The sequence below is a fragment of the Dipodomys merriami genome, unplaced genomic scaffold (genome assembly GCF_024711535.1).
Source record: "Dipodomys merriami isolate MVZ:Mamm:240054 unplaced genomic scaffold, mDipMer1.0.p SCAF_148, whole genome shotgun sequence".
Classification (NCBI taxonomy): Eukaryota; Metazoa; Chordata; class Mammalia; order Rodentia; family Heteromyidae; genus Dipodomys; species Dipodomys merriami.
Genome location: NW_027202804.1, coordinates 3,074,092 through 3,136,161, shown reverse-complemented (window position 1 = coordinate 3,136,161; position 62,070 = coordinate 3,074,092). Strand labels below are relative to the sequence as shown.

The window sequence follows — 62,070 nt, the reverse complement described above, 5'->3', positions numbered from 1 at the left end:
CTACAATGTCATTTCTGGTTTTCTGGTGGTTAATTGGAGATAGGAATCTCACAAACTTTCCTGCCTGGGCTGGCTTTGAACCGTGGTACACAGATCTCAACAGCCTGAGTAGCTAGGATTCTAGGCATAAGTGAACAGAGCCTGGCTTATATTTGATCTTTCTTTCTTTTTCTTTTCTTTTTTTTTTTTCTGGTTGTGGGACTTGAACTCTGGGCCTGGGCGCTGTCCCTCAGCTCTTCAGCTCAGCTCAAGGTGAGCGCTCTACCACTTCAGCCACAGCATCACTTCCAGTTTTCTGGTGGTTAATTGAAGATAAGAGTTTCTTGACTACTTTTCTGCCCCGGCTGGCTTTGAACTGGCGGAGGGGGTGGGGTAAGAAATTGACGAGGTAGGGAGGAAAGGGATGGCAGGGGAAAAACAAAGGAGGGGGTAACAATGCTTGATAGGAAATGGACTCATTACCTAGTCCATGTAACTGTAACCCCTCTGTACAGTATCTTTACAATAAAAAATAGATATTAAAAAAAATTCCCACTCCTTCCTGCAGTGCAGGCTTGCTACATGGGGGGCTGGTGAACTTGGTCTCTTCCAGGAGGGGCCTGGTGAGCGCTGCTTACACGATGAGCTCACTCGTGCAGAGTGGTTTCATTCAGGCAGGACACCGAGTGTTCAGTGCTCTGCTTTCCTGCCTAACACACGTGGCCCACTCTCTGTCCTTAGCCCATCTTCTAAAATGAGCCAAGGCCAGGAACAGACAAGGAGTTCCAGTAAGACAAATGTCCCCAGGCTCTGGTGGTTCATGCCTGTAATCTCAGCTAATCAGGAGCCTGAGCTCTGAGAATCAGGGTTTGAAGCCAGCCAGGGCAAGAAAGTCTGTGAGACTCTTATAGCTCCAACTAACTACTAAAAAGCCACAAGTGGGGCTATGGCTCAAGGAGTAGAATGCTAGCTTTGGGCAAAATAGAACAAAACAAAACGTAGAAACAGTGCCCAGTGTCCAGTCCTCCAGGCCAAGTCTCAGAATTGGAACCAAAAATATGAAAATAAAAAAAGAAAAACAAAAAGAAACATCAGAAAAGGTGAACGGCCCAAGTCTGCGCCACTGTCTGATACTAAAACCTGTGCTCCAACCAGCACATTGTCACCATGAAGGGACAATAAAAGCTGTCGGGGAGATCAAGCCCATCACCACGGGAGCCTCTCATCCTGCACCTGACAGCAACCCAAAACACTCCCAGTTCCACAACTGCCAGGAAACAACCCACTCTGTCAACCAAAGCAAGAACCAGGTTTGCCTGGACCCCTGCAATCACTTGATCCAGACTCCTTCAGCAATTACAGGTGGATATAACACTTATGGGGTGATAAATCAATCATCAGGTGATATAACAAGACCCCCTGGCTGGTCCATGCACCGCGCTGGGCCCAGGATGCCATGTGCCACAGGGGAAGGGAAGCTGCTCAGCGCAGGAGCCCTTGGCCCTTCCAGCTGCTCTGCCCACACCCACATGGCTACAACACGCCTGGAGCGGAGTCCTCTCTGAGCCTTCTGGGCCTCCATCCTCAGCACTGCCCCCACACCAGGCCTCCCCCCTGAGCCTCTGCCTGGAGGGAAGGCCTGCTCCTCCAGCTGCACAGGGCTTCTGGAAGAAACACAACAACTCTGTCCAGGGTCCTAGGGCACCCCGAGACCACAGCCTCTACCAGTGTGGGGCTCAGCTGTGAGTCCATAGACTCAGCCTACCCGGGCAGCAGGGCTGTAGCTCACAGCTATGGGGCCAGGGCTGCTGTTCAGCCCCGTCGTGGCCCTGAGCCCTTGGCCTGGAGCTCAGCCGTGGACGGCAGCTGTGTCCATCCCAGGCTCCCGCGCTGCCCTGCCTGGCACACGCTGCCCACTGGACACGCGCCCAGAAAAGGGCTTCTCCACTCAAGGTCTCAGATAACAGCGGGCGCCGTGGTATATAGCAGGAGCCCGGCAGGTAACACGCAGCTGTGTGGCGGCGGCACCATGCTGGGCCTCTGGCTCCTGGGCTGCTGGGCTGTCTTGGGCGCTGCCTTCGCTGGGCAGGAAGGTTGGTTCCCCTCACCCTGGTCTGCGCTCCGTGTAGCTGGGCACCTTGCTGTGAGCGGGAGCGAGCCCCTGTCCGCTTCCCCCTCACTGGCCTCACAGCTGCAGGGGGCGTTGGGAGAATGACACAGGTCCCAGCTCCCCCTGCTCCCCAGACCCCCTGAGACCCTGGCAGCCGGGCCCTCTGCATCGCTGCGCAGCGGTCTGTGTCCTGTGGAGGAGGCGGCGATGCGGCCGTGCGGGGCACAGGGACAGACTGAAGGGGCAGTGGCGGCTCGGCCCCCTCAGCCCTGCCTGCACAAGCCTGAGGGTTTTGCTTTGTTTTCTCCTTTTTTATGTTCATCCTTCAGGGCCTAGTCTCTGTCTCTGAGTTTTTTTGTTTTTTTGGTCAGCCGTGGGGCTTGAACTCTGGGCCTGGACGCTGTCCCTCAGCTCTTCAGCTCAAGGCTAGTGTTCTACCACTTGAGCCACAGCACCACTTCCAGCTTTTTCTGCTTATGTGGTGCTGAGGAATCGAACCCAGGGCCTCATGCATGGGAGGCGAACACTCTACCACTGAGCCACCTTCCCAGCCCCTGGCTCTGAGTTGTTTTTACTAAAGGCCAGCACTCTACCACAGCTCCACTTTGGGCTTTTTTTGGTGGTTAATTGGAGAGTAGAGTCTCGAGGGCTGTCTCCTGACGCTGGCTTTGAACCGTGGTCATCAGCTCTCAGTCTGTTGAGTGTCTAGGATCACAGATGTGGGCACTAGAAGCTTGTCCTTTTACAGCTCTTAGTTCTCCTCTGTCCCCGGAATGGAGCAGCGCTTGGTCCGCTCATTTGTCACAGCCTCACACCAACTCTGGCAGGGTGGCGGCTGCGCCCCACCGTGCTGATGGGGAAACTGAGACTGAGCTGCATGGCTGAACTAGGCAGCCATGGGTCCTGCTGACCGCCTCGCCTGCTGCATGTCTGTGTGTGTGTGTATTTGTCTGGAAGGGGAGCTGAGCGGGGCGCAAGAATCTGAGTTCTCTGACCAGGATCCTGCTCGCCTCACACTGAGCTGCAAATGTGGGATACCAGGTTTGTGGGGGGGGGCAGGGGGCAGGGTGAAGGCAAGGGAGGAGCCAGCCGGGGTCCCCCAAGGGTGAGAGGAGACAGGAGGTGGGAAGGGGGGGAGACCTGGTGGGGTCCCAGTGCCCACTTTGGCTGTCACCTCCTTGTGTCCCCAGGCTGCGGGATCCCTGCCATCCCTCCTGAGGTCAGTGGGCTGTCCAGGGTGGTCAATGGGGAGGACGCTGTCCCTGGCTCCTGGCCCTGGCAGGTGTCCCTGCAGGTGAGAGGGGGTGCTGGGCGTGGGGGAGTGTGGGTGGCAGTCAGCATGGGGTGCTGTCCTGGTGGAATTGTGACAGTCCCTTCTTCTTCCCAGTATGCAGGCTTCCACTTCTGCGGTGGCGCCCTGATCAGCGAGGAATGGGTGGTCACTGCTGCCCACTGTGGGGTCACGTGAGTCCTGTGGGCTCTAGAGGGCAAAGGAGGGGAACAGCCTCTCTCCCATCTCACCCCTACCTGTGTCCATGTGTAGGACAGATGACAAGGTGGTGGTGGGGGCGTTTAACCTGGATCCTGATGAGGAGGGCGTCCAGGTCTTGGACATTGCAGAGGTAGCCTGGCCTGCTGGACGGACCCCCAGGGAAGGAGTTGGTCCCCAGAAGATGGCAGAGCCTGGGCTCCTCCCTGGGTCTCACTTGGGGCTCGGTTCTCCTCCACAGGTGTTCAATAACCCCCATGCCAGTATAGAGCCTGTGCACAATGACATCGCGCTGCTGAAGCTGGCCACCCCGGCCCGCTTCACCGACACTGTGTCCGCCGTGTGTCTGGCCTGTGACGAGGCTGACTTCCCGCCAGGGACTGAGTGCGTCATCACAGGCTGGGGCCAGACCCAATACGACGGTGAGCAGCTTGTCCGGGGCTGGTGGGGCTGGGAGCTGCCAGGCTGGGCAGGGCCGTGGCACTGACCTCGCCCTCCGCTGCCCTTCCAGACTATCAAAGAGCACCCACGCTGCAGCAGGCCATGCTGCCCCTCGTGTCCACTCCAGTCTGTAAGGAGATCTGGGGCGACCTGGTCACCGATGACATGATCTGCGCTGGAAGCGACGGGACCTCCCCTTGCATGGTGCGGCCTCCTGGGCTCTGCCCACACTGTCCCCCCTCTCTAGACATGGCTGCCCGAGTACGGGGTGAGGGCTGAGGGGGAGGGAGGCAGGTGCAGTGTGTCAGCCGCGATGGTGTCAGGTCCCCGTGAGCGTGTGCGTGGCGGCTGCGGGAGGTGAGCCGCGCAGCCTGGACAGGGCCCGGGCAGAGCCGAGGCTGAGCCGCAGCCGCGCTGCCCCGCGCAGCCCGCCCTCCTGCGGCCCCTGCACGCACTCAGCTGCACTGACTTCTGTCACACAATGGCCCAGACTTCCAGAAAGTTCAACCCACAGCAGCTGCTGAAACCCTCCACAACCCACCCAGAAAGCAGGCAGAGGTGTCCTGGGTCAGGCCGTGGGCTGGCCTCTGGGCGCATGCGCAGGGGCCGGGCTGCCCGGGCTACGACAAAACCAGAGCCTGTTTCCCTCTCCCTGCAGGGCGACTCTGGCGGCCCCCTGGTGTGCAAGAAGGGGGGAGTGTGGACCCAGGTGGGCATCGTGTCCTGGGGCAGCGGATTCTGCCCTGGGGACACCCCCGCTGTGTTCACCCGCATCACTGCAGTCCTGGATTGGGTGAAGCAGATCCTGAAGGAAAACTGAGCCACAGAGCTGCTCCCTGCTCCCTCTTGCCCTGCCTCCCACCAAACCTCAATAAACATTCATGAGTGTTGTCTGGCTTTGGTTTGGGGGCCACTCAGCTGGCCCAGACCGGGTTTGGGTGTCTCTGGGGAACCCCTCTGGTCCCTTTCCCATCATTTGCGCTCCAGCTCCCTCGAGGGTGGTCAGAAAAACACAGGGAGGTGAAATGGGGGAAACACAGGTGTCAGGGTGTGGATGTGTGGGCGATGGCGGCCTGGCCTCCCCTCCCAGCCCCGGCCTGGAGGCAGCCGCTGGCGGCCGCACGCATGCTCAGAGCGCTGCCATGGGAGCAGCAGGCGGGAGGCGCCGCGCACGCACCTGTGGGTTTGGGGTTCTTCCCCACGGTGGCAGCTCCACGGCTGCCTCCTTCCCAGGCCCCTGCAGAGCCCCAGCCCGAGACACACGGCCCCCTCAGCCCAAGGACGGGCAGAGGGCTCTGGCCAGGGGAGGCCAACGCCAGGGCGTGCTCTGCGCGGTGTCTGCGATCGTGTGATCGTGTGCAGGGGCCGCAGCTCTGCTGGGAGGAGGCGCAGCCATCCAGGAGCCTGGGTCACCCCCCCCCCCCATGGCCCAGTGTAGGTCAATGAGGCGCGCAGGCTTAGGGAGGCCTAAGCTCTGCAGCCAGAAGGAAGCGTCTGGAACCTGCAGGCTGCAGACAAGCTGCTCCCAGGCTATCCCACGCCACAGCCAGGACGGCGATGTGCCAGTCACAGCCCTGCCCTCCTCCCAGCCAGGCCAAGCCTTCGTGCACGTGGGGACTGACCCACCAGCCAGTGCCTGGGGGTACGCCTGCCCTCCCCCCAGCCCTGTTCCCCTCCCAGGAGGTCAGGCGTCTGACCTTGGCTCTGGCCAGGATGCTGTGTGGGTGCTGCAGGTCACTTTGAGAGGGAGCAGGGCCACAGCTGGGGCTCGGTCCTCACCCTCGGGGCCGCAAGCACTTTCCCTGGCCTGGCTGGCTTTTTCCTTCTTCAAGTAATACGTCGTCATTACACATCCTGACTGCTATCAAAAGCCAGCCTTGCAGCATGGTGCCAGCAGCCCCAGCCTGTACGCCTCGCCACCAGCCTTAGACCTGTGGATTGTGCAGCAAAGCCAGCCTGGCCGGGAAGCCCACCAGACGCACACTGCCAATTAACGACCCCTCAAACAGGAAGCCGAAGTCTGGAAGTGGAGCTGTGACCCAAGTGGTAAAGCGCTAGCCTTGAGCCAAAGCAGCACAGGACAGCGACCAGGCCCAGAATGGGGGGGTGAGGGGGGGCAGAAATCAGCAATGCCTGCTCCCGCCTCGCTTGTGGGCCCTGCCCAGCCCGCCCGGTCCCTCCACTCGCCGCCCCACTGCCTGTCACAACTGTGTACAAAGCCTGGGCCGCCGAGGACACGGCCGCGGCACAGCTGGGCCGCCCAGCCTGCGGGAGGCGGGCCTCTCCCGGCCAGCTGCGGGTTCCCAGGGCCTCCTATCAGCAGGGAGGAGGCAGGGGCGGGGCCACGGCGCGGGGCGGGGCCACGGCGCGGGGCGGGGCCACGTGAAGGGGTGGGTGAGGGAGGGGTGGGGCCACGGCGCGGGGCGGGGCCACGTGAAGGGGTGGGTGAGGCAGGGGCGGGGCCACGGCGCGGGGCGCGGCCACGGCGCGGGGCGGGGCCACGGCGCGGGGCGGGGCCACGTGAAGGGGTGGGTGAAGGAGGGGTGGGGCCACGGCGCGGGGCGGGGCCACGGCGCGGGGGCGAGGCCACAGCGTGGGGGCGCGGCCAGGTGAAGGGGTGGGTGATGGAGGGGCGGGGCCACGGCGCGGGGCGGGGCCACTTCAAGGGGTGGGTGAGGGACGGGTGGGGCCACGGCTCGGGGGCGGAGCCACACGGAGGGTTGTGGGTGAGGGAGGGGCGGGGACACTGTGTGTCTCGGGGCGTGGTCACCGGAATGGGCGTGGTGACCGCTTCTGCTCCTGTCCCTCCCATCCCAGGTCCTGGAGCACCTTCCCCAGGCTGCTCCTCACTCAGACCCTGCCCTCCCCCCACTCCCTGCTGCTGCTGCTGCTGCTGCTGCTTCCTTCGGGGCCCTTGGCTCCTCCAGGGCCACTGGGGTCTCTGAAGTGGTCTCTTCCCTCCTCCGGAAATGCCTCAACCAATGTCAAAACTGAGATTTTTCTCAGTAGTTTCTTTCTTTCCTTCTTCTTTTCCTTCCTCCTTTCCTTTCCCTTCTCTCATTCCTTCGTGGCTTCCTTCTTTCCTTTATTCCCATGTTTCTCCCTCGTTATCTGCTTTCCTCCTTCTTTCCTTCCTTCCTTTTTCCTTTCCTTTCTTGTGTGTCTGTGTGTGTGCACATACACAGACTCTGTCACCTCATTGGAATTTTCCACTCAAGGATGGTAACTCTACCACTTGAGCCACAGCTTCACTTCTGGCTTTTTTGCCCCCTATTTGGAAATAACAATCTCTCAAGTCTCTCAGACATTCCTGCCCTGGCTGGCTTCAAACCTTGATCCTCACATGGCATTCTCCAGAGTATATTGTGTTGTTTATGTCCCCTTAAAATTAGACTTCATGAGCCAAACACCGGTGGCTCCTATCTGTCATCCTAGCTACTCAGGAGGCCGAGATCTGAAGATCATGGTTCAAAGCCATCCTGAGCAAGAAAGTCTGTGAGTCTTATCTCCAATTAACGACCAAAATCTCAGAAGTGGCTCTGTGGTTGAAGTGGTAGAGCGCTAGCCTTGAGCTGGAGAGCCGAGGGACAGCGCCCAGGCCCAGAGTTCTCACCCCTCCCCAAAACAAATAGACCTCTTGTCCTTGGTGTCAGTAATAGTAAATATGATTATTATAACTTCTTAGCTGGTGGTGATGTATGTTTGATCTTTAAAATCAAAATACTTTAAGCTGCAAGCTTGCTACACGGGGGAGTGGTAGCCTTGGTCTTCCAGGAGGGGCCTGGTGGCTGCTGCTTGACAGAAGGAACTCACTCCTGCATGGTTTCATTCAGACAGAACACCATATGTTCAGTGCTCTGCTTTCCTGCCTAACACATGTGGCCCGCTCTGTGTCCTTAGACCATCTTCTAAAATGAAGATAAGTAGCTCAAGAAAAACAAACGCATCGGGACTCTGGTGACTAATGCCTGTGGCTCTAGCTACTCAGGAGGCTGAGATCAGAGGATTGAAATTCTACACCAGCTCTGGCAGAAAAGTCATGACACTCTTAGCTCCAATAAACTATTAAAAAGCAAGAAGTGAGGCAGTGGCTAAAATAGTAGGACACGAGACTTGAGGAGGGAAAAAAACAAATGAACAAACCATGTAGGTTCATTGTCCAGGACTGGAATTCAAGCCCTACAAGAAGAACAAAAATAGAAAATCAAGAAAGAGAAACAGATCAGAGCAAGTCAATGGCCCAAGGCCACACTGCTGTCTGACACTGAAATTTGTGCTAGAAGCAGCATACTGGTCACCATGCAGGGAAATTAAAAGCAGCCAGAGGAGATCAAGCCCTGCTCGTCTAAGGGGCGCTGGTCCTGCACCTGACAACCTCACCCAAAATGTTTCCCAGTTCCACAACTGCCAGGAAACAATCCACCCGGTCAACCAAAGCAAGACACAGGTTTCCCTGCACCCCTGCAATCACTTGATCCAGACTCCTTCAGCAATTACAGGTGGATATAACACTTACGGGGTGGTAAAACATTCATCAGGTGATATAACAAGACCCCCTGGCTGGTCCATGCACCGTGCTGGGCCCAGGATGCCATGTGCCACAGGGGAAGGGAAGCTGCTCAGCGCAGGAGCCCTTGGCCCTTCCAGCTGCTCTGCCCACACCCACATGGCTACAACACGCCTGGAGCGGAGTCCTCTCTGAGCCTTCTGGGCCTCCATCCTCAGCACTGCCCCCACACCAGGCCTCCCCCCTGAGCCTCTGCCTGGAGGGAAGGCCTGCTCCTCCAGCTGCACAGGGCTTCTGGAAGAAACACAACAACTCTGTCCAGGGTCCTAGGGCACCCCAAGACCACAGCCTCTACCAGTGTGGGGCTCAGCTGTGAGTCCATAGACTCAGCCTACCCGGGCAGCAGGGCTGTAGCTCACAGCTATGGGGCCAGGGCTGCTGTTCAGCCCCGTCGTGGCCCTGAGCCCTTGGCCTGGAGCTCAGCCGTGGACGGCAGCTGTGTCCATCCCAGGCTCCCGCGCTGCCCTGCCTGGCACACGCTGCCCACTGGACACGCGCCCAGAAAAGGGCTTCTCCACTCAAGGTCTCAGATAACAGCGGGCGCCGTGGTATATAGCAGGAGCCCGGCAGGTAACACGCAGCTGTGTGGCGGCGGCACCATGCTGGGCCTCTGGCTCCTGGGCTGCTGGGCTGTCTTGGGCGCTGCCTTCGCTGGGCAGGAAGGTTGGTTCCCCTCACCCCGTTCTGCGCTCCGTGTAGCTGTGAGCGGGAGCGAGTCCCTGTCCTCTTCCCCCTCACTGGCCTCACAGCTGCAGGGGGTGTTGGGAGAAAGACACAGGTCCCAGCTCCCCCTGCTCCCCAGACCCCCTGTACCCCGTACCCCGTGCGAGGCACAGGGACAGACTGAAGGGGCAGTGGCGGCTCAGCCCCCTCAGCCCTGCCTGCCCAAGCCTGGGGGGGGGTTATCTTGTTTTGTTTCATTTTCCGTTTTTATATTCATCCTTCAGGGCCAAGCTTCTGTTTCTGAGGTTTTTTAAAAATCAAGTTTCTTTTTACTTCTGACTTTTTTTGGTGGTTAATTGGAGAGTAGAGTCCCGAGGGCTGTCTCCTGAGGCTGGCTTTGAACCGTGGTCGTCAGCTCTCAGTCTGTTGAGTGTCTAGGATCACAGATGTGAGCACTAGAAGCTTGTCCTTTTACAGCTCTTAGTTCTCCTCTGTCCCCGGAATGGAGCAGCGCTTGGTCCGCTCATTTGTCACAGCCTCACACCAACTCTGGCAGGGTGGCGGCTGCGCCCCACTGTGCTGATGGGGAAACTGAGACTGAGCTGCGTGGCTGAACTAGGCAGCCATGGGTCCTGCTGACCGCCTCGCCTGCTGCATGTCTGTGTGTGTTTTTGTTTGTGTTTGTCTGGAAGGGGAGCTGAGTGGGGCGCAAGAATCTGAGTTCTCTGACCAGGATCCTGCTCGCCTCACACTGAGCTGCATTTGTGGGATACCAGGTTTGTGGGGGGGCAGGGGGCAGGGTGAAGGGAAGGGAGGAGCCAGCCGGGGTCCCCCAAGGGTGAGAGGAGACAGGAGGTGGGAGGGGGGGAGACCTGATTGGTCCACTTTGGCTGTCACCTCCTTGTGTCCCCAGGCTGCGGGATCCCCGCCATCCCTCCTGAGGTCAGTGGGCTGTCCAGGGTGGTCAATGGGGAGGACGCTGTCCCTGGCTCCTGGCCCTGGCAGGTGTCCATTCAGGTGAGAGGGGGTGCTGGGCGTGGGGGCAGTGTGGGTGGCAGTCAGCATGGGGTGCTGTCCTGGTGGAATTGTGACAGTCCCTTTTTCTTCCCCAGTATGAAGACAGCTTCCACTTCTGCGGTGGCGCCCTGATCAGCGAGGAATGGGTGCTCACTGCTGCCCACTGTGGGGTCATGTAAGGCTGGCAGCCTGCGCTCTCTGTAGAGCAGAGGAGGGGAGCAGCCTCTCTCCCATCTCACCCCTACCTGTCTCCATGCCTAGGCCAGGTGACAAGGTGGTGGCGGGGGCGTTTAACCTGGATTCTGATGAGAAGGATGTCCAGGTCTTGGACGTTGCAGAGGTAGCCTGGCCTGCTGGACAGACCCCCAGGGAAGGAGTTGGTCCCCAGAAGATGGCAGAGCCTGGGCTCCTCCTTGGGCCTCACTTGGGACTCTGTTCTCCTCCACAGGTGTTCAGTAAACCTGGTAAAGTGTACAGTAAACCTGTACCCAATGACATCGCGCTGCTGAAGCTGGCCACCCCGGCCCACTTCACCGACACTGTGTCCGCCGTGTGCCTGGCCTGTGACGAGGCTGACTTCCCGCCAGGGACACCGTGCGTCATCACAGGCTGGGGCCAGACCCAATACGACGGTGAGCAGCTTGTCCGGGGCTGGTGGGGCTGGGAGCTGCCAGGCTGGGCAGGGCCGTGGCACTGACCTCGCCCTCCGCTGCCCTTCCAGACCATCAAAGAGCACCCACGCTGCGGCAGGCCGTGCTGCCCCTCGTGTCCACTCCCGACTGTCGGAAGTACTGGGGTGATAACGTCACCGATGACATGATCTGCGCTGGAGGCAACGGGACCTCCCCTTGCATTGTGCGGCCTCCTGGGCTCTGCCCACACTGTCCCCCCTCTCTAGACATGGCTGCCCGAGTACGGGGTGAGGGCTGAGGGGGAGGGAGGCAGGTGCAGTGTGTCAGCCGCGATGGTGTCAGGTCCCCGTGAGCGTGTGCGTGGCGGCTGCGGGAGGTGAGCCGCGCAGCCTGGACAGGGCCCGGGCAGAGCCGAGGCTGAGCCGCAGCCGCGCTGCCCCGCGCAGCCCGCCCTCCTGCGGCCCTGCACGCACTCAGCCGCACTGACTTCTGTCACACAATGGCCCAGACTTCCAGAAAGTTCAACCCACAGCAGCTGCTGAAACCCTCCACAACCCACCCAGAAAGCAGGCAGAGGTGTCCTGGGTCAGGCCGTGGGCTGGCCTCTGGGAGCATGCGCAGGGGCCGGGCTGCCCGGGCTACGACAAAACCAGAGCCTGTTTCCCTCTCCCTGCAGGGCGACTCTGGCGGTGCCCTGGTGTGCGAGAAGGGGGGAGTGTGGACCCAGGTGGGCATCGTGTCCTGGGGCAGCGACTTCTGCTGTACGGACACTCCCGCTGTGTTCACCCGCATCACTGCGGTCCTGGATTGGGTGAAGCAGACCCTGGAGGAAAACTGAGCCACAGAGCTGGCTCCCTGCTCCCTCTTGCCCTCCCCCGACCCCCAAGCCTCAATAAACCCAGAAACATTCATCAATGTTGTCTGGTTTTGGTTTGGGGGCCACTGAGCTGAAGGAGACCTGGTGGTGGGGTCTCTGGCAGAATCCCTCTAGTCCCCTTCCCATCAGCTGGCTGGTCAGAAGCACACAGGCACAGGAAATGGGGAAAAACATGGGTGGAAAGCTGTGGTGTTTGGGGCCAGGGCGGCCTGGCCTCCCCTCCCAGCCCCAGCCTGGAGGCAGCCGCTGGCAGCCGCACCCGTGCTCAGAGCGCTGCCATGGGAGCAGCAGGCGGGAGGCGCCGCGCACGCACCTGTGAGTTTGGGGTTCTTCCCCACGGTGGCACACGGCGGCCCCCTCAGCCCAAGGAGGGGCCAGAGGCCAACGCCAGGGCGTGCTCTGCGCGGTGTCTGCGATCGTGTGATCGTGTGCAGGGGCCGCAGCTCTGCTGGGAGGAGGCGCAGGCATCCAGGAGCCTGGGTCACCCCCCGCCCCATGGCCCAGTGAGGAGCAGGGAACAAGGCCAGGAGCACACCCAGCACCTCAGGCCCCGCATGGGCCCCAGCTCTGCAGCCCAGCTCTGCCCGCCCTCTCCACCCCTCTCTGCTCTGGGGAAGTCAGGGGACTCACCTCCCAGCCCACATCTTGGATTCCTCCGGAAGGGACCCCCTTCCCCTGCCACCCGGCATCGCTCCACTCACCGCCCACCGCCTGTCACAACTACATACAAAGCCTGGGCCGCAGAGGCCGCCCAGCCTGCGGGCGCTGGCCAGACTCTCACGGCCAGCTGCGGGTTCCCAGGATGTCCAGTCAGGGAGGAGGGAGGGGCGGGGCCACCGCCTCTGCCCCTGTCCCTCCTGTCCCAGCCCCTGTACGCAGACCTTCCCCAGGCAGCTCCTCACTCCGCCCTGCCCTGCGCTCTCCCCTCACCCTGGCCGCTGGACTTCCAGGGGGACTTGACTTCCCGGGCCACAGGCGTCTCCAAAGGGACGCGGACGCCAGTGCTTGCTGCTGCCCCTTCACCTCCAGAGAGGCCTTGGCTGTTCCCAAAGCTGTTTTTACCTTCTCCTTTTCTTTCTTCTTCTCTTTCTTTCTTCTTTCCTTCCCTCCTTCCTTTTCCCGTTCTTTCTTCATTTCCCTCTTCCTCCTTCCCTCCCTCCCTTTTTCCTTCCTTTCTTTGCTTTTCTTTCTTTTCTTGTTCTCTCTCCGTGTGTGTGTGTGTGTGTGTGTGTGTGTGTGTGTGTGTGTGTGTGTGTCTGTGTCTGTGTCTGTGTGTAGGGGGGGGCCTACATTTGCCTTTCATTTGGCTTTTCCTACAATGCTGGTGCTCTACCACTTGAGCCACAGCTTCACTTTTGGAGTTTTTGCAAAGCCCTGGCTGGCTTCGAAGCTTAATCCTCACATCTCAGTCTCCTGAGTACACGGTGGTGTTAAATGTCCCCTTAAGAGTGGATCTTCTACCCATTGCAACAATGAGATGTACAAGTTGTTATGTTGAAAAACGAACTTTACAATTTTGGGGGGGGAGGATGTGGGGGGAGGATACGAAGGGACAGGAAGGGGAAACAAAGCAGGAGGCTACAATGCTTGATAAGAAATGTGCTCATTATCTTACCCATGTAATTGTAACCCCTCTGTACAGTATTTTCACAATAAAAATATATTAAAAATAAAAAAAATTCTTACCAGGCCAAAAAAAAAAAAAAAAAGAGTGGACCTTCTGACTTTAGTGTCAAAAATAGTAAATAAAATTATTATGACTTCCGAAATGGTGATGATCTATAGTAGATCTTTAAAAACAAACTACTTTCCCATTCCTTCCCCTGGTGCAGGCTTGCTACACCGGGGACTGGTGTCCTTGGTCTCTTCCAGGAGGGGCCTGGTGAGCGCTGCTTACACGATGAGCTCACTCGTGCAGAGTGGTTTCATTCAGGCAGGACACCGAGTGTTCAGTGCTCTGCTTTCCTGCCTAACACACGTGGCCCACTCTCTGTCCTTAGCCCATCTTCTAAAATGAGCCAAGGCCAGGAACAGACAAGGAGTTCCAGTAAGACAAATGTCCCCAGGCTCTGGTGGTTCATGCCTGTAATCTCAGCTAATCAGGAGCCTGAGATTTGAGGAAAGAAGGTTTGTTGGACTCTTAGACCATAGCCACTGCTAGTCTGGGGCTCAGCTGTGAGTCCATAGACTCAGCCTACCCGGGCAGCAGGGCTGTAGCTCACAGCTATGGGGCCAGGGCTGCTGTTCAGACCCGTCGTGGCCCTGAGCCCTTGGCCTGGAGCTCAGCCGTGGATGGCAGCTGTGTCCATCCCAGGCTCCCGCGCTGCCCTGCCTGGCTCACACTGCCCACTGGACACGCGCCCAGAAAAGGGCTTCTCCACTCAAGGTCTCAGATAACAGCGGGCGCCGTGGTATATAGCAGGAGCCCGGCAGGTAACACGCAGCTGTGTGGCGGCGGCACCATGCTGGGCCTCTGGCTCCTGGGCTGCTGGGCTGTCTTGGGCGCTGCCTTCGCTGGGCAAGAAGGTTGGTTCCCCTCACCCCATTCTGCGCTCCGTGTAGCTGGGCACAGACTGAAGGGACTTGATGGCTTGGGCCCTTCAACTCTTGCCCTTTGGAAACGTGTCATGTCGTGTGTGTGTGTGTGTGTGTGTGTGTGTGTGTGTGTGTGTGTGTGTGTGTGTGTGTGTGTTGTCCTGGAGCTTGAACTTGGGCCTACTGCTCTTGCTGAGTTTTTTCCTCAAGGCTAGCACTCTACCACATGAGCAAAAGCTCCACCTTTGCCTTTTTTTGTGTTGTTTGGTGGTCAATTGGAGACAAGTGATTCATAATCTTTGCCGCCCAGGCTGGCTTTGAACCATGAGCCTCAGATCTCAGCCTCCTGAGCAGCTAGGATTACAGTCATGAACCACTGGTATCTGCTACAAACTTGTACTTTTAAAGGTCTATTTACATCTGGGCTTCAGTGACTCATGCCTGTAATCCTAACTACTCATGAAGCTGAGATCTAAGGATCATGGTTCAAAGCCAGCCTGGGCATGGAAGTCCATGAGACTCTTATGTCCAATAAACCACCAGAAAACCAGAAGTGGTGGTGTGGGTTCCGTGGTAGAGTGCTTCCTTTGAGCTGAAGAGTGCAGGGACAGCGCCCAAGCCTAGAGTTCAAGACCCACAACCGACCCCCCCCCTACAAAAAAAAAGTCTGTTTACTTAGTGCCTATACTGTCCCCGGAATGGAGCAGCGCTTGGTCCGCTCATTTGTCACAGCCTCACACCAACTCTGGCAGGGTGGCGGCTGCGCCCCACCGTGCTGACGGGGAATCTGAGACTGAGCTGCGTGGCTGAACTAGGCAGCCATGGGTCCTGCTGACCGCCTCGCCTGCTGCATGTTTGTTTGTGTTTTTGTTTGTATTTGTCTGGAAGGGGAGCTGAGCGGGGCGCAAGAATCTGAGTTCTCTGACCAGGATCCTGCTCGCCTCACACTGAGCTGCACCTGTGGGATACCAGGTTTGTGGGGGGGGGGGAGGGGGCAGGGCGAAGGGAAGGGAGGAGCCAGCCGGGATCCCCAAGGGTGGGAGGAGACTGGAGGTGGGAGGAGGGGAGACCTGGCGGGGTCCCAGTGCCCACTTTGACTGTCACCTCCTTGTGTCCCCAGGCTGCGGGATCCCTGCCATCCCTCCTCAGCTCAGTGGCCTGCCCAGGGTCATCGGCGGGGAGGACGCTGTCCCTGGATCCTGGCCGTGGATGGTGTCCCTGAGGGTGAGAGGGGGTGCTGGGCGTGGGGGCAGTGTGGTGTGGTCAGCACGGGGTGCTTTCCTGGTGGAAGTGACTGCCTTTCTTCTCGCACAGATCCCAGGTGACATTCACTCCTGCGCGGGCGTGTTGATCAGCGAGGAATGGGTGCTCACTGCCGCCCACTGTATGCTCGAGTAAGGCTGGCAGCCCGGGCTCTCTGGAGGGCGGAAGAGGGGAGCAGACACTCTCCCACCTCACCCCTACTTGTCTCCATGTCTAGGCCAGTTGAAAAGGTGGTGGCGGGGGTGTTTAACCTGAACGCCAATGGGCAGAATGTCCAGGTGTTGACGATTGCACAGGTAACCTGGCCTGCTGGACAGGCCCCCAGGGAAGGTCAGGGTCCCCGGATGTCCACAGATTGTCGGCTCCTCTGTGGGCCTCACTTGGAGCTCTGTTCTTGGCTACAGGCGTTCGTTCATCCCAATGCCAGTGTAATTCCTGTGCACGATGACATCGCGCTGCTGAAGCTGGCCACCCCGGCCCTCTTCACTGACGAAGTGTCTGCCTTGTGTCTGGCCTGTGACGAGGCTGACTTCCCGCCAGGGACCGCGTGCGTCATCACAGGCTGGGGCCACAGGCACTACAGTGAGCAGCCTGCCCGGCGGGCTGACGGGGTGGGCGCTGCCAGGCACGGCAGGGCGCCGGGCACCGACCACTCACTCCCCCGCCCTTGTAGACACTGAGAATTCACCCACGCTGCGGCAGGCCGTGCTGCCCCTCGTGTCCACTCCCGACTGTCGGAAGTACTGGGGTGATGACATCACCGATGACATGATCTGCGCCGGCGGCAACGGGACCGGCCCTTGCATGGTGCGGCCTCCTGGGCTCTGCCCACACTGTCCCCCCTCTCTCTCCAGACATGGCTGCCCGAGTACGAGTACGGGGTGAGGGCTGAGGGGGAGGGAGGCAGGTGCAGTGTGTCAGCCGCGGTGGTGTCAGGTCCCCGTGAGTGTGTGCGTGGCGGCTGCGGGAGGTGAGCCGCGCGGCCTGGACAGGGCCCGGGCAGAGCCGAGGCTGAGCCGCAGCCGCGCTGCCCCGCGCAGCCCGCCCTCCTGCGGCCCTGCACGCACTCAGCCGCACTGACTTCTGTCACACAATGGCCCAGACTTCCAGAAAGTTCAACCCACAGCAGCTGCTGAAACCCTCCACAACCCACCCAGAAAGCAGGCAGAGGTGTCCTGGGTCAGGCCGTGGGCTGGCCTCTGGGCGCATGCGCAGGGGCCGGGCTGCCCGGGCTACGACAAAACCGGAGCCTCCTTTTCTTTTTTCTTTTATTTTCCCTACAGAATGACTCTGGCGGCCCCCTGGTGTGCGAGAAGGGGGGAGTGTGGACCCAGGTGGGCATCGTGTCCTGGGGCAGCCGTGAATGTGACGCCAGCATGCCCGCTGTGTTCACCCGCATCACTGCGCACCTCCCCTGGGTGAAGCAGACCCTGGCGGAAAACTGAGCCACAGAGCTGCTCTGTGCTTGCTCTTGCCCTGCCTCCCCCCTCCCCAAGCCTCAATAAACCCACGACCTGCCATCAGTGTTGTCTGGCTTTTGTTTGAGGGTCACCTTTGTTCCTGAACTTGAACCTTCACTGAGCTAGAGTGAACTGGGCCAGACACGGTCGTGGGGGTCTCTGGGAGAACCCCTCAAGTCCCCTTCCCATCAGCTGGCTGGTCAGAAGCACACAGGCACAGGAAATGGGGAAAAACATGGGTGGAAAGCTGTGGTGTTTGGGGCCAGGGAGGCCTGGCCTCCCCTCCCAGCCCCAGCCTGGAGGCAGCCGCTGGCGGCCGCATGCATGCTCAGAGCGCTGCCATGGGAGCAGCAGGCGGGAGGCGCCGCGCACGCACCTGTGGGTTTGGGGTTCTTCCCCACGGTGGCAGCTCCACGGCTGCCTCCTTCCCAGGCCCCTGCAGAGCCCCAGCCCGAGACACACGGCCCCCTCAGCCCAAGGACGGGCAGAGGGCTCTGGCCAGGGGAGGCCAACGCCAGGGCGTGCTCTGCGCGGTGTCTGCGATCGTGTGATCGTGTGCAGGGGCCGCAGCTCTGCTGGGAGGAGGTGCAGGCATCCAGGAGCCCAGTGAGGAGCAGGACAAGGCCAGGAGCACACCGGGGACCGCAGGCCCTGCATGGCTGACCGCTGCTCTCCAGCCCCTGGCTCACCCCACTCACCGCCCTGAAGTCCACGAGCCGCAGAGGGCGGAGCCTCGGCGGCCCCAGCCCGGCCTCGCCTCTGTCCCGACCTCAGGAGGTCGCTCCCCTCTTCAACTTTTATTAGGGGTAGACTACTCGGGCCAGGATGGGAAATCCTCAGGAAAGCAGCTCCCCGGGCTTCTCTCAGGTGCGCCGGCGCCAGCCGCTCACGGCCAGCTGTGGGTTCCCAGGCCCTCCTGTGTGTGTGTGTGGGGGGGGGGGGGTGACAGGGTGGGTCTCCTGGCAATGGTGGAACTGAGGGAGGAATTTGCGGTTGTCAGATGTAGGCCCAACTCCTCCATGCATGGTGGCCGATGCGTTGTTTCTAGCACAGCTGTCACTGTCAGAAAGGTATGCAAACTCAGGCCGCTCACTTTCTCTGATCTGTTTATTTCTCTTTTCTCTTTTTGTTCCAGTCCTGGGATTTGAACTCTGGAATGAATTGGACACTATACTTACACTGTTTTTTGTTGTTGTTGTAGTTTGATCTGGTTCATGGCTTGTGCTCTACCACTTGAGCCACAATTCCACTTCTGGCTTTTTAGTAGTTAATTGGAGATAAAAGTCCCATGGATTTCATGAGTTTCATGATCCTCAGATCTCAGCCTCCTAGACAGCTTGGATTACAGGTGTGAGCTACCGGTGCCTGCACCATGAGACTCTTATCTCCAATTAATCACTAAAAAACCGGAAGTGGCACTGTGGCTCAAGTGGTAGACCGCTAGCCTTGAGCTGAAGAGCTGAGGGACAGTGCCTAGACCCAGAGTTCAAGCCCCATGACTGACCCAAAACAAAACAAACAAAATGGAGGGGGTGGGTGGGAAAAGAGAGAAAGAAAACAAGGAGAATGAAAAGGCAACTTTTCAAACAGCCAAGGCCTCTCTGGAGGAGATGAAGAGGCAATGCAAGCAATGGCGTCTCAGGTTCCTTCAGAGACCCCTGTGGCCCTGGAAAAGTCCAGTCCCTGGGCAGCAGCCAGGGGGAGGGGAGAGTGCAGGGGCTGAGTGAGGAGCAGCCGTGGAGCCTATAGGGGAAGGGAACCAGCTTAGTACAGGAACACTTGGCCCTTTGAACTTCTCTGCCCACAGCTCAGATGGCTAGAGCACACCTTGAGTGTGTTCAACCTACCCGGGCAGCAGGGCTGTAGCTCACAGCTATGGGGCCAGGGCTGCTGTTCAGCCCCGTCGTGGCCCTGAGCCCTTGGCCTGGAGCTCAGCCGTGGACGGCAGCTGTGTCCATCCCAGGCTCCCGCGCTGCCCTGCCTGGCACACGCTGCCCACTGGACACGCGCCCAGAAAAGGGCTTCTCCACTCAAGGTCTCAGATAACAGCGGGCGCCGTGGTATATAGCAGGAGCCCGGCAGGTAACACGCAGCTGTGTGGCGGCGGCACCATGCTGGGCCTCTGGCTCCTGGGCTGCTGGGCTGTCTTGGGCGCTGCCTTCGCTGGGCAGGAAGGTTGGTTCCCCTCACCCTGTTCTGCGCTCCGTGTAGCTGGGCACCTTGCTGTGAGCGGGAGCGAGTCCCTGTCCTCTTCCCCCTCACTGGCCTCATGCTGCAGGGGGCGTTGGGAGAAAGACACAGGTCCCAGCTCCCCCTGCTCCCCAGAACCCCTGAGACCCTGGCAGCCGGGCCCTCTGCATCGCTGCGCAGCCGGTCTGTGTCCTGTGGAGGAGGCGGCGATGCGGCCGTGCGGGGCACAGCCCTGCCTGCCCAAGCCTGACTTTTTTTTTTTTTTTTCTGTTGTTAGTCCTGGAACTCAGGGCCTGGGTACTGTGTCTGAGCTTTTTTTGCTCAAGGTTAACATTCCACCACATGAGCAACTACTTCACTTCTGGGGTTTTTTGTTTTTGGTGGTTAATTGGAGATTAAAGTCTCAAGGATTGTCTCCTCAGGCTGGCTTTGAACCATGGTCTCAGATCTCTGCTTCCTGAGTAGCCAGGACTATGAATGTAAGCCAGCAGCTGGTCCTTTTTTCTTGGGGCTTGAACTCTGGGCCTAGGTGCTGTCCCTGAGCTCTTCAACTCAAGAAAAGCACTCTACCACTTGAGACACAGCACCACTTCCTGTTTTCTGGTGGTTTATTGGAGATGAATCTCATGGACTTTCCTGCCCAGGCTGGCTTCAAGCCCCGATCCTCCAATCTCAGCCTCCCGAGTAGCTAGGATTACAGGCGTGAGCCACTGGTGCCCGGTGAAGCTTGTCCTTTTAAAGCTCTATTTATTCAGTGCCTTCTCAGTCCCAGGAATGGAGCAAGCACTTGTCGATCATTCGTCGCAGCCCTCACAGTGGCGCCCCCAGGGTGCTGATGGGGAAACTGAGATTCTGAGCTGTGTGATTAAGCTAGGCAGCCATGGGACCCTGCTGACCGCCGCACCTCCTCCTGTTGGGTTTTTCCTTGGAAAGAGAGCTGAGTGGGGCGCAAGCATCTGAGCCTCCCACGGGGGCCTGCGCCCACCACACTGAGCTGTGGGATACCGGTTTGTGGGGAAGGGGGGAGTCAGGCTGACTTTTCAGAGAGGGAAAGGGAGGAGCAAGCTGAGGTCCCCCAAGGGTGAGAGGAGACTGGAGATGGGAGGTGAGACCTGGCGGGGTCCCCAGTGCCCACTTTGACTGTCACCTCGTGGCTCCCCCAGGCTGCGGGATCCCCGCCATCCCTCCTGAGCTCAGTGGCCTGTCCAGGGTGGTCGGTGGGGAGGACGCTGTCCCTGGCTCCTGGCCCTGGATGGTGTACATTCAGGTGAGGGGGGATTGTGGGCAGCGTGGGGTGCTGTCCCGGTGGGAATTGTGATGGTCCCCTTTTACTTCTCCAGTACAAAGATGGCATCTACTTCTGCGGTGGCGCCCTGATCAGTGAGGAATGGGTGGTCACTGCTGCCCACTGTATGGTCACGTGAGTCCTGGGCGGCCTGGGGCTTCATAGGGTTGCAGGGAGCAGGCCGCTTTCCCGTCTCACCCCTACCTGTGTCCATGTGTAGGACAGCTGACAAGGTGGTGGCGGGGGTGTTTAACCTGGATTCTGATGAGGACGTCCAGGTTTTGGACATTGCAGAGGTAGCCTGGCCTGCTGGACGGACCCCCAGGGAAGGAGTTGGTCCCCAGAAGATGGCAGAGCCTGGGCTCCTCCCTGGGTCTCACTTGGGGCTCGGTTCTCCTCCACAGGTGTTCAATAACCCCCATGCCAGTATAGAGCCTGTGCACAATGACATCGCGCTGCTGAAGCTGGCCACCCCGGCCCGCTTCACCGACACTGTGTCTGCCGTGTGCCTGGCCTGTGACGAGGCTGACTTCCCGCCAGGGACACCGTGCGTCATCACAGGCTGGGGCCAGACGCTCTTGCCCAGTGAGCATCCCTTCCACTGGGCTGATCGGGGTGGGAGCTGCCAGGTTGGGGAGAGGGGCATGCGCACTGACCACTCACTCCGCTGCCCTTCTAGACCCGGAGAGTTGGTACAAGCTGTGGCAGGCCGTGCTGCCCCTCGTGTCCACTCCCGACTGTCGGAAGTACTGGGGTGATAACGTCACCGACGACATGATCTGCGCAGGCGGCAACGGGACCGGCCCTTGCATGGTGGGGCCTCCTGGGCTCTGCCCACACTGTCCCCCCTCTCTCTCCAGACATGGCTGCCCGAGTACGGGGTGAGGGCTGAGGGGGAGGGAGGCAGGTGCAGTGTGTCAGCCGCGATGGTGTCAGGTCCCCGTGAGCGTGTGCGTGGCGGCTGCGGGAGGTGAGCCGCGCAGCCTGGACAGGGCCCGGGCAGAGCCGAGGCTGAGCCGCAGCCGCGCTGCCCCGCGCAGCCCGCCCTCCTGCGGCCCTGCACGCACTCAGCCGCACTGACTTCTGTCACACAATGGCCCAGACTTCCAGAAAGTTCAACCCACAGCAGCTGCTGAAACCCTCCACAACCCACCCAGAAAGCAGGCAGAGGTGTCCTGGGTCAGGCCATGGGCTGGCCTCTGGGCACATGTGCAGAGGCCGGGTTGCCTGGGCTACGACAAAACCAGAGCCTGTTTCCCTCTCCCTGCAGGGCGACTCTGGCGGCCCCCTGGTGTGCGAGAAGGGAGGAGTGTGGAGCCAGGTGGGCATCGTGTCCTGGGGCAGCCGTGAATGTGACGCCAGCATGCCTGCTGTGTTCACCCGCATCACTGCGCTCCTCCCCTGGGTGAAGCAGACCCTGGAGGAAAACAGCCTCAGAGCTGCTCTGAACCTCTGAATTCCTTCTTGCCCTGCTCCCCACCAAGCCTCAACAGATTCATTAACACCCATCAGTGTGGTCTGGCTTTTGTTTGGGGGCCTCTCCCGTTCCTGAACGTGGACCACTGGGCTGGGCCAACCTGGGAGGTGGGGATCTCGGGGAGAGGCCCCCCAGCCCTTCTCCCATCACGCGGCTGGTCAGAAGCACACAGGCACATGAAACAAAGAAAAACACAGGTGTCAGGGTGTGGGTGTGTGGGCGATGGCGGCCTGGCCTCCCCTCCCAGCCCCAGCCTGGAGGCAGCCGCTGGCGGCCGCACGCATGCTCAGAGCGCTGCCATGGGAGCAGCAGGCGGTGAGGCGCTGCGCACGCACCTGTGGGTTTGGGTTTCTTCCCCACGGTGGCAGCTCCACGGCTGCCTCCTTCCCAGGCCCCTGCAGAGCCCCAGCCCGAGACACACGGCCCCCTCAGCCCAAGGACGGGCCAGAGGGCTCTGGCCAGGGGAGGCCAACGCCAGGGCGTGCTCTGCGCGGTGTCTGCGATCGTGTGCAGGGGCCGCAGCTCTACTGGGAGGAGGCGCAAGCATCCAGGAGCCTGGGTCACCCCCCCCCCATGGCCCAGTGAGGAGCAGGAACAAGGCCAGGAGCACACCCAGGACCTCGGGAGCAGACACAGCCGGCCCAGCCGCGTCCTAGGACTGGGCTCAGAGGGTGCACAGCTGCTGCCCACTGTGGGTGGATGAGGTGGGCAGGCTTAGGGAGGCCTAAGCCGTGCAGCCAGAAGGAAGCGTCTGGAACCTGCAGGCTGCAGACAAGCTGCTCCCAGGCTATCCCACGCCACAGCCAGGACGGCGATGTGCCAGTCACAAAGCCTTCGTGCACGTGGGGACTGACCCACCAGCCAGTGCCTGGGGCACACTACTTCCCTGTACCCCCAGGAGGCCTGTCGCCTCCCTAGAAGAGCCACCCTGTGGAGGCCATGGCCTCTGACTGTGGCTCTGGCCAGTGTGCTGCCGGTCCCCGGGGCAGGGCAGGGGCGGGGTCACAGCGGAGGCCCAACCAGCTCTGGGCATGAGAGAGGCCAGGAGGTACCGGCTCTGTCCTCAGTGCTCACAGCATCTCTCCCAGACCTAGCTTTTTTCCTCCTTCTTCAAGTGCTAAGTCGTCCTAACGTGTACTGACAGGTACAACGGTCTGAGACCTGAGGATTGTGGTGCAAAGGCAGTCTGGGCAGGAAGGTCCACCAGACTCTGCTAAAGAGCTACACCTCAGAGAAAGCTGGCAGTAAAGCTGACAGACAAGTGGTAGAGCAAAAGCCTCGAGCAGGAGAAGATCGCTTTCCTCCCCAACTTTTATTAGGTGTCGACTATCTGTGGCAGGATTAGAAATCCGTAAGGAAAACAGTTCCGTTGGCTTCTCTCTGAGTGCTGCCCAGCCTGTCCCGGAGCCTGGGGCCCCGCGGCCAGTGCGGGGCCCGTGCGCGGCCCTCTGGGCTCAGCACGTGCTCGGTGCCCGCTGCAGCCCGGAGGAGGCGCCGCCCACCGCCTGTCACAACTATGTACAAAGCCTGCACCGCCGAGGCCACGGGGTCTGCGGCGCGGCGGGGCTGCCCGGCCCCAAGCGCGTGGGACGCTGGCCGGCCTCTCCCGGTGGGTGCCTCCCTGCCTCCATGTCCACATCGTGTGCGCTCAGGCGGCTGCCAGCTGGCCCAGCACCCGGCGGAACTGCTGGGTGCTGTGGCCCAGCTCCTTGACCCTGTCCACCATGTCCTGGGCCGCCGAGGGCGAGGGGTACTGCAGGGCCGCGGCCTTGGTGGTGGCCACGATGGCCCGCAGCAGGTCGCAGAGCAGGTTGCTGTAGTGCGTCACCTGGCTGCGCACGTCGGCCGCCTTGGCCTGCCGGGACAGCGTGTCCCCGATGAACACCAGCTTGTGGGCACTGAGGATGACGAACTTGCTGTGTGCCACGAAGATCTTGGGCGGCTGGTTGGTGGCCACGGCGGTGAAGAAGGCCTCCACGGCATCGGTCAGCGTGGTCAGGTTGGCCTCACACTGTTCCAGGTAGAAGAGCAGCAGCTGCCGGTCCGAGGGTCCTAGGCCGCCTGTCCGGCCTGGGGCCAGGGGCTGGGCGGGCGTCCAGCCAGCCAGGTCATGGTCTATGGGCCGAGACACCTCCTGCTCCAGCCGCTCAAACTGCTTCAGCTGGGGAAGCCGGGGGAAGCACGGTTAGGCTGTGGGCCCACGGACATAGGCCCAGCACACTGCTCCCCAAGCTCAAAGTGGGGTAACGGGACCAAGGGGTGAAAATGTGCTGCAAGACTACGGGAGGACACAGGACATGTCTACTTCTTAAAGCTACAGGCAGCCCAATTCGCTCTACACTTAGAACGTTTGTTGCTATTCCCACGCGCCACTCATTGACTTTCCACAGAGCTCCCATGAGGCATGTGTCTACACTGCCAGCCTTGCGGGGAGTGGGGAGTGTGGGGGGGGAACCCCCCTTTGTGGCCAGGGCTCAGGGAGGGATAGGCTCTGTCCCCTCCCTTCCACCTCTGCCCCAGGGAAGGGAGGAAGGGAAGCTAGCCGGGCAGTGTTGCTTTGTATTACTCTGAATTCCTTCATAACGGGAATGAATCACTCGGTGTTTTTCAGAATTACCCCTTTCCTATCCTAGGAAATGACTCAAAACATGAAGCAAACTCTTCAAACAGGGCACCAGTATCTAGAATAAGGAAAACTGGGCACTATGGAAACAATTCAACAATAGATATTATATGGCCTTTGAAAAGAATTTATGAAGAACGTTGAACGCTGGGGAAAACGCTGGAGACGAAGGCAGTGATTCCCAAGACTTAGCGCAGGCACGCGGCGGCCCCGATGGCGGGCGCTGGCTGGTGGAAGGCCGTGTGTACACTGCTCTATGTTCTCTAGGTCTAGAATTACCCTGATAAGAACCTAATTGTAAGCCGGGCGCTGGTGGCTCACGCCTGTAATCCTAGCTACTCAGGAGGCTGAGATCTGAGGATCGCGGTTCAAAGCCAGCCCGGGCAGGAGAGACCATGAGACTCCTATCTCCAATAAACCACCAGAAAACCGGAAGTGGCGCTGTAGCTCAAGTGGTAGAGCGCTCGCCTTGAGCTGAAGAGCTGAGGGACAACGCCCAGGCCCAGAGTTCAAGCCCCACGACCGACAAAAAAAAAAAAAAAAAAAAAAAAAAAAAAAAAAAGAACCTAATTGTAACTATTTACTGCAGACCTGGGACTTGAGTCCAGGGCTTCAGGCATGCTAGTCAAGTGTACTACCACTGACCTGCAGGCCCAGCCTTCGGGTAATAACCGCTAAGATAAACAGGATCAGGCCAGGTGTGCAGCGGCACACTCATAGTACCTCAGCTGCCTGGGGCAGGAGGTGACTTGACCCAGGAGTTTGAGACCTGCCTCGTGTGGTAGAGTTCCTGCTGAGCAAGTGGGAGGCCCTGAGTTCAAACCCAGTACTGGGGGGATGGAGATGATCATGAAGTTGGGAAGTGACTGGCAGGAATCTGCCCCGGCAGGTTGGAACCACCATTCCGGGAGAAGCCGGCTCTCTGGTCCAGGGTCCCCCCCCCAGCGAGGCTGGGCCCTCACCTGCTGCAGCTCCAGCTGGCCTTTCCCCTGCCGCATGATGTTGCCCTTCTCCAGCAGCTCCTTTTGGGTCTTCTCAAACTCTTCCTTCCCCTGGAAGGGAGAACAAGGGCTAAACTAAAAAGGCCAGCAGGTTGGTGGGATGCAAAGCCCAGGGAGTCCGCCAGGTGGCGCTGAATGTCCATGCACCCTCAAGCCTGGCCACCGCATTTGACCACCATGGATGGAGGGTCCCACCCCTCCCTCTAGGAGAGCCCTGTGGGGGGCGGAGGGGGCAGGGGAGAGGCTCCGGGGTTCCTGCGACATGAGAGGCGGTCGGGGCCTGTGTCCTGGCCGGTGTGGGCACCCACCTGCAGGTGGACGTAGTCATAATCCTCCATCCAGCCCCCCTCGCTGTTCTCGTACTGCCCATCTGGAGAGTCCTGAGAGGTGAACTTGGGGGGAGAGGGCAGTGGTCGCGACTGGATGCTGCTGGCCTTGTCAGTGGGGTTGGGGTGTGGGGAGCCACCCCCCTCTGGCCCTGAGGCAGAGGCTTTGGTCCGTCTGAAGAGCAGTGAGGCATTGCCATGCAAGAAGGAGGCCAGCTGCTTGGCGTCCTCGGGCACAGCCCGCGAGCAGGCCACAAGGCGGTCCAGGTCTTCGAGGGTCAACCCGGGGCCTCCTCGGCCACTGTCCAGGACCTGCCCGTGGGCCACCAGTGTCTGGTACACGTCTTCCATCTTCTGCAGCTGCCGGCTAAGCTTGGCATGCAGGGTGCGGTCAGAAGTGTGGGTGGCGTTGCTTACGGCGCTGCGGGAAAACTCTAGTAGCTCGTGGACGGCGCCCTGGACCGCCGCCACGGCCGCCCGCAGGTCCTGCACGGGCGGCTCCTGGGGCTCGGGGGTGCTCCGCCGGCCCCCAGCCCCGCCGGCGCTGCCCGCCAGGTCCAAAAGGCGGGCTATGGTGGCACTCACACTCTGCTGCAGCCGTGCCAGGGACTCCACCGCAACTTCCAGCTCCAGGGGCTCCCGGCCTGGCACAGCTGCCTCCAAGGATGACGCCGACTGGCTACTGCGGGTGCTGCCCGTGCTGGAGGCCGACAGGCGCTTGGCGTCGGCGGGGGCCTCCCGCTCGGCCGGTGGGGGCACAGCGTACACGCCGTCATCACCCACGCCGTCAGCCCCCTCAGGGGCAAGCGCCCGGTCACGGGGCACGTCATACAGGGCGCCTGGGCCCGGCCGCCGCAAGCCCGGGGGCACATCGTAGAGGTCGGGAGCAGGGGGCGGCACGTCGTACACGTCCTCGGCGGGCGGGGGGTCCTGAGGCGGGGCGGCGAGGATCAGCGGGTGGCGGGCCGGGTCAAAGGGCTTGGCCTTGGCGAAGGCAGGGGGCACGTCATAGGTCTCCTCCCGCTGCAGCGGCCCATCCGGCACGTCCTTGCTCACCGACGGGGGAACATCATACACCTGGGGGACCAAATGGGGTCAAGGCTGCCGCCTAGGAGCCAGAGCGGAAGGGACCCAGCCCACGGAGATGCCACGCGTCGTGACGTCACGCCAAGGGCCAGATGCCTCCACGCCTGTGCCTGTCTGCTGCCCTGTGCGGGGCGCGGGGCGCTCACGGACGCTGCGCCAACTGCGGCCGCTCGAGGGGCTCTGAGCTCAACCATCCGCTGCCCCCTCCCCAACCCTGCGGCCCAGCACGGGCACACTGCTCACCGCATGGTGACTGGCTGCGGGCAGGCCCTTCTCCACGCTGGGGGGCACGTCGTACACGTCCAGCAATGCGTCTCGGCCGGTAGGACCCTTGACAGCCATGGGAGGTGTGTCATACACCTGGGGGAGGGACGGGCTAGTGACACCAGGTCCAGGAAGACTCCAGGGCACCTACTCAGCTCCCAGAGGGCCACGCTCCCGCCTAAGCCCCACACCCACCTCTTGGCCATACTGGCTGGGAAGCAGCCCGCGGACAGGGGGCACGTCGTAGATGTCCTGGGGCCCCGGGGCCAGCAGGTGGCGTGGGATGTCGTACTCGTCCTGCTCTGGCTGTGAGGCCTCGTACACGTAGCTCTGGCCCACTCGCGTGGGCACCACCACCTGGAGGCAAACCGCGGCGTTTCTAGCAGCCCTCGCGCATGCACGTGTGCGTCTGGGGCCCAGTGGCCCTCCGGGAAGCCACGCGATGCGGCTCCGGTTCTCATTCCCTGAGCATCCTCAGCCCTTCCGTGGTGAGACACCCCTAGCATACTACACCTTTAGGTTTTATTCCCAGCTAACTGGCTTTAGGCTAAGAACCAAGAAGTTTCTATGGCTGAATGATCCAGAAGGTTCTAGCCCTCACATTCTGATGGGGGTGGAATATGAGTAGAATGGCAGTGGGCAGGCGGGGTGAGGTCAAGGCCTCCTTCCTGTGGGCATCCCGGCTGCCCCTCCCCAGGGCCTGCACTGGCAAGTGCCTACAGATGCAGGTACGGAAGCCCACGGGACCAGAGGTGGCCTGGCAGGGCCCAGGGCTCTGCCCTCGGATGCTGACCCGGTCGGGCCCCTGCTGTCCTCATGCCAGTGCCCAGCCTGGAAGGGCGGGCACGCAGGCAGCCCTTCCTGAAGGACTCTCCAGCCAGGCCTGGCGGCCTCCGCAGCCTCCCCCAACAGGGCTCCCAGTACTCGTCACAGAAAGGCCTTTTGTTCCCTAATCAAAGGGGACGTCTGGGACAGGATTGACTGGGGCCCTACCCCCACACACCCTCCCTCAAGTTCGAAGGCTCCAGAACCCTGCCCAGGCCCCACCCCCTCCCACACCCCCGGGGGGGGGGGCACTGGCGGCCCCAGGCCTGGCAAAGCTCTAGGCAGTCAAGCTGAGCTGGGCCAGCTGGGCTCCTCCGGGCATCTCCGACCAGCCAGCGGAGCAGTGGGCCTCCTCCGTGGGGGTTCCCGCCCTCCCGCACCAGTGTGCACCAGTGTCTGGGGGCGGAGTTGCAGCAGCCCCTCCAGACTCATCTCCTTCCTTGTGCCTCAGACTTGAGTCTCTTCCAGTGCTATTTTTAGGTGCTGGAACCTTCCAACAGCAGGCAGGAAGGGGCTGGGGGGCTGGAGGGACGTGGCAGGTTGGCTGGGCCTTGAGGCAGGGCCCCTTGGCCTCCTAGGTGGGGACCAGCTCCACAAGGCTGGCGAGCGAGGGCTGTGCCCAACTTCCTGCCAGCTCCCCGGCCAGGCAGGTGGGGCCTGGGAAACGCGGCCGCCCCAGCCCCTCAGGCCCTGCTGCTGCCATACAACAGCGAGGGCTGGACGCACAGCCAGAGACAGCTAGGGACCCGACCCCACACCCACACCCCACCCCAGCGCCAACGGGCAGTCTGTCACTCCTACCGCAGAGTCAGGTGACAGCAAGCAGCCATACTGGCTAGCAAACATTTCTTGTTAGAAAAACAGAGTAGGCTGCCATCAGGGAGTTCATTAGGGAAATGGACTCTCCAGAGAGCTGCTGAGCTCTGCTAATCACAGGCCACCCTGCTCTGCACCTGACGCCCCATTAGCAGGGCCTGGAGAGCCCTGGGGTGGGGGTGGGGATACTCCCTGACACCTACAAATCCTCCCACCCTGGAGAACACAGTACATGGTCCACGACGCAGTGCCAGTCACACACACAAAGAGCCCAGGTTGGCAGGAGAGGGCTGCTCTCCCCTCAGAAACACGCCCCAGCAGTTGAGTCCTGGGCAGAGCTGAAACTCCGGAGTGGCCTGGCAGGGACAGAGCGAGGCCCCAGGCAGCAGGCCGCAGCGGAGAGCGCAGAGCGCGGAGACAAGAGCAGCCCTCAGGCAGCACCAGCACTAGCTTCCACCCCCTGAAAAATGGACGGAATGCCTTGACCGGGGCCAGCTCTCGGCTCCGGCGTACCAGTCCCACCTCCCACCCCAATCTAGGAGTCTCATTTTTCTTCTCTGGAAATCAAGTGTGTGCCATGAGAGTATCCTGGGGTCTGTGCATGGGGACCTGCCTGCAAGGCGGTAAGAGCACCCACACGAGGATGGTACAACGGAGGCTGCGCTGCGCGCCCTCCACGCCAGAGGCTGGGGCTCCGCATGCGCGCCTTTCACAGATGTGGCCCCTCTGTGTCTCTGAGAGGCTCAGAAGGCCACGTGGCCTGCAGTGGCCGTGACTGCTCTGCCCGGCCACACACCACAAGGTGCTGCAGCTAGGGTCTGCTGCCACCTGGCTCCGGCCCTGATACCCACCTCTTTGTTTTCTGAGCACTAGGGCCCCTCTACCCACCCACAGGCCTGGCCTGATCAGGAATGACCCCAACTTAGTGTCTTCAGTTTCAGACATCCCAGGTGAGGAGCTTTGACGCTTATGAAGGCAGGACTTTGATATCTGAGCACTGATCACACACAGAGATGTTTACTGCTATTTAGTTTATAGTAGAAACATGAGTGACCAGAGACCACTTAGTGCCTGCTTCTGAGGGAGGCGGAGGCACGGTAAAGCTAGGGCCAACCAGGCCAAATGGCTCAGGAAGAAATTTTAGTAACGAGAAAATGCTTCTGATCTGTAGCCCTGGATTTACTACTTTAAAATGCAAAAGTACACGGACAAATCTGTAAAAGACAAAGAGAGGATGTGCTAGACGAAATACGCCAAAATTTCCCAATCATTACCCTTGATTGGGAATTTCATCTCTAGGCTTTCTCATACATTCTGCATTCTCTACAGCAAACAAGCATTGCTTTCACGGCAATCAAGGCTGCCCAGGCCAGGAGTGAGGAGGCGGCTCAGGGCACTGTCCCCTTCCTGAGCCCTCAGGCAGGTCAGGGCCCCTAGAGCACAAGCCCAAGTAGCTCCACCATGCGTTGACACAGCAGCGGGAGCGGGGCCCCAGGTGGAGAGCCCCCCCTGCTTCCTTCTCATCCCATGCCTGCCCCAACTTCCCGCTGAACCAGGACAAAGGCTTGGGGCAAGGGAGGCGGGGTGGGAGGACGAGCTGGAAGTATGGGCCACGGAGGTGGGTGTGTGCATGCACACTTGTCTGGGTGCCGTGCGCGTGTGGAGGGGTGCATGTGAAGGGGATGGACTGCATTGTCCCGGGGCTCCCTGGCCAAGCACTGCTCTGATGCCAAACAGCAAAGCTGAGCCCTCCAGGGCCCTGCTCCACCCCAGCTGCCCAGGGTCAGCATGGCAGGCTCTGGCCAGCTGACTGGCTAGATAGCTAAAGGTGCAGAGAAGGCAAGAATGGAGGGGTGGCCCAGGGTCCCCCAGGTTCATGAACTCTGGCCAGGCCCTCGGTTGGCAGGAATGGAGTTACTCTATGTGTTTACTTGCTACCTAGCTGGTACTAGGTGAAGTGCTTACCTTAGCCCGAGCAGCTCTGAGAACAGAGGCTCAAAGCTATCTATGGCTGAGATCTGAGGATCATGGTTCAAAGCCAGCCTAAGCAAGAAAGTCCATGAAGGGCTGGGAAGGTGGCTCAGTGGTAGAGCGCTTGCCTTGCATGCATGAGGCCCTGGGTTCGATTCCTCAGCACCACATAAGCAAAAAGAAAAAAGCCGGAAGTGGTGTTGTGGCTCAAGTGGTAGAGGGCTAGCCTTGAGCTGAAGAGCTGAGGGACAGTGCCCAGGCCCAGAGTTCAGGACCCACGACCGGACCAAAAAAAAAAAAAAAAAAAGAAAGTCCATGAAACTCTTATCTCCAATTAATCACCAAAAAGACTGAAGTGGAGCTGCAGTGGGAGTGTTAAGTCTTGAGCAAAAAAGCAAGGACAGTGGCCAGGCCCTCCCTGAGTTCAAACCCACGACTGACCAAAAAAAAAAAAAGCTATGGCTGAGTGTCTTGGACACAGTCTTCCTAGACACAGGTGGGCTCTGGACTGGACAAGGCGAGAACATGAGGCTGGACGCCTGGAAGGCTGACATGACTGACGTCAGACTTCTTAAAGGATGGCTGCAAACACCGGGCTACCTAGCAAAGCTCTACTGTGCAGCCCCCTGTGCTTGGCTAGGTGAAGCAGGATTGCTTTCTGTCAACAGGAGATAAGTAACAAATGTAGCCCCCAGAGAAGTTAGAAAAAAATGCAATCTTTGTCTCTTCCTCTTTTCCTGCCTACCAAAAAGAGACATGGTGGCTGGAGCACATGCAGCACCCTATTGGTCCTGGCATGTTCACCTCCAGACGTGGGTTATGTAAAATAAATGTTTCTGTTGCCCAAGGCATGCTCTCCTAATGGACCTGCTGCCCTCCTGATATGTATGTGTTGCTGTAAGTATGGATAGATGGCTGTAGACATTTATGGATGGATGGCTGTATGTATGGACAGATAGATAGATAGATAGATAGATAGATAGATAGATAGATAGATAGATAGATAGATAGATAGATAGATGGATGGATGATTGACGGATGGATGAACTGTATTGGCATTTGAGCTCAGGGCCTCAAACTTGAGGTAAGATACTCTTACTACTTGAGCCATTCCACCAGCTTCTTTTTGTCTTGTTTCCAAGACACTTTATGCTCAGGCTGGCTTAGACTGTAATCCTTCTATCTGTGCTTTGCTGAATTGCAGAGATGACGTGTACCATCACCATGCCCAGCCATTAGTAGACATGGCTTTCAAACTTTGTATGTGTACCTACGTTAGCCTCAAACTGTGATCCCCTAACCTCTACCTGCCAAGAAGCTAGGATTACAGGTGTGAGTCACCATGCTTGGCTAACTTCTTCCCTTTTGATGTTGTGGGGCTTGAACTCTGGGACCTGGGTGCTGTTCTTGAGCTCTTTTGCTCAAGGCTAGTGTTCTACCACTTTGAACCCAACTCCCCTTCCAGCTTTTGAGAGGTTAATTGGAGATACGAGTCTCACTGGGACTTTTCTGCCTGGTCTAGCTTTGAACTGCAATCTTCATATCTCAGCCTCCTGAGTAGCTGGGATTACAGGCATGAGCCACCAGCACCTGGGTATTTCTTCCCTTTAAATACCACCACCAACCTTATACCCTCTTTTACCTGGGCTATCTGACTGGGTCTGGGCTGTGCTCTCTGCTCTGGTCAGAATGATTGTAACCTACTCAAAACTCAGTACCCTCAGAACAGCATCTAGCTCTCCGGTGGACACCAGATCCCTCTGGAACCTGTCCCAGCCTGCTCTGGCTTCACCTGCCAATCCTGTAGGACGCTTCTCCATGTCTCTTGGCTGTCATAGCTTGATGTCTTCCATTCTCCCTCATCTGCTGCATCAGATGAACAAATTCCCCAAACATGCAAAACCACTGCTGGAGTGTGGGGACCCAGAGGTGTCTGGGCTCTACTGTGCCCAGAAACCAGGGCCTGGGCTAACGCTGTGGGTAGCACAGCTCTGCCAGTGGCCTTACCTTTGCTGGTGGCTTCATCCCTTCCCAGCTGCGGGTGTCCATGGATGGTGGGACCTGGTAGATGTCATTCCCTAGGCCAGCTGAAGGTGGCACTTGGTAAATGTCTTGAGCGGGACTTCCAGGCCCTGGGGGTACCTGGTAGAGGTCTGTGGCTCCACTGGGAAATGGGTGGTGAGGCGTCTGCTTTGAGAACGTGGATGTCTGCTTGGCTGGAGGTGACTGGAACTGCGGGCTGGGCCCAGGGGTTTGGTAGAGGCCTTGCTGAGCCTTGCCTGGACTGGGTACCAGGTAGACGCTGTCAGGTTGGGGCTGGTACGTAGCAGGGAGCATGGGTGAGTACTGGGAAGCCTGGGGAGGTGTGGCATGCAGGCCCTGCGGGAGGCCGGGCTGGGACTGAGCTGCTGTGGCAGGTGGGCCTGGGCCAGGTCCTGCTGGTTTCTTATCGTACATGCCAACCAGAATCTTGAGGCGGTTCCCAGGCACAATGCCCTGCCGTCCGTGCAGCGAGCAGAGCCACCAGCCATCCAGGCCCTGCGTGTCCCGCTCCAGCACTGTCATGATGTCGCCCTTGCGGAAGGAGAGTTCGTCTGGAGACTCAGCCACGTTGTCATAGAGGGCTTTGGCCAGCACATTCTGGGGAGAGAGGACACAGTGAGGGGAGGGGCAGTACCAGGACTCACCCAGTCCCCCCCTCTGGGATCAGAGGCACCTGGATTTGCCTTTGGAAGAGGAGCTCAAATCAGTCATCACACAGGCCCAGCTGACCCGGCATGCCTCCACTGTGCTACAGGAACCCTCAACACCCTTCCCCTAAGGCAGCAGCCACCATTAATACCTCCGAGAGGACTTTCCAGATGTTCCTAAAGACTACTCCTGTAGTCACATGGCAGCAATCACCAGGGATGGTGGTGGTAATATAACCACCAGGTTACAAGAGACGGCAAGTGATTAGCTCAGGAGATACAAGAATAAAGTCTGCCAAAAGTTACAGCTTCTTAGGATAAAAAATACTGAGAGAAGCTGGGCGTTGGTAGCTCATGCCTGTAATCCTAGCGACTCAGGAGGCTGAGATCTGAGAATTGCATTTCAAAGACAACCCGGGCAAGAACGACCATGAGACTCTTATCTCCAATTACCCACCAGAAAACTGGAAGTGGCACTGTGGCTCCAGTGGTAGAGCACTAGCCTTGAGCTGAAGAGCTCAGGGACAGTGCCCAGGCCGAGTTCAAGACCCATGACCAACAACAACAACAAAACAACCAGAGAATATATTTGTTTCAGTCTTTCTATCAAAGGCCAGTAATTAATGGGGAAATTTCACTTTCCCTTAAGGCTGAGAAGCAACCAGGATGCTCTCCCTACTCCAACCCCAGAGGCCAGACCCCTGCTGCCCTGGTCACTGAAACGTACCAGGAAGAAGAAAATGACAGGGGGGAGGAGGGAGATTGCACACATTGCATTGATACAAATTGTCTTCAGACCATATATGATCATATGTAAGCTCACAAACTGGAAGAATGAGTAACTGATGAGAAAGGTCCGAGCAAGGATCAATCATGTAACAAAAACTACAAGTTATCTGGGAAAGTGCTCAAATAACAACCGCAAAAACCACCAAGAGCGGGGCGCTGGTGGCTCACGCCTGTAATCCTAGCTACTCAGGAGGCTGAGATCTGAGGATCGCGGTTCAAAGCCAGCCCGGGTACGAGAGACTGTGAGACTCCTATTTCCAATAAACCACCAGAAAACTGGAAGTGGCGCTGTAGCTCAAGTGCTAGAGTGCTCGCCTTGAGCTGAAGGGCTGAGGGGCAGCGCCCAGGCCCAGAGTTCAAGCCCCACGACCGACAAAAACAAAACAAAACAACAACAACAACAAAAAAAACACCAAGGAGAAAGTGCCGAAGTTCTGTCAAAGACCTAGAAGAAAAACTTAAAAGAAAAATTGTCCAGGTATTATGGCTCATACCTATCATTCTAGCTACTAGGAAGGCAGAGATTGGGAGTATCAGGGTTTGAGGCTATTAGTGTAAAAAGTTAAACAAAAAGCCAGATGCCTCATGCCTGTAATTGTAGCTACTTAGGAGGCTGAGATCTGAGAATCCTGGTTCAGTGCCAGCCAGGGAGGAAAAGTCCATGAGACTCTTATCTCCAATAAACCACCAGAAAATTGGGAATGGTACTGTGACTTAAGTGGTAGAGCACTCACCTTGAGCTGAAGAGCTGAGGGACAGCACCTAGGCCCAAAGTTCAAATCCCACAACTGACCCCCCCCTGAAACAAAACATAAAACCTTATCTCAAACTAAAGCAAAAATAACTGGAGGTATGGCTCAAGTGACATTGCCTGCCCAGCAAGCAGAGTCCCAGATCCTCAGTTCAACTCCTAGTACAGATGGGGGGACAGGGAGGAGAGAAAGAGAAAGAGAGAGAGAGAGAACACATGTGTGTGCAATGTACTAAGACCATGGTGGGATGACTTAACACGGTTAAAATTCATTTGCCCAGCCAGGTGCTGGTGGCTCAGGCCTGTAATCCTAGCTACTCAGGAAGAACTGAGATCTGAGGACTGCAGGTCAAAGACAACCCAGGCAGGAACGTGTGTCCATGAGACTCTTATCTCCAACTAGCCACCAGAAAACCAGAAGTGGAGCTGTAGCTCAAAGTGGTGGATGCTAGCCTTTAGCAGAAAAACTCAGAGACAGCACCCAGGCCTGAGTTCAAGACCTACAACCAACAACAACGACAAAGAAATTCATTTGCCCAGGCTTTCTTAGTGTAGTATTCCTCCTTTATCCAAGCATAAAGTTTTGTTTTCTCTAGCTTCAGTCAGATATCATGGCCAACCATGGTATAAAGATATTAAACAGAAATTCCAGAAATAATCCTTAAGTTTTAAATCGTGCACAGTTCTGAGAAGTATGTCATCGTACCCCAGAAGAATCGTTCCTCTGTCCCGTGTATTCTTACAGCATATAATACTATTCATGTCCGAGAGTCCTAATAGCTATTGCAGCCTCATGTTGAATTCAGGTAATTCAATTTTACTTACTAATGCCCCAAGTGTATAGCAGAAGCTATAAAGTGCTTCTTTTGTGGCGGGGGAGGGGAAGGAATCTAGATCTTGAACTCAAGGCCTGGGCACACTGTTCCTGAGCTTATTTTTGCTTAGTCATCTTGTGCAAGGTCCAGGCAAAACAAAACAAAAAAAAAAAAATCTGAGACTATCTCCAAATAACCAGCAAAAGAAGGAAAAACTAGAAGAGAGAGGGAGGGGTAACAATGTCCAAAAAAACCTTAACTCTTTACCTGATGTATGTAACTGTAACCCCTCTGTATATCACCTTGATAGTAACAATACAAAGAAAAAGAAAAAGAAAAAAAGCTAGGTGTGTCTCAAGTAGTAGAGTACCAGCTGAGCAAACAAGCTGAACAAGCAAGAGGCCAGAGTTCAAACCTTCTATCAGCAGCAACAACAAAAGCACTGAAGAACCTAGGTGTGATCATAGCCACCTATAATCCCAGCTAAGACCGTTTAGGGAACATAATACACAGCCAGACTGACTCAAAACGAAACAAAGCCTAAAACTGACTTAATTTAAATTAAGCTCAATAAAACATTTGAAATTTTAAAATGGGGAAGAGATCAAAGATCACTGGTAATGTTCAAGATGATAGAGGAGTCTGCTTTCTTTTCTTGTTTGGCAGAATCTCTCAACTGAGCACCTCTTATTTTGGGCTTGAAAAAGAAAATGCATGTCCAGAAAAAGCAAGCACTGGATCACCTCACAGGTCATAAAGCAGGAGGGGACAGAGGTTAGAGGATCAGGCAGGCCTAGAGGCCAGAGCCCAGGAGGAAGAGGCAGGGGCAGACACTGGCTAGGACCCACCAAGGTCTCAAGGCCCCCATCCCCAAGCTCCCAGCAAGAAAAGTAAATTTCCCAAATATGGTCTGCAGCTTGCCTCCAGCAATCACATCCCCACAGGGGGCGGGACACCAGCCCATCCTCACTCAGTGACCCCAGAACGCAGCGCTGCCTGGCCCCGTCCCCCAGTCCCGGTGACCACAGGAAGTGCCAGCACAGTGAGTCACCGAAGAATTCCCCTCCAGCCAAGTCAGAGGCTAGGAGTGAAGAGGGGCCTGCCTCTCTTTGGACTGAAGTGAGTACAGGCTGGCAGAGAGGCCCCACAGGGCAGAGCCAGGCCCTCGGGGCAGGTCACGGGGGGGGGGGTTCCAGGCTGCTGGTCTCCTGGCTGGCCAGGTGAGTCCCTCAGGCTGCCGCCCACAATTACAGCATGAGCTCACTCCGTGTGTGCGCGTGCGTGCCGCACAACAGTCCAGTCCGGAGCAGCTGGAGCCAGGCGGGAAGCACCTCTAGGACTGGGCACGTGGCATCAAGTGCCTGGCACCAGCTGCTCCCCGGCCTGCGTCAGAGTCCCCGTGGCAGCCACTACCCTTCCTGGCCTGAGTCCTGGGCACTGCTGGTGCCTGACCTACCAACTGCTTGGGCTGCCCACGCACCACCCTTTCGGTCTCTGCCTTGCCAGGACCACGCAGTTCCTTCCTTCTCTCAAGTCCGGAACAGCAGGCTCAGCCCCAGACCTGGCTCCCACTCTCCCTCCCTCCCACAGCTGTGTGGCCTTGAGCAAGTCCCTTCATCTCTGGCCAACCAGAGCCCTAGATGGCAGCCCTGGTCTCACAGGGCTGTTCTTGTGTTTAAGACTCAGATATTGTAGGTCTAAGCTCAACAAAACCACCTATGAGCGTTCAGCCCCATTGTAATGGAAAAGACAACAAACAAGATGTGCACCGGGGAGGATGTGGCCAGCAGTAGAGCACTTGCTTGGCACTTGGAATGGGGCACCAGGTCTGATTTACGGTACATTATAGGCGGGGTACAAATGGCTCCTACTTGTAATTCTAGCTACATAGAAGGCTAACATCTGGAGGATCAGCCATTCAAGGCTAGCCAGGGCAGAAAAATTCACTAGACTTCATTTTCCAAAATAAACAGCAAAAAGCAGTGTTAGAGGTATGGTTCAATTGGTGGAGTGCCAGCCCAGCAAGTGGGAGGCTCTGAGTTCAAACCCCAGTATTGGAGGAAGGGAGGGAGATGCTCAGAGCAAGTGCTTGGCGACAAGGCCCCAGCCAGGCTTGCTCCAAACATGCCGGGCTTTGCGCACAGGAGCTGACAGGCTGCCCCACGGGCTCTGCCTGGCTCTGAGAATGACTCTTCTTGTGTCATGGGGCCCCCTCATGCCAGAACCACACCCTGAAGAGCAGCAAAAGAGTGCTGCACCCATCTGATGGTTATTCAATTCTTCTAAGCCTTGCCAGCTGCCTCACAAAACCCTGGAAGTTCTGTGGAGTGCCCACAGAACTGGGGGCAGGCTAAAGAGTAGAGGGCAAGTCAGTGGCAGGGAGAGCTGAGGGGGGAAGATATTCCTCAGCTTCCACTCCACAGAGTTTCCAGCAGGGCCAGACTGGGCCAACTGTGGAGGAGTCTGCAGTCCACTGGCCACAGAAGCCTCTGCAGGAAGCATGTTCTCAACACTCACAAGCCAGCCCCAAGAGAGCTAGGCGAGCAGTCAAGGAAATGGACAATGTCAAAGGGGCCAGTTCCTAACAATAACCACAGTGCATTTACCCCCAGACCAAAGACAGGGCCCTCCTCCAAAGTCATCAGCTCACTTAACCCTGAGTGACCGCAGGAGACATGAGGCTCACGACTCAGCCAGGATGGAAGAGGCAAGAAACAAGGGAGGCAGATCTGGGGTTGGGAGGTAGTGGAGGCTGCGATTCCTGGGGTAATGCTTAGGTTCACAGAACCCATGAATGGAAATTTCACAGGCCTTCCCCACCCTGCCTTATTCCTACTCCAACACATACACACCCAAGGGTGCCCACCCAGAATACAGAGCCTTAAACACAGCGGGCACTCAGCAAACACTGGCTCCCTTCATACGCACAACCACTGCAAACGTGGGCCAAGTTTATTTCTGGGATATTTTGTTCGCTAGCCCCAAAGAACCGCTGGTGGCCATGGATATAGAGCCAATGAGTATGTGCCCATAATGACCCTCACTCCTGTAGGCCTATGTGCAGCCAGAGCTACTAGCTGACATCCTGATCATACCTTGTTCTGACTGACCCAGCAGGATCCAAGGGTGCAGATGTCCAGAGTAGACCTGAGACAAGTCAGCCTTAGCAGCATCCTCCCCCTACACTCGTATGGACAATTGAGCAGCCAGAGTCTGGGTTCGGTCCCCAAGGGGAGCCTGGCTTCTCTGCCTGCCTGCCTGCCCGCCCACCTGCCTGCCTGCCTCAGGAGTATGTGAGGTCTTGGGACACAGCAGGGTCAATGTGCTGGTCCTTGGTTCCACGTTTGAGACTGAGCCAGAGGAAAGGCCTGTGGAGCGAAGGAATGGAAAGGAAAGCCACCTGTGAGGTGATCATTTCCAGGGACATCCTGCACAAGCATGCTCTGACCTTGGCTACAGCAGCCATGACAAATGACCTTGGTCCAGGGCCAGCCAAGAGCCAGAGCAAATCCCTGACAATCTACTCTACAACCCTGCCCCAACTCCTGACCAAGTGTCACAGGCACTGTCCTGGGGAGGCTGGGCAGAGAAGTGCCACGAAGAGGACCTGCAGAACTCTATCTACTCAGGAGCTATCCTTTTCCAATCCCAGGATCCTGATGGAGGATTGTGAGAGATCTTTTTCAGTGGACTGGCTCAAGTTCACTTTTATGATGTGGTATCTTGTCAGAGACACCAGGATCAGAGAAAATGATCCTTTATTTAGGGAGAGAACCAGACCAGGATACAGTAAACCCTCATTCCCAACGTGGTCTTCATGAAGGGGTCAGCAGAAAAGACAATAGGAACTTCACTCAGTACAGTCTCAAGCTTCTCCATCTTCACATCTAAAGCCCTCTGGAGTTCTGCCACTCTCTCTCTCTCTCTCTTTTTTTTTGGGGGTCCGGTCGTGAGGCCTGAACTCTGGGCCTGGGCGCTGTCCCTCAGCTCTTCAGCTCAAGGCTAGCGCTCTACCACTTGAGCCACAGTGCCACTTCCAGCTTTTTTTTCTTTTTGCTTATGTGGTGCTGAGGAATTGAACCCAGGGCCTCAGGCATGCAAGGCAAGCACTCTATCAATGAGCCACCTTCCCAGCCCAAGCTCTGCCACTCTCTAGTCCTGATACCTTTCAGTAGGTCATAAGGCCTAAAGTGAGGTCTTTCGGTTTTAAAAAATTACCAAACCCTGTGATTTCTAGGGTGTTCCATGGAGATGGGCCCTGCCCCTCAATCTTCAGAACTTCTTCCACCCAAGCCTGACTATGGCCCATTTCTTACCTAGTAGTAGGAAGGAGGAGTGTTAGGAGAACAAAACACAACTGGGATCCTCCCAATGCTCAGAACAGGATGGAGAACAGTGTTTCACCTTCGTCCATGTCCCTTATCTGACCCGGAGAAAGTGAGGCATGACCAATACCTTCGATGAAGAATGATCACTGCCCTGTGACTGCCATACCCCAAATCTGACTTTCCTATGACCTCTTCCAGGATGCTTCCAGGGAGCTGACCTCCCTTGCTGGACAGCTTGGGCTGAGGAGGAGCTGTCCAGGCCCAGGAGAAAAGAATGATGGGACTTCCTGAAAGAATAATGGGTGCTAGGAGAGGGCCACAAAGGCCCAGCCTTACAGCCAAAGGGTCCATCAAGTTAACAGTCCCTCAGAGCCCTGAGTTCCTGGCAAGGAGCGAAGACATACATGGAGTAACCCATGGAGACCAGGTTCTGGACCCAGTTCAGGAAAACTGTCTCTATGCCTCAGTCTTCTCATCTGTACTCTCCATCTAAGTGCAGTGAGAGGTAGGCTATCTCAGGAGTCTTTTTCCTGGACAAACAGGAGGCTGCCCTAACCTCAATCCCTTGGCTAGCTAGAGAGATGGTGCAGCCCAACGGAACTCACACTCTCACTCCCAACAACCAGTAATGCCCAGTAACGCCCGAGGCTCCAGTTCTCCTCCCCCTAACTGAAAGTGACTTTCCTGGCAGAACCTGCCATTACCCTGCCCTGCCTCCACCCAGCTCCAACGGACTCCTTCCTTGCACAGGGCTGGCCAGAGGCAGATGCCAGTGCCAGAAGGTGTGCCAGCACCTACTCCCCAAGGGCGTTCTCACCTACACGCTCCCCCTGCACCCAGCCTGATCCTCAGACACATACTTGCTCCTAATCATCCCGCGGAGGGGACGGTGAGGCAACCTCACCTGGCTGAACGTGGCAAGGAACAGATGATGCACGAACGTTCTGTGAAGGAGAGCACGCCACACCAAACTTCAGGTCAGGAGAGCCTCTAGGCTGAACCTTTCCTCGCCACGAGGGTGCGGAAAAAGACAACCTGTAGCCCTAGGAGATTCTCACCCCCAGCATCCCCGCGGGCCAAACCACCCAGGCTTCCCACCCGCCTGCCTCAGCCCGCTAGTCTCAGCTTTCCCGACCCGCACAAGGCGGCCCTGGGTTCCGCCTCAGCAGTGAGCTGCAAGGCGCTGGGCCACGGAAGCCAAACCAGACACCCAGCTCCGGGGGCTGCCGGGCCAGGAGCACCCGACGTGCACCCCAAATCCCGTCAGTGCGCCACACCCTCCCGCGAGCCAGCGCGCCCAGCGGGGCCGGCGCGGCCCGGGTCCCCCGGCCCCCGGCGCTGGGCGGCCCGGCTGCGCCCCGCTCCCGGAATCCACCGGAATCCAGCGCCGGCGGGCGGGCGGTGAATCATTCACGCCGACTTCCCCCGCTCGACCCTAACACCCAGTCGGGGTACGGGGTACTCGGCCGGCCTCCTCCCGGCCCGGGAGGCCCTCGCGACCTCCAGCGACTCTGCACCCCTCCGGTCGGGGACACCGAGGCTCCCAAGGTCACACGCAGCCAGCGGCCGGCGCGGGGGGCAGCGGGCCACCCGCCAGCAACTTTCCCGGGTCCAGGAACTTTGCTGTCGTCGCCGAGGAACGCAGTCCCGGCGCAGCCGGCAGTTCCCAGGACCCGCGGGTCCCGCAGGAAATGCCACTGGCTTAACCCTTCCAGCCCGGGGTGGGCAGCCGCCGCGCGGGCCCGCCCCACGCACTCACCAGGTAGTTCATGGTGTCTCGCGGCCTGGGGCCTGGCTCCCCGCGGGCGCACACCCGGCCACCCGGGCCGCGCGGACTCGGAGCTCCGAGCGCGCCGTGGCAGCCCGGGCCGCGACTCCCGGTCTGGACGCCTCCGCCACCCAGAGCCAGTCCCACCGCGCCCCTCCCGCCGCCGCTGCCGCCGCCGCCGGAGCCGGCGGACTGGCCCAGCCAAGCTCCCGGCATGCCCGGCCTCGCGCGTCCATAGGCCGCCGCAGATCCCCATGCAAATGAGCCGCGGTCCGGGGTGCGCGCACACGCGCACGCGCACACGCCATGGGACAGCCCCTACCTCAGGACGGGAGGTCTCCGCCCGCCGGCAACCGGCCTTCAGCACGGGATATCCCTTTTCCTGCACGCAGTCGTCGTTTCCCACCGCGGCCGCGAGCGTGCCCCTCTCCGGCCACGCCGCGCCTCCACTTTGGGAACACTAGATTGCCTTTCCACTGCCCTGCGGCTCCCATCTCCCCCACAGAACCCGCTGGCCTCAAGTTGACTTCTGCCTTCCCCACCTGTCAACCCCTCGACTCAGATCTGAATTTAGAGGGGGACCACACAGCGGTGAGGCCCAGGCGCCCCGAAGCAGTCTCAGTCCCCCGCCCCCCATTCTGAGTCGGCCCAGACCAGTCCAGGTCTAAAACTGTTCAGTGTATTCCCTGCACCTGCTCCAACCCGTCTACTTCAGCAATCTGTGTGTGTCTGTGTGTGTGTGAGAGAGAGAGAGAGAGAGAGAATATGAATGTGTGTGCACATGTGTGCACGCACATGTTGAGAATGAGGGAGAAGAAAAAGCCATCCCAGGGAAACTGGACAATTACCTGGCTCTCCTAAGCTCCACCCCCCGCCCTACACACACACACACACACACACACACACACACACACACACACACACACACACCTGGCTCTCCTAAGCTCCACCCCCCGCCCTACACACACACACACACACACACACACACACACACACACACACACACACACACATACACACACACACAGAGCTTGCTAAGTTGCAGGTCAGTGACTGCCACCCCAGGCAGCAAATCGGGGCGCCAGAGTTTGAGTACAGCCCCCACACAGGGAAATGCAGGGAGAACTGAGCTAGAACCTGCTCCAAACCCTCAACAGTCAGCAATCCTGAGCTCCTTGAGCATTCATTGTCAGTCAACTTCCAACACCAGGGAAGCAATGGAGGAGACGGGGCTTCACTCAGCAGAGAGCTCCCAGGAATGACCTAGGCTATACACACAAGGCCCACCTACTCAACTCCTCCATTTGACAGGCAGCTGTCACTCGCCCACAGTCCTGGGTCAGATGTTTCACAGGGCATGCTCTCTCCCACTCTAGAGGGTCCTTTCTCATCTGCAAAATACAGGACTAGCCAGCACAAACCTTCTGGAAAAATGTTTAGAACAGAGCCTTAGGTCGCAAGTCTCCTGAAAAGCCAGGCATTTGCATTTCCCCCCACTCTGGCTTAGAAAAAGCACTTGGGTAGAACTCACAGCATGGGGTAAATAAGGAGCTGTGACAACTAGACAATACTTGTACCCTCCCCAAGACTAGCCCTCCATGTCACCCACACACAGTCCACTCCCCACTGAAGAAGAGCGCAGCCTGGAACATCTCCTGCTGGTCCCTAGGCACTGTATCCCCTCCTGCCCCCTTTCCTTTCCCCTCCCAGCCAGCTACCAACCCTTCGGCCTGGAGCGAGTGGCCAGCATGTGAGGCTTCCGGGAACAGGACTGAACCAAATGATCTATGTACAAGTGTCTGCCTGGGTTGGGGGCTGAGGGAAGTCCTCAACTGTCCCTGGGTCTCTACTTCTGAGAGGAGCAGGGACATAAAAAGGCTGGTGCCCAGTTCCTTCTAGCTCACCAAAAGAGGGCACTACAGAAAAGGGGTTGGTTAGGACCTTGGGAATGGGAGACCTCTCCCGAGCAGTTAAAGTGACACTGGGGGTGGGGCTGCTGTGGGAAGAAGAGGAGGAGGAGGAGGAGGAGGCGGCGGCAGTGGGGCAGTGGGGGAGGGGAACTGGGCTCAGGCGCAGGCATTTCAAAAATTTGCTCCTTTTCCACTTAAACACCGCTCCCCCCCCCCAAGCCTGTGCCTCCTAGAATGGTATTTCCGCTTTGGAAATAAGGCCCCAGAACTGACACCCCACTGTGTTGGGGGGGGGATACCCTCCCAGGCTGGTGGAGGAGGGGCACTCACTAGGATCTGGCTGAGAGAGATCAGGAAGACAAATCCTCACCCCAAGCCAGGCCAGCCTCAGGGCCCGGCAGCTGCAGCTGCCAAGGAGGGCCGACAGGGACGCCAGTGCCCTGGTCCAGCACAGCCTGGGCACTGCGCTGGGCCAGATGCACCTACAGCAATCCTGCATGATGGGCTCAGCACGGGCCCCATTTTACAGACTAGGAGACAAACCCAGTTCATGGGCCCTTTCCCCATCCCATACCCCCCAGACACAGGAGGACAGAGCTAGCAGCAGGGGAGGGAGGACCGTGAAGCTGCCAGACCTCAGCCACGCTGGTTACTCTGCAGCAGGAAGGGGACTAGGGACAAGGGACAGTTCAGGCTAAAAGCGAAAGGCTCCTGTCATACTCAGGGGCGATAAGCGACGAAGAGCTGAGATGCAAGTCCCTCCTCCCCCAGACAAAACTACACACTCAGCACTGGGAGCTGGCACCTCACCATGCCCCACTGGTGTGGTGAGAAGGGAATGCGGTGTTTAGTGAGTGGGACCTCAGAAGTGGCTCTGAGGGAGGAAATGGGAGGCTGCCCCAGTCTCAGGAATATAGTGGTCAATTGTGTGTGCCTACAAGCACACACAGGAATGCAGGTGTCCACACAGGTGTGCAGGTGTCCACACAGGTGTGCAGGTACCCACATCCAAGTGCAGGTACACCCGCAGGACTGCAGATACCCACAAAGGTGTGAGGAACACACACAGGCATGCAGGTACCCACACAGGTGTGCAGGTGTCCACACATGTAGGTGGGTAGGATTGAAGGCACCCACACACAGGTGGGTGCGGGCCATCCACAGTGGGTCTGGCAGAATGGGGAGAAGGCGCAGCTGAAGCCGGGTGGGATGGGGGGTTGCTGAAGGATGGGAGGAAGCATAAACACGACAGGGGCACCGGGCTCTCCTGCACAGTTGTCAGTCCTCCCAGGAGTGGCCTGGCACCTCCTACCAGGCTGAGGATGAACTCAGGCTTGCACCTGTCCCTGGGGCCTAGCATAGTCATTCACAGTGGGCCATTAAAGTGTCCCCTGCTGCTCCTACTAGACCCTAGGTAGGCAGAAAACCCTGGGGCAGGGCTTGTGCCCTGGGCTTTCTGATTCTGAGCCTTAGCTTCAGTATAGATCCAGTGCACAACAAAGCTATTCTCTTTTGGGGGGGGGGGTGTGCGCGTGCGCACACACGCGAGCGCACTACTACTGGGCCTTGAACTCAAGGCCTTGAACTCTCACTTGGCCTTTTCCATTCAAAGCTGGCATTCTACCACCTGAACCACACTTCCACTTCCAGCTTTTTTGCTGGTTAACTGAAAATAAGTCTCTCAGCTTTGTCTGCACAGGCTGACTTCAAACCTAGATCCTCAGATCTCAGCCTCCTGATCAGTTAGGATTATAGGCGTGCCCAACTAGAACTATTCTTTATTTTTCTTTTGCCAGTCCTAGGGCTTGAACTCAGTCCCTGAGCTTCTCTGTGCTCAAGGCTAGCCCTCTACCACTTGAGCTATAGCACCACTTCCGGCTTTTTCTGTTTATGAGGTACAAAGGAATTGAACCCAGGGCTTCATGCTTGCTAGGCAGGCACTCTACCACTAATCTACATTCCCAGCCCTAGACCTATTCTTGTTTGATGCCCAAAAATGTCCACTGCAGCATTTTCAAGAGTAAAAAAGGAGCAGCATAATGTAAATACCCAATCTTGTGGGATTGGTAGGCCTGAACTCTGGGCCTGGGTGCTGTCCCTCAGCTCTTCAGCTCAAGGCTAGCACTCAACCACTTGAGCCACAGCACCACTTTTGGTTTTTTTCTGCTTATGTGGTACTAAGGAATTGAACCCAGGGCTTCATGCATGCAAGGCAAGCACTCTACCACTGAGCCACCTTCCCAGCCCTAAAGGCCATTTTCAAAGACCGAAATCATGCAGGAAAGCTACAACTGAGTGGGAAGAGCAGGCGTGAGACGCCGGCACACGGCTTCTTCTCCTGAGCGGGCTTTCCAGCAACATGAGGGTGGGCTGGCTGGCCGGCTTGTAGCTGGCTATGGGAGTGGCAGCAGGACAGGATTTCCTAAGGCCGGAGGTAAGTACTTGTGGGGACAGGAAGACCCCATGTCTCTGGAAGGCCACTGGCGTTGTCATCTGTCTTCTGGGCCATCCATTGAAGTGGCAGCCTCAAAACCTGGGTGAGAATACAGGGCCCCTTGTGGATCCTCCACACTGCCCTGGGAATCAGAATGGAAATACACTACCCAGTTGCAGAGGACAGTGCCGGGGCCAGCTCATACTGCCAGGAAGTGGCAGAGCTCACATCCCTAACTGCCCATCCAGAGACCCAGGCGTGCACCCAGAATTTTCTTTTGGGGGGAGAGAGTGACAAGCTACACAGAGCTTTCCCATCAACCTGCTTTCCAAGCCGGAGTGACCAATGAGACAGTTTGTCATCACAGTAGTGACTGAGGAAGGTGGGTGAGCCTTACCACGTAGAGACAAATTCCTCCTGCAGTCACGTCATTCAGCACGACTGATGCCTTAGGCCTATCACCAGAGACTTGGATGGGGTAGGACTGGGATAGAGCTGCACAGGAAGGAGTTGCCAATGTCCTGAGGAATGCTAGGCACAAACTGACTCAGGTCCCCTGTACCCCAGACCCAGGCCGGGGGCCCAAGAAATCAGTACCCCACACGGCTCCCCCTTCTCCCTTGAGGTGTATATCTTCAGTTATTTCCATTGGTTTTCCTAGTATGGAAGAGTAGTGCAGAGGCCCCAGCTAAAGGCAACAAGACACCTAGACCCTGACAGAGGCTCTTGACCCCAGCCCAGGAGGACACCTAAGGCCTTGTCTTCTCTGCTGACTCTGAGGTCAGGTCCTCGTATCCTTGCCTCTCATCAGCCCTTCAGAACTCCAAGGAGGAGCTGGGCTGGCAGAAGTAATGGACAAGGGGGGGGAGGAATAGGGAGGGAGAGAGAATAAGAAAGAGAGAGAGAGAGAGAGAGAGAGAGAGAGAGAGAGAGAGAGAGAGAGAGAGAGAGAGAGAGAGAGAGAGAGAGAATTCCAGGCCTCAGAGAGAAAGTTCTGTGGCTACCTCTGCTCCAGTCTCAGGCTGGGTGGGCAGGGACAGGGCGTGGTCAAGAGGCCTCCCCAGCCAGGCCATATGCTCCTGCCTCTCCCATGGCAACCAGCTCCAGCAGATCAGGCAGAAGGGGGTGACTTCACATGCCATCTGCTGCCCGCCCCTTGGCCATGTCCATAAAACACAGGTGCCTATGCTCAGCGGTACACATAGAGGGGCAGAAGAGTACCGCCAGCCTCTGCGAGGGTCTGCAAGTCAGTGCGTCAGCGGAGTCTGGGGTCAGCAGGGTCTGGGGCCTGAGGACCCTGGGATGGAGTGCAGGAAAGAGTGGAGAAGAGAAGTTTCCTCCTTGGACAAGAGCATGGCCATCCCACCTGAGCCTGCTCCAGCCTACAGAGTCGGGCTTTGTTTGCCCCAGACATCCAGGCCAAGGCCTCACCCAGGCTGAGTTCTCAGACAGGAGCAGGCATTAGCGATTCCAGCTGGCCCTGGGACTGCCAGCCAGTCACTGCACCTCAGTGTGCACAGCTGGTGAAGGCTCAGCTAGCGGCCTGGCCTGGCCTGGCCTGAGGCTGTCAGATGGCACATGCAGGCTGTACTGCACCAGGGCATCCTGGTGCCCACTGCCAGCAGCACAGCCACCCAGCACTTAGTCACAGTGCAGACCCATCCTGTTGCACACCTCATCCCAGGGCGCAAGTGGGCCCATCTCAGCCTACCTCTCAGCAAGCCCTTCCTCCTCTCCTCATCCTCGGCAAAGACACCCCTTCTTCAGTGCTCCAGAGTCCCTTCCTCCCCCCAAACCTTATCTGACGCTCTAGGACAAAACCTTTGGAGAGTTGTTACCCCTAGATCCACAGTCGATGCTGAGAGTGGACAGGGTCTCTCCCCCACACATGGGGGTGGCTACTTGTGGGGTCTACCTATATCATCCACCCCTACAGAATGCATGCCAGGTGCCCTACCAGAAAACTGCTGTGGGTGTGGGGCACAAACAGGTAATCCCGCCCATCAGCAGTGAGAAGGCCTTGGAGAGGGATAAAGCAGGAGGAGGAGGATGGAGCGGGTGCTGACCTGCAAGGTGCTTAGGGGCTCTCAGGTTTGGGGGCTCTCTGAGGCGTGGGGGCTCTCTGAGGAGGTGGCATTTGAGCACAAATGTGAATCTTGCTCAGGCTCTTTATGCAGAAAAACAACACAGACAGGCAAGCAGTGTTCAGCTCCTTCCTTCGGTGTGAAGAGCTGGAACAGCAGAGGCCTTAGGGGCCTAGGCACCCAAGGAGTAGCTGACAACTCATCTCCTCTCCTGGTTTCTTAAGAGGTGTTTCTTAAGAGGTTTGGGGCTCCAGAGTTGAAGTAGAAATAGCCAGGTGTGTCTGCCTGGTAAGGTGTTTAGGTGGAGGGCCAGCCTGTGCTGGGGAGGGAAGGAGGGCAGGATTCCAGGCTCCATCCTCTTTCTCCTCCTGTTTTTCGGAAACATTCCAGCCAGAATCTCTGGGCTAGACAGGAGAAATAGTACGTCAACAGCCTAACCCACTGGGTGCCAGTGGCTCACACCTGTAATCCTAACTACTCAGAAGGCTGAGATCTGAGGATCACAGTTCAAAGCCAGCCTGGGCAGGAAAGGCTCTGAGACTCTATCTCCAATAAACCACCAGAAAACCAGAAGTGGTACTGTGCTTCAAGTGGTAGAACGCCAGAGTTCAAGCCAGACAACCGACAGAAAAAAAGAAAGAAAGAAAAAACCCTCATCCAATGACATATTTAACATCTATGTTTCATGATATGTAAAAAACCTACTGCATTAAAGATCTCAACAGATGTAAAGCACAGAAGAAAATGATGAATGGCCATATGTATTATTTTGGAATTTAAAACAAAAACCAAAGCAAAAATGAGCACACAACCCACAGATGCTGCAATTCTAAACCTACCACATTACTCTTTTGCCCTGGCTGTCAGGGAGCTTAAGGTAAAATTTTGTTTATTTATTTACTTATTTAGTGCCGCTCCTGGGGTTTGAACTCAGGGCTTGGCCACTGTCTCTGGGCTTTTGTCCTCAAGGCTAGTGCTCTACCACTTTTTTGATGTTTAATTAGAGATAAGAATCCTGCCCTTGCTAGCTTTGAACCTTGATTCTCAGATCTTAGCCTCCTAAGTAGCTACTGTTACAGACATGAGCCACTAGCACCTGGCTTTTAAGGTTAATATTTTTTTTTTGTCAGTCATGAGGCTTGAACTCTGGGCTTGGGCGCTGTCCCTCAGCTCTTCAACTCAAGGCTCGCACTCTACCACTTGAGCCACAGAACTACTTCTGGTTTTCTGAATGGTTTATTGGAGATAAGAGTCTTACCACCTTTCCTGCCAGGGCTGGCTTGGAACTGCGACCCTCAGATCTCAGCCTCCTGAGTAGCTAGGATTACAGGCATGAGCCACAGGCTCCAAGCTTAAGGTTAATTTTTTTTTTTTTTTTTTGTCAGTCGTGGGGCTTGAACTCTGGGCCTGGACGCTTTCCCTGACCTCTTCAGCTCAAGGCAAGCACTCTACCTCTTGAGCCACTTCCGGTTTTTCTAGTGGTTTATTGGAGATCAGTCTCATGGACTTTTCTGCCCAGGCTGGCTTTGAACCGTGATCCTCAGATCTCAGCCTCCTAAGTAGCTAGGATTACAGGCATGAGCTACGGGTGCCTGGCAAGGTTAAATTTTTATGCCTACTTATCCAAGGCTTTCTGAAATATTTTTTCCTTCCCATACATTACTAAGCTTTCAATCTTTTGATGATCCAAGACTATCCGTATCTTCCACTTCAAATCCTTCTTGGAATTTGGCAAGGATGAAATAACAGATTAGAATTATGGGAAAGCCCTGTTAGCCTCTAAAACTCCCTAGAAAAGAAATTAAGTACCTGTGATTACCTCTCCTGTCAGAGCAGGCATGTTTGTGTACTGAGTCCCTAACCTGTCCCTTTTTGTCTTGGAGAGAGGAAGGCAATGCCCCAGTAAACAATGAATAAGAGTGAGACAAAGAACCAGCCGGGTTTGGCTAGGATGCAAGGAAAGCAAGCAGCTGTGACAAAGCCGCAGCCAGGCATCAAGGCTGGGAGGTGGAGATGCGGAGACGAGCCTTGAGGGCAGGGTGACAAAGCCACATCAAGGCCACAAGCTCCGAGGTGGAGATGCGGAGACGAGCCTTGAGGCAGGGTGACAAAGCCACATCAAGGCTTGGAAGCAGTGATGGGGACAGGAGCCTGGAGGCAGGAAAGGGGCACACTGCCTCTGGGCATACCACCTCAGCCCTAGGTGGGAAATCAGAGTTCTGAAGTGCCACCTCCTCCCTCCCTCTGCTCACTGCACAACCTTGAGCTCCCTCCCTGAAGGGGCCATGATGGCTGGAGTGATTGTGGGGTGATGGGGGGTCGGAGCCCAGGCTGCTGCAGGTCATGCCTGAGGACCAGGTGTACCACCCGTGGGGGGGGTTATTGTCCCTTGCCCAGCTCTGCTCTGCCCCTGGCCTGCCCAGATCTCCAACTGGCTTGGGATACAGGGGTGTATGAGGAGTGGCAGCTATAGCCCCACCAGGCTTAATTAAGTAGGGGTGAGGAGGTCCCTTGTCAGGGGCTCACACCTGTAATCCGAGCTACTCAGAAAGGTGAGATCTGAGGATGGAGGTTTGAAACCAGCCTAGGCAGGTCAGTATGAGACTCTTACTTCTAATTAACCATTACAAAAACTGGAAGTGGAGCTGTGGCTCAAATGGAACAGCACAAGACCTGATTAAAAAAAAAAAAATATATATATATAAAAAAAAAAAAAAGCTCAGTAACAGTGTCCAGGCCCTGAGTTCAAGTCCCAGGACTGGCACTAAAGAAAAAAAAGAGAGAAAGAGGGGGGAGGGGTGTCAGTCTGTTGCTAGAGCTGGGCCGGGGGGGGCGGGCCATCCCTTTCCTAAGGCCTTGGTGAGAACCACACACTAACCACGAAGAAAACGCCACTGGAGGCAGGTGGGCGGAGCCTCAGAGGACCGAGCCGGAGGAGCCCCTCCTTGTCCTGTGCAGGAATCAGGAGAGGGTGGAAAAGGTGACACTCTCACAACAGCAGCCGCTAGGAGAACCTCTTCCTACCACCGTCTCCCCAAACTCCAGGCCCACTGCTGAAGACACCCCAGAGCCCAGATGAGGGAGCGGAGACGCACAGTCAGCACTGCTTCAGAGCGCTTGCTCCCCACCTCCGCACAGACCTCCTGCAGCAGCCGCTGGACTCTCAGCTGCTCAGGGGTCAGCGCCTGCCATGCCCATGCGGGCCTCACCCCCTCAGCAGGCGGTTCAGCAAAAACGGGGAGGCAAGCGGTGGGGGCAGGGGAAGATGGGTCCTGCGCTGAGCCACTCTGCAGTCTCAGGGGGACCGCCAGCAACCCGATAACCCCATCTTTATTTTCATTTTTTTTTCCATGCTAGTCCTGGGGTTTGAACTCAGCTTGAGTACTCTCCCCCACCTCTCTCTCTCTTTTTTTTTTTTTTGGGGGGGGTGGAGGTTGGTCATGAGGCCTGAACTCAGGACCTGGGCATGGGAGCTGTCCCTGAGCTCTTTTGCTCAAGGCTAGCACTCTACCACTTTGAGCCACAGCTCTACTTCCAGCTGTTTGGTGGTTAATTGGAGATAATAGTGTCACAGAATTTCCTGCCTGGGATGGCTTCAAACTGTGATCCTCAGATCTCAGCCTCCTGGAGGTGTTTTGTTTTTATCAGTTGTGAGGCTTGAACTCAGGGCCTGGGCACTATCCCTTGGGCCATTCTGGACTCAAGGCTAGTGCTCTACCATTTGAGCCACAGTGCCACTTCTGGTTTTTGAGTGGTTAATTGGAGTTAAGAGTCTCCTTTCGGGCTGGGAAGGTGGCTCAGTGGTAGAGCGTTTGCCTTGCATACCTGAGGCCCTGGGTTCAATTCCTCAGCACCACATAAGCAAAAAGAAAAAAGCCGGAAGTGGCGCTGGGCTCAAGTGGCAGAGCGTTGGCCTTGAGCTGAAGAGCTGAGGGACAGTGCCCAGGCCCAGAGTTCAAGCCCCATGACCGGACCAAAAAAAAAAAAAAAAGAGTCTCCTTTCCCAGCTGGCTTCGAACAAGGGTCCTCAGATCTCAGCCTCCTGATCAGCTATACGTAGTTATAGAGCGCCCGGCTATATCCCTTGTTTATTTATTTACTTAGGCATTTTGGTGGTGCTTGGGCTTGAACTCAAGTGTAAGTGCTTGCTAGGTGTGGCTCACCCCCAGCCCTAACCCTACCTTTAAATGCATAGCCATAGATGGGTGGGGGCGTCCCAGTGCTGTCTGGGTGAGCATGAGCCAGAGTAAAGAAGGCCGAGGGCTGTGGATCACTTCCTGCAAAGGGAGGGGAGGCAAAGCCAAGGTCCTGTGGCAGGAAGGGAGCTGAGGACTTCGGACTTGGCTACTTTCCCCACCCTATCCTCTGTGTCCTGTCCGCTGTGGCCTTTCTGCGAGGCCACAGCTGTCTTGGCTAGCTGTGAGCCTCAGGGCAGCCCTGTGTGGCTCCTTGGCCAGCTCTCCCACCCACAATATCAGCTGGCCCAAAGCCAGGCACAGAGGGGACCCCAGGATCACTGGTCAAGGTTCAACCAGGTGCACACCCAGTTCACTGATCTCCACTGGCTACTGCGGGGACTGGTCAAGGCTACACTGACCTGAGCAGTCTAGTTGGCACAGGTCTGGGCGAGCTGCCTGGTCTCTGAGCCCAAGTTGCCTGTCTCAGAGACGTGAACTGAGTTACACATAAGTGAGCCCCTAGGCTAGATCCCCAGCACTAAGTCATGCTTGGAAAACCACAAGCAGTCTCAACCTCTTAGCAGCCTAGGCCAATAGGCTGAAGCCTTTGCAATTAGAGAGGCCAACCAAGCTGATGGCCACCTTATGGCTTTGGATTCAGCCAGGCCTGGTTCCCACCCTGTTCTACCTCGCTCACTGGCCAGATGACACAGGTCCTCGCTGAGCCTGGGAGGCCCAGCCCATGCCCAGCACTCCAGACAAACTCCACACTGATTGACAAGTGCCCCTTCAAAGGACCCACCCCTCCATCCCGGAGCGCAGCAGGGGCTGGACGGGCACTCCCACCTCACAGACAGGAAACAAACCACAGAGGAAAGCTGGGCGCTGGCCTCTGGCCTGACCTGCAGGGCAGCCAGTATCTTGCCACTCTTCAACACTGCCCCACACCAGATCTGAAGTGAGTGACAACCATTTTCAAGTGGGAACTGCAGGCTGGAAGAGACGAGGCAGATCAGCTCTGGACAGCCATCGCCAGAAGTAAGGCAGAGATCAGAGAACAGTCCAGAGTTGCCCTCTACTAGTTGTTCTTCAGCACTGCCTGAGCACCGCTCTTAGCGTTCAGAAGACGGAAAACAGAAAGCCAGGGGCACCATGGTGCCCTCATCCCGGCTCCAGACCCTCCAGGGAGTCCCACCCACCTCAATCTGGCTCAGCCAGCCTCCTCTCCCCCATGTCCCTCTGAAGCATCTTGTAATTTCTGTGGGTCAAAGTGCCTGCGTCAGCTCCGTCCAGGAAAAGCCTGCCCAAATGAATGGGTATGCTTAAAACCCAACCGTGTTCCCCAGCCCCACATAGCAGTGGCCGCTCTGGTTCCAAGAACAAGCATAGACAAGGCGGCTCAACTGGGAAGCTTCCACTGAACCTCTCCAGTACACGAACGCAATTTTCTGCACCAGAAATGAAGTTCTCCTCCTAGCCCACCACCTGAGACACTACCCAGGGGGTCAGGGGAAAGCCGAGTGGTCCAATGGCCCAGCCACCCTCTGCGGAATGTCTGAGAGTTGTGGCCACAAGCTGAAGCTGGCGGTACAGACAGACTAGACCCTCCTACTCTCTCTAATTACAGAGGGGGCCACCGAGTGTCACAGAGCTGAGGACAGCAGCCCATGTCACCCCAGACCCCCCATCCAGAGCACTGCACTGACGAGGCAAGCAAACCAAACCAAACACAGACCTCCCAAATAAAGACCCATTCAGACTCTGATGTGGTCGGAGTGGCATTCTGTTTACTGCCGCCCTGGAGACCCTGGCCCTCTAGCAGGCTTAGGGGTCCCCATCTTATCCCCCGGATCAGTGTCCGAAGGGGCAGGGCTGGTGGGGGCCCTGATGCCTCAGGGCCAAAGAAAATCCAATCCAAACCTTTGTAGTAAAGCAGAACACTGGAGAAGAGAGGCTTGGCAGGCATCTTCCCCTCTTTTCTTTCTAGAGATGAGGCAATTATGCTCTGAACCAGAACAGATGGGGGTTGGGGGCCTCACATCCCCCACCGCCTGGAAGCCCTAATTTTTGCATCTGTAACTCTGCATTACCGCTTCTGGAGGCGGGCAGGAGTGAGGGTCTTTTAATTCTATAATAACAATGCTTTGCACTTACACAGCATCTCGCCTCCAGTTAGTGACACACACACGCCACGGTAGTTCATTAAGAGGCCACTTGCCCTGCCCTGTCTGTTGCACTGAATGGATGGAGACCCTCAGGTGAGGAGCAGCTCCGGAACCCGAGGCCAGGCCAGGCAGGGCTCTGGCCAGTTGCCCTTCTTGTCAGAGGGAAAAGCCCTTGACTCAGCACAGAAACAATGGCTGCGGGCTAGGCTGCAGAGGGTGGGTGGCTCTTCCGGCAGGACACAGTGTGTGGCCGCCCTCCTCAGTCTGTCCGTCTGTAAAGCGGGCTGATCTCTTCAGGTCATCGGGCTCACCGGCCAGCAGGAAGGAAGGGAGACCGGGCAGCCCGGGGCTGTCAGGCCCAAGTGTGGGGCCACTACTCAAGCCTGCTTGCTGGGCCAGGAAGAAGGGGTGTCAGACATCAGAGCAGCCCCCACAGATGGGGTGATGGGGGAAGCTGCTGGGCAGAGGGCCCTGGGGTTCAGAGAGGGAAGAAAACTTCCCAGAAAGTGAGTGGCTCCGTTGGGGGAGGGGGCGCAGCTCCAACAGGTCCCCGCGGTCCCAAGGGAGGGGGCGTCTCCGGGGACGGGCAGGCCCTGCCCCAGGCCCGGCCACCCAGCTGGGGGCCCAAGGGCTCGACGGAGCAGCTAGCGGCGGGGATATTCGAGGGCGCGGCCCCGGCCTCCCAACGCTTACCGGGCGGGGAGTGGGGGGCCGGGGGGACCCCCAGCCGGCCTGGGCCTGGGCTCCCGGGGAGTGACAGGGACCTCTTCCCACTAGGCCTGAGTCCGGGGGAGGGCGGGAGGGGGGCGGCAGGGACCCCCCCCAATACTCCGGACACCAACAAAGACCCAGCCGTGCGGGGGTCCCCCGGGGGACGCCCGCCCGGGCCCGGCCGGGTCTCCCGGAGGAGGACGGCGGGGCGCCCGGGCCGGCAAGGCCGCCTGGGGGAGCCGCCCCCCAACCTGCGCCTCCGCCGGGGGAAAGCGCGGGGCGCGCGCCCGGCCCAGGCCTGCGGCGGGCGGCGGGGTGGCAGCCGGGCGGCGGGGCCGCGGGGCCGGGGTCCCGGGCGGCGGCGGCGGCGGCGGCGGTACTCACCGGCACGGACATGTTGGCCGCCGCTCCCGAGGCCCGGAGGGCAGCTGCGAGGACGGGGGTGGGGGGCGCTCAGGGCTCCGGCCCGCGGCTCGGGTCGACCCGCGCCGCTCACGGGCCGCGGCGCGGGGGCCCGGCGTTCAGGCAGCGGCGGCGGCGGCGGCGGCGGCGGCCCGCGGGGTTGTGCGCGCTCCCGTGCGCGCTCCCGGCCGCCGGACCGTCCGGCCGCTCCTCCGCGCCGCGCATGCGCCGCCCGCGCCGCCCCTCCCCCTCGCGGCTGCTCCGCCGCGGGCCGCGTTAAAGGCGAGGACCCCGGCCCCCAGCATTTTTCTGTCGGCCCAATGCGGCGGCGGGGAGCTTCTGTGCCCACACCTTGACTGTACACTTGCAGGACCGCGTCCGGACAGACCGTTACGAGATCCCATCCGCCCCGCCCAGCCGGTTCTGGAAGCCGGAACCCCCCTCCCTCCATCCCCCCCTCACAGTATTCCCCCCCCCCCGGCTGCTGCTGGGCGCCGGCCGCGGGGACCCGGCCCAGCCGGGATCCCAGCTCCCTGCGAGCCGGCACGGACCGGGGCGGGGCTTGGCCAGGCCGAGGGCATCCCAGGTCCCCCGGACCGGGGTCCAGGACACCTCTGTCCACCCTAGACGGAGAGGGAGCCTAGGGGTCCTCGGTACCCCGCCCTCCAGCGCTGCCCCGGGCTCCTCCGTCCTCATCCCCAGGATGAGCCGCTCCCGACCACCCCCCCAGCAGACCTGGCTCATCTTTGGAAACCCCCCCCCCCCACGGGGAGATCTGGCTTTTTGTACTGGTCTCCTGGTAAGCCCCCTGGCCCCCAATCCTGGGCCACACACCAGCCCCGTGGCATTTCCCGTTCCCAGCCGGTGCTCTACCGCTTGAGCCAGGGCTTCACCGAGTCTGGCTTTTTGGTGGTTGACTGGGGAATCTGGCATAACTTGGCTTCCAACCGTGGTCCTCAGATCTCAGCCTCCTGAGCACCTGCACCTCCCTTTCTGCACCCCAGTTTCTCCAGCTGTTGCACACTTGACATGGTGTCCAGAACACCATAGAAGCTCCGCACGCAAGGAGGAGTATTCATGAGTGCCCATCTGGGGGGCGCTGGGAAATATCTCTGTGGGGTGCAAGTGCTCCGGGGTTCATGGACTTGTGTAATGGTTGATGGTCCAACGTGGCTGGAGAAAGAGGGGCCAGGTGGGCTGGCCTCCCCAGGCTCAGGGCCGGCCTCAGTCCCCCAGACCTTAAAATCCCCCATTTTCAAATTATCCTTGGGCGTTGGTTCATCCTTTGTCCTCCAGGAGTAGATGGGAGCGACAGGGTCTTGAGAAGGGCCTTCACTGTAGCCTGCTTCCAGCACTTTCCACAGGGGCACGCCTCTTAACCTCTGAGTGGAATTCCCACTTCCGCACCTTAGTGTCCTCAGCCCACTGGCTGGCTAGGTGTTGGAGAGGGCAGACGAGGCCACAGCTACCAGAGGAGGGGGAGGTCGGGGCGACAGCTGCCGCGTCCTCAAAGGGCGCTCTGTGTGTGTCTGGCGCATAGCCCTACCCGTGCCTACCCGCCTGCATCCAGCTGGCACCCGGGCTCCTCGGCGGAGAGCAGGGGCTCAGCCTGGCGCCTGGGCTCCCAGCCACACGCTGCCTGCGGTGCTGACTCCCGGCCCCTCCTCCCTGCGCCCCAGGCTCCGTCTCCCTTCCTATTCTCCTTTGGTTCTTCTGTGCCCTCACCCACTTCTCTTTTCCCCTCTTCTTGGTGTCCAGGCCAGAACAGAGGGGAATAAAGGGAAATGGATTCCCGGGAGGAGTGTGGTTGAGGCCGTGGTACCCCATGCTCAAAGCCATCAGCTGCTCACTGAACAGCATCCATAATGCATCCCTTGATACAGAGAAGGGAAACCCTGGCATTGTTCCTTTGGTGTGAGGCAGGGATCCCCACCAGAGAAGCCCCTCAGGGGACCTAATACAGCTCCCTTACAACCCTAAAGGTGATGGGTGTTTCTCCTGATAGGCCCTGCAGGAAAGAAAGAAAGAAAGAAAGAAATCCCAGGATAACTCCGTCCTCAGTCCAGAGTAGCTCAGACCAGAAGCAACCTCGAGGCTGCCCACGAGGCACCAACTCTAGAGAGGGTCATTGAGGTCTGGCCCCGGCCTTCACACCGTTAGTCCCCACTCTGGACCCCACAGAGGTAGGGCTTATTGTTGTTCCTGGCACTGAGAAAGAAAGGAATTTGGGCATGGCTCTTTGGCCTTGTAAATCTAAGCAGAGACTAGCTTCACAGCCAACTGTCTGGATACCTCTGCCCCTCAAACCTTGCCATGTCTAGAGGAACACAGGGGTGGAGGTGGCTTCTTTCCTCTTCCCCACCAGGTCATTTATTTATTTTTGGTGCTGGTTCTGAGGCTTAAACTCCAGACTGGGGCACTGTCCCTGAGCTTTTTTGCTTAAGGCTAGTGATCTACTACTTGAACCACAGCTCCACTTGCAGCTTTTTCCTGGTTAATTGGAGATAGTTTCACATGCAGGGCGCCAGTGGCTCACGCGTGTAATCCTAGCTACTCAGGAGGCTGAGATCTGAGGATCTTGGTTCAAAGCCAGCCGAGGCAGGAAAGTCCGTGAGATTCTTATCTCCAATAAACCACTAGAAACCCGAAGTGGCTTTGTGGCTCAAGCAGTAGAACATTCTCCTTGAGCTGAAGAGCTGAGGGATAGCACCCAAGCCCAGAGTTCAAGCCCCACAACGGACCAAAAAAAAAAAAAAAAAAGGTTCGCAGACTTTCCTGCCCAGGCTGGCTTTGAACTATGATCCTCAGATCTCAGCTTCCAGAGTAGCTAGCATTACAGGCATAAACCACTTGCACCTGGCTAAACCACAAATCACCTTTAATTGTATCTCTTTACCAGTGCCTGGTCAGGGTGAGGATATATTTAGGGGCCATATTCATCTAGCCTTAGGAGATTTAGGAGGACCCAATATTTCCCCTAAGACCCCATTCAGAGTCCCGCTTTTGCCCTCAGGTTGCAGACTTGGGTAACAACAGTCTAAGTTGTATAGAGAGATCCATGATTCCAGCTCCTCCTTCATTGGACATCACAGCCTGGGCTTCTACGATGGTTGTGCGGCCAATGTAGGAGTCCACTGGCTCAGTGTAAGCATATCTGTCTCTGGTCATGGGAACAAGTGCAAACGCTGAGGCTTCACCAGATAGCCTGGCAAGAGGAGGCCCAAGCCCCTCACAGGTATGGATGCTTTGATGCCCTAGTTTCAGGAATTTATCCTACAAAATGCACTCACACGCTGGGCACTGGTAGCTCACACCTGTAATCCTAACTACTGAGGAGGCTGTGATCTGAGGATTGCAGTTTGAAGCCAGCCCAGGCAGATAAATCTGCCAGACGCTTACTTCCAATTCACCAGCAAAAAGCTGGAGGTGGTTGGGTTGCTGGTGGCTCACACCTGTAACCCTAGCTACTCAGGAAGCTGAGATCTGAAGATCACAGTTCAAAGCCAGCCTGGGCAGGAAAGTCTGTGAGACTTTTATCTTTATATAACCAGCCAAAAGTCAAAAGTGGAAGTGTGACTTAATGGTAGAGCACTAGCCAAGTAAGAGTGTAAGGCCATGATTAAAACCGGAGTACCAGGGGCTGGGAAGGTGGCTCAGTGGTAGAGCGCTTGCCTTGCATGCTCGAGGCCCTGGGTTCAATACCTCAGCACCACATAAGCAAAAAGAAAAAAGCCAGAAGTGGCGCTGTGGCTCAAGTGGTAGAGTGCTAGCCTTGAGCTGAAGAGCTGAGGGACAGCGCCCAGGCCCAGAGTTCAGGCCCACGACCGGACCAAAAAAAAAAAAACTGGAGTACCAGCATAGCCACACACAGAGCTGGGAGGGAGATGTGACTTGAGTAGTAGACTACCAGCCTTATCCAAAAAAACTAAACATAAACAAACCATATGTACTACTCAGAGTCATTCAGTGCATTCACAGTATTGTGTGAATGTTGTTCTTGTAGCCTTTCTCCCCCTAGCCAGGCAAGAGGGGCCTCCTCCCTGGACCCCAGTCTCGCAGAGCACTGGCGACCGCCATCCTGCGGTTAGTGGTCTCTCAGGTCTTCGAGGATATTTGCAAATACCAGAACCAGAGCCCCTTTCAGGAATGAGCTCCCATCCTCAGTGACTGTGACAAGCGGAATTTCACTCTTCAGTGGAAACAATCCCTAGGGCGCTGTATTTCTGCATCCAGAGTCGAAGCCAATCAGCTGAATAGTATACATTCTTTAAATTATTAAAGAGCCCGAAAGGGCGGCTGCCACATTGGGGTCACCAGTGTGAGTCCCAGAGCCACAGTGTCATGTTCTCAGTGAGGACAGATCACCAGGCACCTCCATCCGTGGCCCTGTGATGTTGCCCCAAAGCCAAAGGGTCTGGGGGTGCACTGGGGAAATCTCCACATTTCCCCTGATGGGAGACTGATCTTTGTGAAAACAGGAAGGAACTCTCTGTTGGTGGTTGGCAGCCAACATCAGCCCTTTGACAAGAATCCAGGCTGCCTATCACCTTTGACCTCCAGTGACAGGGCAGAGCAGGGGGCTGGGCCTGCGTTCTGATCCTATCCTGTGAACTTCTTCATGGGCCTGGGTCTGGGCACTGTCCCTGAGCTCTTTTGCTCAAGGCTAGCACTCTACCATGTTGAGCTTCTGGTTTTCTGGTGGCTAACTGGAGATAAGAGTCTCATGGACTTTACTGTACAGGCTGTCTTTGAACCCTCAGATCTCAGCATCTTGAGTAGCTAAGATTACAGGTGTGAGACTCTTACCTCCGATTAACTAACCCAAAAGCTAGAAATGGAACTATGGCTCAAGTGCTAGAGCTCCGACCTTGAGCAAAATGAAACAAAAAACAAAAAAACCTCAGGGACAGGACCCACACAACAAAACAGAACAAAACCGTATTGTCCAGTCTGATTCTAGGATGCCCTTCTCCTCCCAGTTCAAGGCCCGTTTCACCCAAAACACTAGGCCTCCACTCAGAGTAGGCAAACAGAGGGAGGGGGAAGGACTCACTTCCAGGAGGGAATTAGTTAGGGCATATTAGTTCAAGACTTAGAAAATGAGCCCTTTCCCTGACAATAGAACTCCCCCAGAAGAAGTAATTTAGATAGACCAGGGATGCTGATGAATACCTAAGGACAAGGCAGTTCAACACGGCACTATTCATAATAAAATGTGAGTAAAAAATTATAAAGTAGGACATATAACCCTTAAAAAAAATCGTGTCCTCATCATGAGTTTGAGGCGAGCCTGAGCTACATAGCAAGAGTCGGCCTGAAGAAAAAACAAGGGCTGGGGTGTAGCTCAGTGGTAGCACACTTGCCAATCACGTGCAAGTCTCTGGATTTGATTCTTAGCACTGCATAAAAAATAAAAACAAAACAAACCGGGCATAGAAGCAGTACATCTGATAGAATTTTCCAGCGATGGAAAGGTTCTGTCTGCACTGTCTAGCACCCTGGCAACTGATCACATATGACTTACTGAGCACTTGAAATCCTTGCCTAGTGCATCTAAAGAGCTGCATTAATCTCTCTCCCCACAGCCCATCTCCCCCCTTCCCTCCTCCCCCGTCTCTCATCTCTCAGGATGGAACCCAGGGCTTTCCACATGCTAGGCATATGTGCCATCACAGAGTGATCTACAGCCCAATCATTTTCTTTTTCCTTTCTTTTTTTGTGCCAGTACAAGGGCTTGAGTTCAGAGCCTGGGCACTGGGCACCTTACCTTTTTTGCTTAGACTGGCACTATCATTTGAGCCACAGCTCTACTTCCACCTTTTCTTTCTTTTTAATGTTAACTGGAGATAAGAGTCTCACGAACTTTCCTGTCTGAGCAGTCTACGAAACATGATCCTCACAATTTATGTCTCCTAGGAACTAGGGTAACAGGTGTAAGCCACCAACTCCCAGCTTTTAATTTTAATAAATTACAATTTTTAGTGTCTATAGAATCACATGAGTACAGTACACTCCCAATGACACTAAAGATAGGAGAAAAACAAAAGACACAAGACTCAAAGTGTGCTTAGGTATAGAGTAGGTTTCTGTTAGGAAGATCACAGACTTGCTGGGCGCCGGTGGCTCTCGCCTGTAATCCTAGCTACTC

The 62,070-nt window shown here is 57.4% G+C and overlaps 5 protein-coding genes across 8 annotated transcripts; 4 read left to right on the top strand and 1 right to left on the bottom strand.

Annotated features, from left to right (window-relative positions):
• The first annotated feature begins 2,985 nt into the window (after nt 1-2,985).
• Nucleotides 2,986-4,897, top strand: LOC138826681 (chymotrypsinogen B-like). Its single transcript, XM_070021910.1, has 7 exons — nt 2,986-3,130; nt 3,280-3,383; nt 3,477-3,553; nt 3,633-3,711; nt 3,820-4,000; nt 4,090-4,223; nt 4,678-4,897. The coding sequence occupies exons 1-7, from the start codon at nt 2,986-2,988 to the stop codon at nt 4,837-4,839; spliced, it is 882 nt and encodes a 293-aa protein (XP_069878011.1). The 3' UTR covers nt 4,840-4,897.
• Nucleotides 4,898-9,185: 4,288 nt separating this feature from the next.
• Nucleotides 9,186-11,794, top strand: LOC138826677 (chymotrypsinogen B-like). Its single transcript, XM_070021905.1, has 8 exons — nt 9,186-9,249; nt 9,942-10,025; nt 10,163-10,266; nt 10,362-10,441; nt 10,528-10,606; nt 10,715-10,898; nt 10,988-11,121; nt 11,575-11,794. The coding sequence occupies exons 1-8, from the start codon at nt 9,186-9,188 to the stop codon at nt 11,734-11,736; spliced, it is 891 nt and encodes a 296-aa protein (XP_069878006.1). The 3' UTR covers nt 11,737-11,794.
• A 3,725-nt stretch (nt 11,795-15,519) lies between these two features.
• Nucleotides 15,520-17,085, top strand: LOC138826680 (chymotrypsinogen B-like). The gene is made up of 6 exons (XM_070021908.1): nt 15,520-15,534; nt 15,625-15,704; nt 15,791-15,869; nt 15,978-16,155; nt 16,247-16,380; nt 16,857-17,085. The coding sequence occupies exons 1-6, from the start codon at nt 15,520-15,522 to the stop codon at nt 17,016-17,018; spliced, it is 648 nt and encodes a 215-aa protein (XP_069878009.1). The 3' UTR covers nt 17,019-17,085.
• A 2,059-nt stretch (nt 17,086-19,144) lies between these two features.
• Nucleotides 19,145-22,007, top strand: LOC138826676 (chymotrypsinogen B-like). Its single transcript, XM_070021904.1, has 7 exons — nt 19,145-19,208; nt 20,387-20,490; nt 20,564-20,643; nt 20,729-20,804; nt 20,913-21,093; nt 21,188-21,321; nt 21,779-22,007. Exons 1-7 carry the CDS (start codon nt 19,145-19,147, stop codon nt 21,962-21,964), a joined length of 825 nt encoding a protein of 274 aa, XP_069878005.1. The 3' UTR covers nt 21,965-22,007.
• Nucleotides 22,008-23,278: 1,271 nt separating this feature from the next.
• Nucleotides 23,279-56,059, bottom strand: LOC138826704 (breast cancer anti-estrogen resistance protein 1). Of its 4 annotated transcripts, none has more exons than XM_070021955.1 (7): nt 55,905-56,059; nt 32,905-33,537; nt 27,481-27,642; nt 27,265-27,351; nt 25,918-27,012; nt 25,571-25,660; nt 23,279-24,146 (listed from the first exon to the last, which is right to left on the bottom strand). In XM_070021955.1, exons 1-7 carry the CDS (start codon nt 55,914-55,916, stop codon nt 23,634-23,636), a joined length of 2,592 nt encoding a protein of 863 aa, XP_069878056.1. In that variant the 5' UTR covers nt 55,917-56,059; the 3' UTR covers nt 23,279-23,633. The 4 variants fall into 4 exon arrangements, with proteins under 4 accessions (XP_069878056.1, XP_069878054.1, XP_069878055.1 ...); XM_070021953.1 differs by having other exon boundaries at nt 27,265-27,381; nt 55,905-56,058; XM_070021954.1 differs by lacking the exon at nt 55,905-56,059 and adding an exon at nt 42,030-42,171 and having other exon boundaries at nt 27,265-27,381.
• Nucleotides 56,060-62,070: the final 6,011 nt, after the last annotated feature.

What these genes read in the sequence shown, in the direction of transcription:
- LOC138826681 (XM_070021910.1), top strand. Translation starts at nt 2,986, where the DNA reads ATGGGTCCTGCTGACCGCCTCGCCTGCTGCATGTCTGTGTGTGTGTGT. An exon ending in CTGCAAATGTGGGATACCAG is followed by an intron (nt 3,131 to 3,279) that starts GTTTGTGGGGGG and finishes TTGTGTCCCCAG; the next exon opens with GCTGCGGGATCCCTGCCATC. An exon ending in GGGCCAGACCCAATACGACG is followed by an intron (nt 4,001 to 4,089) that starts GTGAGCAGCTTG and finishes CTGCCCTTCCAG; the next exon opens with ACTATCAAAGAGCACCCACG.
- LOC138826677 (XM_070021905.1), top strand. Translation starts at nt 9,186, where the DNA reads ATGCTGGGCCTCTGGCTCCTGGGCTGCTGGGCTGTCTTGGGCGCTGCC. An exon ending in TGCCTTCGCTGGGCAGGAAG is followed by an intron (nt 9,250 to 9,941) that starts GTTGGTTCCCCT and finishes TTTGTCTGGAAG; the next exon opens with GGGAGCTGAGTGGGGCGCAA. An exon ending in ACGGGACCTCCCCTTGCATT is followed by an intron (nt 11,122 to 11,574) that starts GTGCGGCCTCCT and finishes CTCTCCCTGCAG; the next exon opens with GGCGACTCTGGCGGTGCCCT.
- LOC138826680 (XM_070021908.1), top strand. An exon ending in AGGTGTTGACGATTGCACAG is followed by an intron (nt 15,870 to 15,977) that starts GTAACCTGGCCT and finishes TCTTGGCTACAG; the next exon opens with GCGTTCGTTCATCCCAATGC. An exon ending in ACGGGACCGGCCCTTGCATG is followed by an intron (nt 16,381 to 16,856) that starts GTGCGGCCTCCT and finishes TTTTCCCTACAG; the next exon opens with AATGACTCTGGCGGCCCCCT.
- LOC138826676 (XM_070021904.1), top strand. Translation starts at nt 19,145, where the DNA reads ATGCTGGGCCTCTGGCTCCTGGGCTGCTGGGCTGTCTTGGGCGCTGCC. An exon ending in TGCCTTCGCTGGGCAGGAAG is followed by an intron (nt 19,209 to 20,386) that starts GTTGGTTCCCCT and finishes TGGCTCCCCCAG; the next exon opens with GCTGCGGGATCCCCGCCATC. An exon ending in ACGGGACCGGCCCTTGCATG is followed by an intron (nt 21,322 to 21,778) that starts GTGGGGCCTCCT and finishes CTCTCCCTGCAG; the next exon opens with GGCGACTCTGGCGGCCCCCT.
- LOC138826704 (XM_070021953.1), bottom strand. An exon ending in GGATGAAGCCACCAGCAAAG is followed by an intron (nt 27,643 to 32,904) that starts GTAAGGCCACTG and finishes GTTTGCCTCCAG; the next exon opens with GTGGTGGTGCCCACGCGAGT. An exon ending in GCCAGCTGGAGCTGCAGCAG is followed by an intron (nt 24,147 to 25,570) that starts GTGAGGGCCCAG and finishes CGGCTTCCCCAG; the next exon opens with CTGAAGCAGTTTGAGCGGCT.